The 62,657-nt window shown below is 43.2% G+C and overlaps 4 protein-coding genes across 7 annotated transcripts; 1 reads left to right on the top strand and 3 right to left on the bottom strand.

Annotated features, from left to right (window-relative positions):
• Nucleotides 1–3,077: 3,077 nt before the first annotated feature.
• Nucleotides 3,078–7,771, bottom strand: LOC119311101 (phospholipase A(1) LCAT3-like). The gene is made up of 11 exons (XM_037586731.1): nucleotides 7,459–7,771; nucleotides 7,258–7,349; nucleotides 6,117–6,244; nucleotides 5,870–6,005; nucleotides 5,738–5,789; nucleotides 5,549–5,649; nucleotides 5,259–5,435; nucleotides 4,604–4,761; nucleotides 4,153–4,207; nucleotides 4,006–4,059; nucleotides 3,078–3,613 (listed from the first exon to the last, which is right to left on the bottom strand). The coding sequence occupies exons 1-11, from the start codon at nucleotides 7,754–7,756 to the stop codon at nucleotides 3,425–3,427; spliced, it is 1,440 nt and encodes a 479-aa protein (XP_037442628.1). The 5' UTR covers nucleotides 7,757–7,771; the 3' UTR covers nucleotides 3,078–3,424.
• Nucleotides 7,772–11,993: 4,222 nt separating this feature from the next.
• On the bottom strand, nucleotides 11,994–15,751 carry LOC119311099 (ankyrin repeat domain-containing protein 2A-like). The gene is made up of 8 exons (XM_037586728.1): nucleotides 15,614–15,751; nucleotides 14,734–14,852; nucleotides 14,359–14,568; nucleotides 14,125–14,273; nucleotides 13,878–14,049; nucleotides 13,161–13,253; nucleotides 12,550–12,689; nucleotides 11,994–12,461 (listed from the first exon to the last, which is right to left on the bottom strand). Exons 1-8 carry the CDS (start codon nucleotides 15,621–15,623, stop codon nucleotides 12,362–12,364), a joined length of 993 nt encoding a protein of 330 aa, XP_037442625.1. The 5' UTR covers nucleotides 15,624–15,751; the 3' UTR covers nucleotides 11,994–12,361.
• Nucleotides 15,752–17,815: 2,064 nt separating this feature from the next.
• Nucleotides 17,816–26,021, top strand: LOC119311097 (pentatricopeptide repeat-containing protein At3g49170, chloroplastic-like). 4 transcript variants are annotated; one of them, XR_005150878.1, is made up of 2 exons: nucleotides 17,816–20,464; nucleotides 25,961–26,021. XR_005150878.1 is itself a non-coding variant. In XM_037586727.1 (2 exons), exon 1 carries the CDS (start codon nucleotides 17,879–17,881, stop codon nucleotides 20,378–20,380), a length of 2,502 nt encoding a protein of 833 aa, XP_037442624.1. In that variant the 5' UTR covers nucleotides 17,816–17,878; the 3' UTR covers nucleotides 20,381–20,405; nucleotides 22,484–22,802. The 4 variants fall into 4 exon arrangements, 1 of the variants encoding a protein (XP_037442624.1); XR_005150877.1 differs by lacking the exon at nucleotides 25,961–26,021 and adding an exon at nucleotides 22,484–22,802; XR_005150876.1 differs by lacking the exon at nucleotides 25,961–26,021 and adding an exon at nucleotides 22,484–22,802 and having other exon boundaries at nucleotides 17,816–22,285.
• Nucleotides 23,339–27,291, bottom strand: LOC119311100 (neuroguidin-A-like). Its single transcript, XM_037586729.1, has 7 exons — nucleotides 27,049–27,291; nucleotides 26,852–26,942; nucleotides 25,254–25,433; nucleotides 24,969–25,160; nucleotides 24,244–24,405; nucleotides 24,009–24,163; nucleotides 23,339–23,817 (listed from the first exon to the last, which is right to left on the bottom strand). Exons 1-7 carry the CDS (start codon nucleotides 27,105–27,107, stop codon nucleotides 23,670–23,672), a joined length of 987 nt encoding a protein of 328 aa, XP_037442626.1. The 5' UTR covers nucleotides 27,108–27,291; the 3' UTR covers nucleotides 23,339–23,669.
• Nucleotides 27,292–62,657: the final 35,366 nt, after the last annotated feature.

Here is a 62,657-nt window from a genome sequence, read left to right as displayed (position 1 = left end):
GAGAAGAGTGGCGCCCTCGTCGCTGCCGCCGCCGGGGATCGACCACCGTCGAGCCCGCCCCTCGTCGCCGCCCGGGATCACCCGCTGCATCCGCCACCGGTTAGTGCGTATTTTGTCATTTTTGCGAGCGAGCAGTATAGTTGATTGACGCGCCGGTATGCATGTAGATGGAGTTGAGCCCGTGGGAGAAGTTCTTGCTCGCCGATTCGTCCGATTCAGACGACTCGGATGTTGAGACCATGCTTGCGAACTTTCGGCAGCAGACATTAGTCATGGCACTTGCCATGAAGGAGCACGAAGACGAGAACCAGAAGAGAAGACGAGGATCGACCGTCGGGCGTCGTTGCATTCCTCGGAATCGTTATCTTGGGAACGAGATGTTGATGCAAGACTACTTCGCGGAGAATCCTACATATCCACCACACCTCTTCCGGAGAAGGTATCTAATGCGCCGATCTCTTTTTGTGAAAATTGTTCAAGCTTGCGAGGCAAATTGCCGGTATTTTACTCAAAGAAGAAATGTTGCGGGCTTAAAGGGATTTAGTGCATATCAAAAAATCTCCGCAGCTATGCGGGTGATTACATATGGCGTTCCGGCTGACTATGCCGATGAGTACCTTCGCATTGGTGAAGATACTACAATTGAGTCAGTGCGTAGAGTTGCAAAAGTGATCATCCGTGTCTTTGGTCCTGAGTATCTTCGGGCACCCAACGAGGATGACACAAAGAAATTGATGGCATCTAATGAGAGGAGAGGTTGGTCTGGCATGCTAGGTAGCATTGATTGTATGCATTGGACATGGAAAAATTGCCCGAAGGCATGGCAAGGAATGTATTATGGCAAGTCTCGTGATGCAACAATTGTGCTAGAGGCCGTAGCATCCGAGGATTTATGGATTTGGCATTGCTTCTTTGGTATGCCGGGCACTCTCAATGATATCAATGTGTTGCAACGGCCTCATTTGTTTGCTAAGCTTGCTAGTGGTGATGCTCCTTCTTGCAACTACACTATCAATGGGCATGAATACACAAAAGGGTACTATCTTGCAGATTGTATATACCCTCGTTGGTGCACATTTGTCAAGAGCATCAAAGAATCCAAAACTAAAAAACAGTGTGAATTTGCAAGGGTGCAAGAGGCAGCCCGAAAAGACATTGAAAGGGCATTCGATGTTTTGCAATCTAGGTTTGCCATTGTCCGTGGTCCTGCTCGTTTTTGTGATAAGAAAACCTTGAAAAATATCATGACATGTTGTGTTATCCTTCCCAATATGATTCTTGAAGATGAGAGAGGAATGAATTTGGAATTCTTCTAAGACAATGTGGGTAGCCGTGTCAAACCAGCTAGAGACCCTAACCGCATTAGAGCTTTTCTTCAGACAAGGAGATTGAAAATGTAAACACACACTTTCAACTTCAGGAGGATCTCATTGAGCACCATTGGCAAAGGGCTGGACAGTGACTCATTTTTGTATTCGTCACAAGTTTTGTATTGCATTATTTAAGATTTGAATAATTATTTGTAATGTGGATGATTGTTGTATTGTGTTGAATTTGAATAATTATTTAGTTTGCTTCCGTTTGTTGTATTATATTGGATTTGATATTTTGCGGGCCGATGAGATGGGAAAAGCAGCGGTGCAAGAGCAGACACCGCAAAGCCGACCCGTATAAAAACATATTCGACGAATATACTTTTATACGGGTCCGTTTGGGGGTCTACATCAGCGGCCGCCCTTGCCGGCCCGCAAAAGCAGTTTTCCTCGAACTGCAAGCGCGTTTTACGGGCCGGCGGGATGCGGGGCCTGCTAGAGTTGCTCTAAAAGCGCACGCACGCCTTGCTGTGCCGCTCTTCTTTGTATGACCTATTTTTATGCGTTTACTATTCGCCGATAGTTGCTTCTTGTGCGGAGACTTAAGTCTTGTTGAGCTAGGCTCCTTTATCTTGCTTTGTATCTTTGATCTTTTTTTCTTTTTCTTTTTTTGCAAAAAGGCGCATAGATCTATTAATTAGCACACAGCATTACAGAGCACCCCTCGAGCAAAGAAGACATTACAGCACAGTCCATGGGGAACTGGCCATCGTCTTCCACCCCGAGGTGCTGATGGCGCGCTACCGCTGTCCCTCCCAAACCGGAGTTAGGACAACCTTGTAGTTCACGCGGATGGGAAGTCATCGAAGCACCGATCCTGCTGGATCATCGCCTTGGTTGAAAGATCGCCAATGTTGAAGCCGAAATCACAGATCCATGTGCTCCTCTGTACCGGGAACAACCATACCTAGAGCACCAAAGCTCAACGAATCCATGGATCCGAGAGCACACACCGTAGAAAACTCCCCGACTCCGCCACAAGTGACATTGCCGGGATGGGGATGGAACTCCGGCAACATTATTCCTCCGCAACGCCGCCAAGAACTCCTACCCGTATCTTCATGTTAGAACCAAAGATCCAGGGCTCCCACACTCTCTGGTGGTCTTTGTTTCATGAAATTTGGCGAAGAATGGAGGAGCATTAGAAATGTTGTTTGGACTATCCGACTATGGCCATATATGAAACTAACATGTCAAAAGTTTGATGGCACGTATCTCCACTATGCTCAACGCACTAGCAAAACCACATATCCTAGAGCCGGTGAAACTCATGCCACGCGTAATTGTTAAATGCGTCTAAGAAGAAAACCGAAACACAGGGTGACCGGTGACATAGGGGAGCTTCCCAGAGAGATTAATATCTTTAGAGATACAAACAAGAATGTTGGGACGAGGCAAATAAAAAAATAAAACTGACAAAGGCTTATCCACAAGCCTGAATCTTCTCTAAGATGTCTTAAACACCACGTTAGAAACTTGCCTGGGGCAGAGGCTTCCCCGTTCACACATCAGCCTGGCTGTCGGAGAAGACGCTGCGATGACCGGGAAGAAGCCGGAGAAACTTATTTTCAAACGGGGGCTTCTCCACCGCCATGGACACAAACAAAAATACAGTAAAACGCAAAACACAAAGTGCACACAACAAGAGGAAACCCGGTAGATGCCAGAGCCGGCGATAGGAGACAAGGGAACGGAAAAGGCCGGTGGACGAAGTGGTCGTTACGCCTGATACAAATAGTGATAACATTTGAAGAAGTTTCCAGGTGCATATGATATATTGATATACTCCCTCCGTCCGGAAATACTTGTCATCAAAATGAATAAAAGGGGATGTATCTAGATGTATTTTAGTTCTAGATACATCTCTTTTTGTCCATTTTGATGACAAGTATTTTCTGACGGAGGGAGTACTACAACGTAATATATGCCCATGAAGATGTTCTACACGGTAGATAAATTTTGTACACAATTACCGGTACATCCGCGTGTCCGTCTCTTCAAGGGAAAGGACCAAAATAACCGTTCCCTCGAAGAAATCGATGCCATATCTATCAGAGACTGGCCTGATCAGGGATCCTCTCTGGGGGCATGTCCATGATTTGCGATTTTGACACCCTACCCCGTGCGTTCTCACTTACGCCGAGCCATTTCTTGAGAAGCTTGAACACATTCTCATCACACAGCAGCCCTCGATGGTCGGCCCTGACGCCTACCCTTTCTTTTGCTGGGAACCCATCAGCCTGTCAGCAAATATAGATGCATAAGTGCAGGGGAAGCTTGTAAATCCAATATTGTGAATGGCAAGGTTAGGCACAATAAGCCACGCTATCTGATAAAATTGGTTGTAATAAGATATGCTATCATCCGACAAGGAACAGAAGCACATTGCAGAATGTAAGATGATAAGCATTTGTGCAACACAGGCATAACCACCATTGCCGGACCCCATGTTAGAGGAGTATAATCAACTAAAGTACAGCTTAGCGCACCAAAAAGCTTCTACTGTTTAAAGCAGATACTCCCTCCGTCCCACAATATAAGATGTTTTTGCAAGCTGCAAAAGCATCTTATATTGTGAGACGGAGGGAGTACTAGATAGTTGGCATACTTCACTGTGACAGAGAATGGTTACCGTGGCTGATTCGACAGGAACAGTGCAATCTCCATCCACGTATGTGTATGTAGGCTGACAATAGGATAATCACATGTCATTACCATAAACAGACATTGTAAGATTCCAACAAGAACATGTCAGACTTCAAGTAACGGAAGACAGTACCACTGTGCGACACACTTCTGAGAGATCTCCAATTGGGGAGCTTTCAGAGCCATAGCTGTGCAAAAAAGGAAAGCCAGGAGGAATGAAACACAGTACATTTGCTATCAGACTCATCAGCTTCTAAACTTATCTAAAAGAGAACAACTCTGTGTTATCGTTGCAGAAGGAAAAGAAATACTGAAATATAAGCTGACAGCACTTGTTTTGAAGCTTAAGTCGACTACTGTGAAGCGAACATTAACAGAAAATTGCTTCATTGTTATTCAATCATATCAGCTACTGTATCGGAAGCTCCCAACTGATGAGCAACGTTAGAGTTATAGTACCCTAACAATAATGATGAATATCACGCACCCTAATAATAATGATAAATCTCACACTATCATTTCTAGAACAGTATAAAAGGTTAAAAACACACGACGTTAGTATTAATTGTCATCATAATACTTACCAAACATCATATGGTGTTTCATAAGATGTCCCATGTATACTATAAAAACTCACGGTATCTGGTAGTTGAGCATTCTCGAGAATACGGCGAGTCTCAGTAGCCCATTTGTAGATGGACATATTGAATGGTAGTGCAATTGTCTTCCCATTATAATTGAGCTACAGATAGAAAAAATAGAATGAAGTATCGAACAAGTAGCTGACTAAGAGTCAAAAAATACATTATATAATATATATAGCTTCATGCAAGAGTTACATCAACTTCCACTTGTTAAAAAAAATAATAGAAAGAAAAGTTTTTCCGAGAATAAAACAAGATAAAGTGGGAATGTCTGAATAGTTCATTACATTTTTAGGTTAAACACGACATAACAATCAAAGGAAACATGCATAGTGCACTGCCACTACAACAAAGAATAAATTCAATTGTAGTGCATATTGTCCTAAGACCCTGACTGTCGAAAGTAAAAAATATCTAGAATCTACTAATAATGTATATACTATGAAATTAATGTACTGGACAATGTACATGTGATTTTCATGCGTATTACAACAAGTATGTGTCTGGATGTTTCTCTAGTAAATGAGCTTGCGTGGCCAATATACAACAAAATGGCATTGTTATATAAAAAACATGTAGAAGTGAGTATGAATACCTCATTATTTTGTAAAGCTTCTTCAAACAGAGAAACACAATCAGTTGCTTCATACAAAACTAGCTCTACTGTTCCATCCTTTTCAGGATTCTTTCGCCAAACCTGAATGATTGGTTTTTCCTTCCACTCAAAGTTTGGATTTGGCAGCATTTCGTAGATTGATGGGCACTCAACCAACTACATAAAGTGAAGAGGCAGGGATTATTTTTAGATGGCATGGAATAGCTACTGTACAGTAGCAAACATTGATGAGTTCATGAAGCTTAGATGCAACATGGTCAAGAAATTACCAGTTGGTGCATCGCCCATCGAGAAACGAAAAAGAAACTTTCAAAACCATAAACAAACTGCAGTCCAGTTAGAAGAGAATCATTGATGCATCCTGGGGCACCTGCCAAGATATGAGAACTAATATAAGAAGTGTATCCTATCAAAGGTGAGAAGTGGCAGAATATATCAATTGACTGAAAGTGCATTACCTTGAAATGGACAAGCAATGCAAATCCATTTATTGACATACTTCGAAAATATCTAGAAAAATGAAATGGAAAGATTTGAGAAACGAAATTTGGCTGCATAGGCAAAGTGGCATATCAAACAAGAAAACTCACATCATGATTCATAGACATGAAACAGCGTACTAGCAATCCTCCCATAGAATGGGAGATTATGTTTACTTTTTTCCCACCAGAGGCCTTGTAAGCCGTCTCAAGTTTTGCTCTCAAACCAGCCATTGCTTTGTCTATCCTGCCAGATAAAACCATCGTTACAGCACCTTGTGCTTGTGCAAGAGAAAATGTTTTAGGCTAAGCCATCATCCAAATGAACCCACTTAAGTATTGATTTAGAGGATTGTACCTGTTGCTTTGACGAAAATCATAACCATATCCAAATAGTGTTGTTCCTTTCTCGTATCCACAGTCAAGGAGCATATCAATCATATCATGGAAATGGTACACCATAGTCAGATGCAGTAGCTCTACAAACTGAAGTTAAGAGAGATGGGGCACAAATCAGATCACAAAAATTATGCTCTTTGCAACAACTGTTAAATCAGAGACGGCAATTAATTCAGAAAGGGAATTCGCTTCTTGAATAATGATTTGAATGACATGATTAAATACCCTCTATGAGGGATTAGCCATCCCATGAATTCCTGAAGTGAACTCATTCGGTATCAACAGCTAAGATACCATTTTTAAGTGAAATTCCCTTTCCAATATTTTTACAATACAAAAAATGTTTATTTTCGTTTCGAACTCCACCTGAAATCAATGTCAACATGTTTAAGTACCAAGAGCAATCAAGCAGGGCAAGCATCAGTTTCACCGATGGATTAATTGTTAGAACACAAATCTTGTTGATATGAGATGCAAGCATGTTAGCAACTTGGCATGTATTATCACCGTCTCAATGCTCCATTTTCAGCTACCAGTTCTAGCCATGTGATTCCTCATATACTGCATAGATCATTTGACTGAACATTTCATGAGTGAAAGCATGGCTTCATTCCTTGAAGTTAAGAGAATATAAATACAAGTTTGATGGACTATAATAGCTCTGGCTCAGTATTTTTGTCCTGTGGTAAGCAACCATGGTCCACATAAATCCAATTTTTTCATCCTAGTCGGTCCACAATCTAAATGAAATGTACAGTCCGCATGTACGAAATGCCTGTCCCTATCTCTGTTATCCATTCTCCAAGAGCACTAGTAAGTTAAAAGCACAAGAAAGCTCTCCATACGACAGTACGAAACGGATATCCATCACTGATCCCTCTATCTCTAATGTCCACTTCCTCTTCTCCTTTCCCATTTGCCCCAATTAACAGACACCAAGTGTCACAAGAATCACCCCAAAAAAAAAACCAACGGCCATGCTCACAGAAAGGGGCAAAAAATAAACCTACTGCCAGTGTACAGTTCATCGAATGAACGGAAGAAAAGATGTAGTACTATTCAACTCCATTCACTGAACTAATAGGCATAAGCCCACTCACCCAGGAAGGATCGAGAACGTCGATGGCGAATAGGCCATGATCGTCGTCCGGCACCACAATCTCCACATCGTCGTCCAACGATTCCACATACCCTGCACAAGAAGCCACCGGAAGCCACCTCAATCAATCAACCACCCCCCGAGTGCACCGAAACGTTTCATCGAACAGCTGGAACACAGGCAAGCCAAAGCCACAACCCACCGGTTTTGGCGTTGTAGAGCGACCAGAGGTACTTCTTGAACTCGAGGTCGGCGAGGAGGATGCGCACCCAGACCCGGAGGTCGAACTTGGGGTCCGACCGCCGCCGCGCGTGCAGCACCGACCCGCCCATCCCGGACACGAGCAGCACCGGCTCGCGCGCCCCCTCCTCCTCGCCCCCCGCCGCGCCGCAGCCACCCCTCCGGGACCGGGAGCGGCACCTCCGCCTGCGGCCGCGGAGACGGAGGCGGAGGTGGCGGCGGAGCACGCGGAGCCGCATCCGGAGGACGGCGCCGAGCATGGTGGTGCCTGCCTGCCACTGTTCGCGCTCCCGGCGCGCCGGCCATGGGCCATGGGGCTCTAATAAACGGCTGATAAAATAACGGTGCCGTTCTCTCGCAGCAACGCCCGGTCAGCCCGAGTGGACTGGAAGGCGGGTGGTGGGACCAGCAACGGGCCGGATCCGACGGTTCGCGTCTGCCGAGTGAGGATCCACAACGGGCGGTTCGATCGATACGACAGAATATTCTCAATCAAAAAAAGAAAAAGATCGTACAATAGAAAAATAATAATACCATACCGCCGCAGGAGATAAGATGGATCCGATTTAAAAGAACGGGACGGCCCGCCTGCTACGCGCCCGGCAAGGACGCAAACAGCATCGAAAAAATGTGTACAGTATGTACAGTATATTTATAAACCCCCTCAAAAAAAAAGTGTACAGTATTCGAATGTACATAGAAAAATGTTGTATAAATTAATTCGATGGGGGATGTGCTATACATTAGCACAAAGCATTTTTCTTTTTTGGCATCAACTATATATACTTTTCTTCTTTGCGAAACAACACGCTCTTTTAGTACCTCTGAGAAACTGAGTTTTGTGACGTACACATTGCGCTCTTGTTTTATCGTTCGTTTTACAACCTCGTCAACTTCGCACTCTTTTTCTTGGTGTAGGTTAACGAGGCTCTTCTCTTTAGGACGCATCCACTAAAGTACCACTAAATTAAAACAAAGAAGATTCATGCAAGAATCCAGGTAGAAACAATAAAAATATAAACAAAGTCAGACATGCCTTTCTGAACTAAAGATGTATTTCACGAAAGGTTTGCGACAGTACAGTATTATAATCGGACATTACCATTGGTCCTATTTTCTAAAAACACAAAGACGCCTGAATGTGGCGTGAGTCCAGCATAGACTCGCTAGGTGGTGAAAGACGACATAAGTTTGTAAAGATTTTGTCACAGACATAATAAAGGGACCAAACATCCCATACGCCTCGTCCTCGTCGAAGTGTGACCCTCATTTCAAAAGGGGAGGGAGAATACGACCTCTTCAAGAAAGCCCCAATGAAGCTGCCAGGGCCGGGTGCCTTGCCAGAGGGGAGGGAGAACACGATCTCTTTGATCTCGTCCGCATCAAGGTCACACAAATCACGGCGCTGGTAGCCAAGGGCCTCCCAGTTGATTTTGATAGAGCAATGCGACTTCGTCCCAGATGCCCACTGGAATGGGAGTGGAGCTCAAGTTCTTTGTCCTCTTGCATGACGGTGACCCCATTGGCAGTCCTCGAGCGACTAGATGAAATTCTTCTTTCCGCGCCCATTTGCTCTGATGCGGGAAAGCTTAATGTTCGCATCCGCAACTCGAATAGTTGTGAGCCTGGTTCGATGTCTTATTTCAATTTTTTGGATCAAGAGGAGACCTAGGTGGTTGCTCTTAACATTGCAGCGCATACATCGTTCCTCACGAGTGAACAAGCAAGATTTCTTTGTCAGGTCAAGCTGCCAGATGATCCCCTTGGAGATTAAGATATGTGTCTCAATGTCGCGCACCTTCTGACATTGCTAGATCTTAAGCGTCTTAGCAAGGCGGCTAAAAGCTGGACAAGGACTCGACGGATGGGGTTGTGTGCGTTGACATGCTTATGCCACACCTCGACGACTTTCTCCTTGAAGTCGTCATATTTGAGCCAGAATTCCTCGAACTTTAAGTAATGCTTGTATGTGAGGTGGGGTTCCCTATATGTGAGGTGGGTTCCCTAAAGGGGAAGAGAGGCATGGTCGGAGCATAGCGTAGGGATGGCCTGTAGGTGGGCTGCCGGAAAGAGCATGGCATGTAGATGCCCAATAGGTGATACCGCCTCTGGTATGTTCCCATGATACCAATTTTAAAAAGTCAAAGTTAAATGTTTTGGAAAATTCTGAAAAATTTGTGGACGTTCAGAACACACATGTCTACAAACCCTAAAAAAATTAGCTCAAAATTCAAAGTACATGTAGAGAAACAAAAAAACGCGGATGTGAGTAGTGTAGGTTGTGACAATATTCATGCTTTTGTTTTTATTGACACTATTATGCTGAATTTGCCTTTTTTGTTTCTCAATGTGTATTTTGAATTTTGTTCTAAATATTTTATGGATCGTAGACACATGGGTTGTGAACATCCATAATTTTTTTTCAGATTTTTTCTAAACATTTAAATCAACTTTGTCAAATTAGTATGAGATAATATCAGTGGGAGTCATAGAACTTGTGCTCGATGTTCAGTTTGGTGCTAAAACTTTAAAAATACGGATTTGTGGTCATTCAACTTGCGTTCTTGTGCAAATACGGTCACTTTGGTCATATTCAGACGTATCCCGCGCTTACGTGGCTCCCCAACATGGCTATGGCCCACTGTTAGTCACCGAAACAGCTCGCCGCGTTTTTTCTTTGCAGAAGCACCCTTGGTCTGTATTTAATTAATTTAATTGAGCATAATCCCCTCTGTGTGTCCCACTTGTCAGCATGAGGTGGTGTGAAAAATGAAAATAAAAAGTACACGCGCAGGGATTTTAACTCCATACACCTCGGGTACATCCATGCACAAGCAAAGCACTACACCAACAACATATTCCTTCCTGTAAAGAGGTAAACCTGATTTTATATTAGACGCAGTTCTTCCTAGATTCCGTTTTTTCCCAGATTCGGCTAGTAAAAACTGGATACAGGAAAATCTCGCCTTTTTTCACAAAAAAACAATTAAGAAAACTGTTTCAAAATGTATAATGTTTAATCCATACTGTACAAAACTTTGTCATGAGCGAGAATTTTTTATTCCTTTTTTTCGAGAGGGGTCGGAAAAATCCGGGTTTCGAAATATCTTGGCAATTCCAGTTTTTATCTACCAAAATTTTGAAATGAATTTTGAATTCAAATCTTTTTATCGTCTAAATATATTTAATTTAGCAAAAAAAGTGACGCTTGTTACAGTGGTCAGCTCAACTCCTCTCTTATATAGAAGTTTGCATGTTCAATTCATTGTTACAGTTCGAGACCATTTTTATAAATGAGCATGAATAAAGAAAAATATATTTCACAATATAAGGAATAGAATCGCGGCCCCTGCCACTAAGCTAACTGTGTCATTATGATATTGTATGCACACAAAAGTTATTATATTTGACATAGTTTTTGTCGTTTAAATTCAAAATTTTGGGCGATAACATTTTTTCCGGGGACCGCCAAATTTTCTGGGGACTGGTCAGTTGTCGAAAATTCGGTCTGAGGGAAAAAGAACCTTAATACGAGTAGTGGTCGTGGACAATATATAAAATCCGGCTTCTGTCTTTATAGACATTGGTTGGTACTTAGTGTAGCGTTTAGCTCCAGTGTGTCCTGCACGCTTGAGGTTGAGAGATCGAATCTATTGGGCCACCCTTTTCCGTCACTCACTTCGTGTTGGTGCTTCTGTTTGTGATTAAACAAATTTTCGTTGATCGTGTTGAACGTCAATCGGCACTGATGGAATGATGTATGGCAGACTATTTTATTAACAGGTCCCGTGTTTGAACCACATGTGTGCCATCTTTTTTCATTATATTTGAAGGCTTTGTGCGCAATTAAATAAATTTTGAGGGAGTTCTCTATAAAAAAATCCAGTGTGCTATGGTCACCTGGTGCCTTGTGCATTCCCAACCACTGACAAGTGGGCCTCCACCAGGCTGGCACGCCATGCGGACAGGCCATGTGACTGGATACGAGAGGAAGCACCATATATGCATGCGGGGACAAGTTATGTGACCACAAATCCGTATTTTTAAAGTTTTAGCACCAAACTAAATATTGAGCGCAAGTTTTATGACTTTCAGTGATATTACCTCAATTAGTATCATGGGAGCATACAAGTCATGGCATCACCTGATATTCACCCTAGGAAGATGCATCATCCAACAGTTGTGGCAGGGGAGAGAGAGAGCGAGAGGGGCAACCATGCGACGCGGCTGTCTAGTCATAGCCAAAATTAAAAGATCTTGATTATGGACCCCCAACGACAAAATATCAATTGCAACCTGATATTCACCCTAGTCCAGCATGACGTCGACTACTTCAAAGCCCAACCCTCTACTAATATACGACTCCATTCTGACTTCGGCCTAACACACTTGTGGGCTGGTTTCGCCCTCGTGCCTTTTTCCAACCGACTTCAAAATCAGTCTTAAACGAGTTCGCGCTACAAGACTCACAAAGATTTTCTGAAGATGAAGAGAACGGAAGCAGAAAGCCTAAACAACAGATTAAACAAAATTTGCACCTCACGTATCATTTTCAACACCAAGAAATATTCACGAAAGGGGTATATACGCAATCATCATCACCCCTGACATCTCCCACAGCGAACCCATATCCCCCGTGCATGGAGATGGACCAAGAACAGGGTTGCACAGCAGGATCAAACCAACGGAGAAGATGGACTCTTGTTAAGTAGCACCGCAAGGCCACACAGGTTACATGCGAGAGCTACCAACTAAGTAAACCGAGGGAAAGCAACCAACACCATGCCAGGATATGACACCGCCGAGAGTCCGGAACCAAAGGGAGAGTTTTAGGATCGATGGGCGGCGGGTCTGAGGGTTTTGCTTCATAGGAACACGTCCTGCTCAAGCAGCTTCACCACCTCGCCCTGGCTGTTGAGCTTGGCCACCTCGATGGGGGTCTTCCCATCCAGATTTTGGAGCGTGCTGCGGTCGTTTAGAAACAGTTGAATGTGAGCGAGCGGTCGGCAGTTCATGCTGGTTAATTAGAGAGAGAAGATATGGTTTCACTTACACAGCAGCGCCGTGCTTCAAGAGAAGATCCACGCATTCCTTCCGACCGTATCCAGCGGCATAGTGCAGCGGGGTGTTCTTGTTCTTATCCAGTGCGTCAACTGCAGCGCCTGCCTCCAGAAGGATTTCTGCACACTTCAACTGACAAAAAAAACACAAGTTGATCCAATCAATTGCTGATAATCAACATTTTTTTATACAATATATGTGGGGCACACTAAACAAGATGTCTAACATATACTACAAATAATCATACAACACAGATGGCCTTGAAGTGAGAACTCGTAGTAGTATATAAGTTCTGTAATTCCAAGTTACAATTCAACAACTAAGGACTAGGAAATGTTAATAAAGATCTTGTAATCAATATCTGCAAAAAATTAACAATTATCACAAAGTATATTGCTCAAATTGGCAGCAATGAGATATACCATGACTAGAAAGAAGTCAACTGAACCAGGTCCTTTTATCAACTCATGGAATTTGAAACTTACAAGTGACATAACAGGAAAGGCCAAATGTGGAAATCTGCTACAGTATAAGGGGATACTCATAATGGTCTGAATGTTGGATCACTGATTTAAGTTGACAAAAGTTCAGCATATCACGCACCTCGCCGTATCCACATGCAAAATGCAAGGCCCTTCTTCCCTCCAAATCTTCTTCATCCTTGTTTGCTCCACCATCTAATGCTTTCTTCAGACCCTGTTGTCGTATTCAGCTTGTCAATGCAGCACTTAATAGTAAATAAGTACAACAATTTCATAGAGATTTCCTCAAGGCCCAAATAAAAGATTGATGCTAGAAGTCAAACCACATTTAGTGAAAAGTTCAGTGGAATTCCCATTTAGAAAGAAAACAAAGCTATGGTATCCTGTGAGAAATGACCATGTTCAAGCTTAGATAGTTCTACCACAGAGAACAGCAATCATCTGAGAATGGACCCATTTTCAGGATCCACATAAATTACAGGATAATTTGTGAGTTGCCGTTAAATAAACAGATTAGATGACTCATTTTATAAGCACGGTGCCTGTAGGCTATAAACCAAAGAAGCCTGAGCATGATGTAAAACCATCAAGGGAGGGGGAGCATTTCTTAGTCACACAAATAAAAGTTGTGTGCCTAGTTGGAGATACATGCCTTGCCTTGACCAAAAAATGGTAGCATAGTGACAAATATGGTAAACACTAAATGTTAACCACTAAGTAGCACAGAGCATCCTTATGAAGATACTGACATCGATAAATACCAACAAAATTGGTAAATCAACTAGCAGCAGAAAAGAATTAGAAGGCAAGGCCTATCAATATTCTTTGACGCAATTACCTCTGCATCACCGACACTGGCGGTGTTATGGACAATGGACTCATCATCATCCTCGCCTTCTTCATCAGTTTCTTGAGGTCCAGATAGTACAGTGGAAGTAGCAGCATCTACTGGGAAGTTCAATGACATAGCCTGGCCAATCTTTTGAAGAATCTCAGGGTCATTCCAGTACCTAGATGAAGTAAAGAAGAATATCTCAGCATCTTTAAGCTGTAATCAGGTATCCATACTCGCACGCAATACCTACTTCACCATTGCAGATGGACCACCACGCTCTATCTCATCAAGAATTGGCTTCAAAGACGGATCATCCTTGATACGGGCCATTCGCTCTTCAAGCTGCTCTTTGTGAGCTGGACTAGTCAAGTTCTCAAGCATACTGGACATTGCAGGATCCTGCCATACATAGGAGAACACTTGAGAAGAAAAAATGCATTGAGCATAAAATTTGGGTGACAAGCGAGGAAATAAAATGTGATACCTGCATAAGAGTATTCCCAAGACGCTCCGCCATTGACATAAACTGAGGATTCTGCATAACTTGTGTCATGGTTTCCATGTATGCTTGAGGATCCAAATTTGGAACACCCTGTTCCCCTGCACCCTGCGCACTTTTCTGAAGCTGCTCAGCCATCTGGTTGAATACAGGGTCGCTGGCGATTTGCTCAGCCATCTCCCTTATAGATGGATCCTTCAGGTGACAACAAGAAAGTTAGATATATACAAGAAAAACAAAGTAGAACTGCTTAAATGCACAAAAGAGGGTATGTCTCATGAATCCAGCACAGCAGAGGCCAAAAAGCATTTCAACTCCATACTTATAAAGATATATTAAGGGCACAAGGAGAAAACATACATTAAGCAAGCTGCTCATGTTGGAAAAATCAAAAGGACTGGGAAGGCCTGCACCAGCTGTCGGGGAAGCCCCCTTTTTTGCCTCAGACAGCCCCTCCGATTTGGAATCTTTGTTCGGGTCTGAAATGTAATCGGCAGATGGAAAGGGAGCACATTAGAGGCTATCAAATTATGCATTAGAAATAATAATAAAAGGCCAAACTACCATTGCTTGCCTTTCTGTCTTAATGACACAAATCAAGTTACAAGCGCTATTTAAGTATCTTAACCGGCAGCGAAATGAACGATTTCATGCTCAACAAAATTACAATTATAACAACTATCTTAAGAAAGCAAACCCCTAGGCAGCCAAGCTACATCCTATACCAGCAGGAAATGGTTTCATGATTTGCACCTAGACATGTCCTGTTCATCATTGCACAGCAACAGAAAGAGCAGCAAAGTAGAAGCGCACATCTAGCTAGGCATTTCAATCAACAAACGAAGAGTCCTGCTGCCGTCGAAGTACAGAACAACGGCCCTCGTCGCCATGTCGTTCTCACAGAATCGACCCAAAACCTACAAAACCATAACTGCCCTTGCCCTGCGACACAATGAACTCCGAACCCGCCACTCCACGGACCACGCTAGGTGCTACTGGTAGGTAGTTCCCCTCGGCCACATGCCGCATCCCCCGAAATCGATCTAAGCCGCGCGCACGGCACGCTCCGGTTCCCGCGCCGCGGCAACCAGAACCCCGAAAACCACGGCCCCTGCCGCGGATCTAGCGGCTGGCCGCTAGCCGGCGAAGAGGGGTCATGGAACGGCGCGGGAAGGAAGAGCACGGGGAAATCGAGCGAAGACCGCGTGAACGGCGGGGAGGGGCGTTGGGAGGTACTTACCGGAAGCCATGGCGGATCGGGCGGGCGGGCGGCGGCGACGCGGAGGAGGCTTGCGAGGGAGGGAAGGCAGCAGCGGTGAAGCGGCGAAGGCTATGAGAGGAGAGGAGAGGAGGAAAACCCTTGATGAGGGGAGGGGAGGTTGCTGATCGGGAAAAGGCGGAGAGCAAGTAGACGTATTTTTATGCTTTTCCCCTCCAACAAGAAATTATTTGAGGTAAAGGCACCGCAGGCCCAGAAACTTGCAGAGAATGTGATGATTTACTCGAGGTACTAGCAAAACTCCGTCCCGCCACCCAACAACTTGCATGGAATGTGACAGTTTGATCCAAAGTCAATCAAGAAGCGAAAAGTGGTGCCGCGCTGGTTGATTTGCTTGTCGCCGTCGTTTTTGCAGATAAACCCATGCCATTTTGTGAAGTTAACAGAGACAATGGCCACATTGGGTGGATCTGTAGAAAGCTCATCGCGGCGAGAGGTGATGAGATGTTCAAGCTGCCACTCTGAACCATTCACTCCGGCGTTCCCGACGGCCCACGATCACATGTGCCTTCCCTCTCACGTCACTATGTTGATAGCCTGATAGGTGACAGTTGAGAATAGTGTAATCGGGTGATGCATAAGTATGTTCAGTTCTTGTCATTTTGTTTTGTCAAAATGTGTGTACTTTTCTGATAGGTGACATTGAAGAGTAGTGCAATCGTGTGATGCATAATTATGCTCTGTTCTTAGGAAAGTAAAGAATTGTGATACCCTTTTCATCTTAGCCTTAGAATTTTTTCCATGAGGTCATATATAATGCTATGAATTTTAGAATTAGGTTGACATGGACACAATCCTAAATAATCCATTTCTATAAAACAAATGCGATGCACTTAGAAAAAAAATCTTGTAGCAAGAAGCCATGCATCAGGGCAATGTGGTTTTTAATGGGATCCCCCTCCGAGAGTGTGGTGCTGCAGCACACAGATGATGAAGGGAGCAATTGGAGTACCGAAGACGTCTTGCATGACGAATGACTTAGCCTCCCTGCGCGCACGTGTGCATGCAAGCGTTGCAGCCCTTATGGCATATTTGAAAAAATAAATACCTATATAAATTCGCAAAAAATCGTACAAACCAAATTATCAATCTCCAAAGGCCACAAACCATCACACCTTTGGACCTGATTGTGTTCTGATTCAAATATTTGGGGTCCTTTCTACATATTCCAAGGCTGCATTGTAATTTCATACTTGTTGTGTGCCATGTTGTTTCTGATTGTACTATATTGAATCTGCACCTACTAATAAAGGGAAGTGATATTCTTGGTCAGACATGTACTTTTGCAGAAATCTCCTGATATTTGTGGGAAACCAACCCGCAGTATGTTATATTGTAATTGAGCGCGAGTCGGAGATGTTATTGGGCCTCACTGCGAGTCTGCGACGTTGATGTTTTTGGGCCAAGTTGCATAGATTCCACTCATGCTCATAAAACAAGTTTGTTAACAGGTTACAAGTCCCACCAAACTTCTTTACACCTAATTTCACCAATTTATATATGCTCGTGAGTATGAGAATTAACAAGTCTGAGAAACAACTAATGGAGGGTGAGTTGTGGGTAGGAAAGAAATAAATCATCCAATTGGCATAATAACTAAATAAAATTGTGGATTGGGAAAAAATATAAACAAAGGGGATTGTGGGTTGCGAAATGAAAAATCCTGGTCCGCATAAATAAAGGGAATTGTGGACTGCGAAATGAAAAATCTCAGTTGACATAAATAATGGGAATTGTGGATTGCGAAACGAAAAATCCTGGTTGGCGTTGGGATTGTAGTATGCGAAACGAAAAAACCCGATGATATAAATAGAAGGGATTTTGGTCCACGAAACAAAAAGTAAACAAATGTCTTCCCATTGGCATAAATAAAAAGAGGCTATGTTGCAGTATAAATAAAAGGGATTGTGGGCTGCGAAACAAAAAATAAATAAAAATCTCTTGGTTGGCATAAACAAAAGGGTTGTGCTGTGGAGTGAAGAAAATAAGTAAACAACACTGGGTGAACAATTTCAGTATTTTAGGCCAATATTATTTTCGTTTAAAGGCTGAATTATGTCGACAATTTCAGCATTTTTGCAACACTGGGGGCTACTCTTATCTAAAGTTTCGGGGTCCTTTGGGACCTTAAAATAAAAGAAAAAAAAACGCGACGCCGCAGTCCATTTCTGAGCTTATCCGAGAGCGGGACGGCTGTCAGTTGCCCAACGGCCGGCATCAACGCCGATGCCCTCTCCCTCCCTTCCCGCCGGTGCTGCCATGGCTTCAACCCTCGCCGCCCTTCCCCCCGGGCTCCCACCGTCGCCACCTCCAATCCAGACCCCTCATCGCCACTTCAACCCACGTATGCCAAACCTGCAGGCGCTCTCGTCCGAAAACCCCTCCGCCTCCGCCGCGGCGTCGCTCCTCGCCGCCGCCGCGCGCGCCGGCGACCTCCGCCTCGGCCGCGCGCTCCACCGCCGCCTCCTCGGCGCCGAGATCCTCGACACCGACGCCCTGGTCGCCAACTCGCTCCTCACCATGTACTCAAAGTGCGGCCACGTGAGCGCCGCGCGCAGGGTGTTCGACGGAATGCGCGGCCTGCGGGACCTCGTGTCCTGGACGGCAATGGCCTTCTGCCTCGCGCGAAACGGCGCGGAGCAGGAGGCCCTGCTCCTCCTCGGCGAGATGCTCGAGTCGGGGCTCCGGCCCAACGCGTTCACGCTCTGCGCAGCCGCTCGTGCCTGCTTTCCGGGGGAGCTCTTTCGCCTGTCTGGCACCGCGGTCCTTGGGTTTGTGCTCAAGACGGGGTTCTGGGGCACCGACGTGTCGGTGGGCTGCGCCTTGATTGATATGTTCGCCAGGAACGGAGACCTGGTAGCAGCACGGAAGGTGTTTGATGGGTTGGTTGAGAGGACAGCGGTCGTCTGGACGCTGATGATTACACGGTATGTGCAAGGCGGGTGTGCAGGCGAGGCGGTTGAATTATTTCTTGGCATGCTAGAAGATGGTTTTGAGCCCGACGGATACACCATGAGCAGCATGATTTCGGCATGCGCAGAGCAGGGATCAGTCGGATTCGGGCAGCAACTGCATTCTCTAGTACTACGGCTGGGGCTGGTTTCTGATACTTGTGTGAGCTGTGGACTTGTGGACATGTACGCAAAATTGCAAATGGAACAGTCCATGGAATGTGCAAGGAAAGTCTTCAAACGAATGCCCACACATAACGTCATGTCATGGACAGCACTGATATCAGGATATGTGCAATGTGGAGCACAGGAAAACAATGCAATAGAACTCCTCTGCGAAATGTTAAATGAGAGCATCGAACCAAACCACATCACATATTCTAGTCTTCTTAAGGCATGTGCAAACCTTTCTGATCAAGATTCAGGCAGGCAGATTCATGCCCGTGTCATGAAGACCGGCATAGGGAATGTAAACGTTGTTGGGAATGCTCTGGTCAGCATGTATGCTGAATCTGGTTGCATGGAGGAGGCTAGAAAGGCGTTCGACCAGCTTTATGAAAGTAACATACTTTCCACCAGTTCTGATATTGGTGGAACTGAGAGCAGCAATGCCTCTTGGAGTTCTCAGATTGAGAGCATGGGTGTCGGAGTCAGCACCTTCACATTTGCTAGTCTGCTTAGTGCTGCTACCACTGTAGGGTTGCCAACCAAGGGTCAGCAACTGCATGCGTTTTCAATCAAAGCAGGCTTTGAGTCTGATCAAGGTATAAGCAATTCCCTTGTTTCCATGTATTCGAGGTGTGGATATTTGGATGATGCTTGTCGAGCATTTGATGAAATGGCCGACCATAATGTGATTTCATGGACTTCAGTAATCAGTGGCTTAGCCAAGCATGGGCACGCGGAACGAGCGTTGTCATTGTTTCATGACATGATCTTATCCGGTGTCAAACCAAATGATGTCACATACATTGCTGTGTTATCTGCCTGTAGCCATGTCGGTCTAGTGAAAGAAGGAAAGGAATACTTCAGATCAATGCAGAAGGATCACGGACTCGTACCGAGGATGGAACATTATGCTTGCATGGTGGATCTTCTTGCACGATCAGGTCTTGTTCAAGAAGCCCTGGAGTTCATTAATGAAATGCCCTGTAAAGCGGATGCATTGATTTGGAAGACTCTCCTCGGTGCTTGTAGGACTTACGATAATATTGAGATTGGTAAAATTGCAGCCAATCATGTCATAGATCTCGAGCCGCGAGATCCAGCTCCATATGTCCTTCTCTCAAACTTGTATGCCCGCGGTGGTCTATGGGACGAAGTTGCAAGAATAAGGAGTCTGATGAGACACAAGAACTTGAGTAAAGAAACTGGCTTGAGTTGGATGCATGTTGGAAACACCATTCACGAGTTCAGAGCTGGTGACACCGGCCATCCGCAAGCACAAGAGATCTATGCAAAGTTGGCTGCGTTGATCAGAGAAATTAAAGACATTGGCTACGTACCAGACACAAGCATCGTGCTCCATGACATGTCGGATGAGCTCAAGGAGGAGTGTCTGCTCCAGCACAGCGAGAAGATTGCTGTGGCATTTGGTTTGATTACTACGTCGCCAACAAAACCAATAAGGATCTTTAAGAATCTCCGTGTGTGCGCAGATTGCCATTCTGCAATCAAGTATATCTCTAAATCCACTGGAAGGGAGGTAATATTGAGAGATAGCAACAGGTTCCATAGGATGAAAGATGGAAAATGCTCATGCGGAGAGTACTGGTGAGCTGTGAATGGCGATTGATGAGCAGGTTTGGTTTTTTGATTAAGAAACTCTAGAGGTTTCTTGCTCAGCATGGCCTTTTTGCTGGTAAATACTAACTGATGTTCATTTTTTTAGCTTTTCTAAACCATTGATTTTGCAAAGGATTAGATGTTGTTTCTGTATAGTTAGTCTATCATAAAGTTATAGAGTATGTAAAGTCATATGAACAATACAAACTTGACTAGCAGCATGTTTCTTATCTTTTTGGGTATACTTGGATTACTTCCGGAAGTCCTTAGCTGATAGCTGGTTAGAAGAATAAATACATCCATTTAATTCCCAGTAGGGGGAATGAACTTAGTTGTTTTCCACCCAGGAAGGAACAAAATGATCCATTTAGTCCACATCCAGGAACAATGTTTACATGGAAAATGCTGCACTTCATGGACTCTCCTTGGGTTACCATGTGCTGCTCATAAGGTTGAGGGTGATCAAAATGACAAATACATACACATGGTGAAGACAAAAATTCATTCTAGATCCGGAAGCATCAACCGTTTGAACCCATGGTCGCATCTGACAACATAATACAAAAGCCTTCTGTTAAAACAGACAAGCTGACTGAATACATACTTCAGTATCACAAGAGTATATGGATCATACTCCCTCCGTCCGAAAATACTTGTCATCAAAATGGGTAAAAAAGGATGTATCTATAACTAAAATACGTCTAGATACATCCCCTTTTATTTATTTTGATGACAAGTAATTCCGGACGGAGGGAGTACTGTACAAGCTAATTCTTCATATCACAACTGTCAGACAGTTTGCAGTATGCAGTGAGAGAGTCAAAATAGCTGCACTATTTAATAAAATGCCCAGACTGAAGTGCACGAGAAAAGTACTAAATCAGAACTTGTCTCATTCCATCCTTCTCAGTTCTGGTGGAAGCCGCACACCGTGTAACACTGGAGTCTTGGATCTCCATCAATTCAGTCAGACAAGCCATTAACAGCTTTTGTTTTTGCCCATGGAAGTATCCTAGACTTGTGAAGTACCACCACGATTTGGTTGAAGTTCCTGCATTAGTTCATGTCTCACCTCTGTCACCAGGTGATGCCTACAAAATGTTGAATTGAGATGGCATCTCCTGTTAAGATCCAGCAGCCACTTAAACCCAACACATGTAGCTGGGCAGGGGGCACAAACCCAACAAAACACAAGATGTGTCAAATTTGAGTCGGAACATGGGACATGCAATGCAGGGTCAGACAATAAATCACTTTTTAGGTACAGATATTTTACGGCTCTAGAGGATGCCAGCCAAGGGAGGTATAGTTTCATCTGACAGTGGTGTATCCTCCAGATTTAGACTTACAAAGATACTAGTTGAATGCCCGTGCGTTGTTACGGGAAAATATAGCACTGAATATAAGTGTTTGTCGAAAGCAGGACAAACATCAATGTTTTTCACACCTCCCTACTCATGGCTAGTTCCTGGTTGCCTCGCTACAATTATGGTAGCCCTGGATGTTGTCCTCTTCAACTCTAATGAATCTCTGATGTGTTCTTATCTTGTAGGGAACAAAAGGTTACGCATTTGGAGTCTTACCCTTAATACCGATGATAAATAAGTACTAAAAGATGATATTGTTGTAACCCGCATCAACCTTTTGAATATATATTTCGTAGTGGGGGAAGCCCTGTCAGCACCACCTCTATCCGCTACGCTTTAGAAAATGCAATATTAACATCCATACTCCAGATTTGGCAGTGTTCAAAGTAACGAAGTTTTTATGGAAGGATTCAAAAAGTAGCATGCCACGTCACCATGTACTCATGCCTTGCCACCGGATATAAAGAGAAGAATTAATCTACAAATCAAAGAAAGGGCGATCAGTTCTTCAGTTCTGGCGTTTCTTCCAGGTTTCAACCTATCCAACTTTCATTGTTCCCTTCCTCCTGGCAGTGGCAGCATGTCCCTTGGCTTTGTCATTGTTAAGATGTCGCTCTGCTGTTATCTGGCATTAACCTATATAGCAGCCATCTTCAGTGCTTGGCAGTTGCAAATTTAGTAGTTCAGTTCAGTTCTTGCATAACCTGCTGCAAATTTACTTTGTTTAGGGAGCTTCAAACATCAGCCGATGGACCTTCTGACTGTTCAATCTAGGCAGGAAATATCCACTGCTTCTTGAAGAAAGGGCCCAGATTGATGCTTGGAACATCTTGAAGACATGAAATTATGTACTCCCTCCGTTCCAAATTACTTGTCTTGGATTTGTCTAGATACGGATGTATCTAGACTTATTTTAGTGCTAGATACCTCCGTATCTAGACAAATCTAAGACAAGTAATTCGGAACAGAGGGAGTAATTGAGTATGTGTTGCTCAAATTGTGTAATGGTTGACCAGATTGCCTGTAATGGAGTATGTGTTATGTGGAGTATATTTGTACTGTTTAAATTTTGCGCTGTGCTACAACCTGTTATTTCACTTTCATGTGGTCTGTAGATTTTGTGGTTATGTGGCAGCCCACACAATACCACATAAATTACGTGAGCACCCCACTTAATTATGTGAGTAAATGCGGCAGGATGTGGGACGCTCTTTTGACCTGTCCAAAATCTTCTTTGCCATAAGTCTCATATGCTTATATGTCCGTATTTAGATAAATCTAAGACGAGTAATATGGATATTCTGTCCAAAATCTTTTTTGCCATAAGTCTCTTATAGGCATACATCCGTATCTAGAAAAATCAAGACAAGTAATATGAGTGGGAGGGAGTAATGAACTCTTGAGACAAAATAGTCTGCACATCTGAGGATTGAGGCCACTCATGACAAATATTCATACAATCCTCATGTACAACACTTGTCGCACAGGATGGGACATATAACAAACCAACAAATCATCACCATTTTATATCTAAGACAATAATATAAAAAATGGAACATCCAACAGATGGTGGATTTTAGCAATAATTACCAGGATTAAGGTCTGATTAATTTTACATGGAGATCGATGTTGGAATCAGCAACCACCGTGCACTTTCAAAGTTCTCTGATCATACTCAACATAACATCTATTCATACACACAACAGATTCAAAGTTGTAGGAACCGGAAAACACAGGCAAACAGCTGAGGATAAACAAGCGGCAATCGTCTCAAGGACAAAACTGCTGCTTCTAAGGCAAAAGTCATCTCTGTTCCTATGGTGCACAATTGGTTCCGTTTCTAGCGGTATCAAAATCTCTTGTTTGGATTGAGAAAACGGTAAATTTCAGAGGACTATCATTGTCAGGTCTGAATTAATGCCGCTTCCTCTTGCCGCCTTTCTGGTGTTTTCTCCGCCCCGCACTCTGTCTACGCGGCTCACTGGAACCATCATCGTCTTCCTTCTCGCCATCGAGCAGCGTGTTCATCCCGAGGTCGAATCCGTCGGTCAGGCCTTGTAACCTGTACACAGAAACATGCCAGTTCATAAGTTGGTTAGGAAAAGCAAAAGATCTTAAAAGGGCAAGCTCAGCTAAATGCGGCCAAAGCCTATCTTCATGTACTCATGTGGCTGGTGAGTTCACATTATAAGGGGGAAGCCTGCACCACAAGAGAAAATCCATAAAACTCTGTAGAACGATGGAACAACATACCCATGAAGCTGCTTTTTCATCTGCTTCTCCATGTACTTTTCACGTTTCGTTACGGGAGCTCGGGTGAACAGCTCCTCTTCCGCCTTCTCTTGCTTCTCTCTCTGCCGCATGTAGGCCATAAATTCTTTGCTTTCGTCACCCGCTGTTTCCTTCCACTGCAAGATTGCGCAGAGAACTTAGTTACCTCGATGTAGCTTAGCGTAGCCAACTAAACAAAAAGACACAACATACAAACCTCTTCAGGTCTATCAGCAGCATCATCAATCATCTCCTTGAAGTAAGGATTCTCTGTTGCCATACGCAATAATCTTTTCTCTTTCCTTACAGCGTCTTTACTATGACTATCATCCATGGCAGCTGGCCCAATTCTCGGAGGAACGTAGATACCATCTTTGCCCTGAAGTCAAACAGCTACACACATCAGACACAACAAATCTGTGTAAACTGAAGTCTAGTCATGAAATCATCATTACTGATATAAAACAGAGTGACCTATATTCACGTCATTAACAGGAATAGTGCAGTTAGAATAAGGCAGCATTTAAGCAACGGGTAGCAGTATCCACAAAAGCAACAAAATAAAATATGATACAGTTCACTTAAAATCAGGCACATAAACTAAGTTAGAGTGTAATCTCAAATTCATCAGAAGTTGTTAGGTAGCAACTTAATTTCTGCAAGACACTGCACTGGAAATATCGATTTCATATCCAACTGACAACTATATTATGTACAGAAAACAGCTCGGCAAGGATGGATAGATTTGATGTCATAAAAATATACATAAGATTTATTGATATGTTTGGGCTAATGAAGCTGCTAAATTCAATGCACAAATTTTGATGTTAACTGATTGGTGTGTGTGTGTGTGTGTGTCAGCGTGAACAGAGTGACGAACAGTCAAACATTATCACCTTAACACATACTATAAGGGAAAACATCAGTTAGTGAGAATTTCACCTGTCCTTCAGAAACAATTTTGGGATCCATCATATCCGGGTTTGGCCGGTACCCCAACAGGTCGTCCTCGCCTTGTTGCCTGCCCTTGACATTGACCTCAGCGTCTGGCACCTTATCCTGGGCAGCCGCACCATCTGCAGCATTGGTGAGCTTCTGGATCTGGTACTCCATCTTTTTGTCTATTGGGCGAATCTAGCACACAGAAAACATAACACCATCTACTATTAGACAGCTGCATAAATGGAGACTGGCAGCTTAACAATCAACACTTAAGGGAACACAGACCTTCTCAAGAAACAGCCTGATCTCGACAAGGCTACGCACGACGGGGTGGCCATCGACGGACAGTCCCTTGGCCTTGCGTAGCAGGTAGTAGACGAGGTCCTGGCAGTAACTCAGCAGCAGGTGGTGCTTGGCCTCCAGGTACCCAATGCCATCGTCTGTCGGCAGCTGGTTTTTCCTAACCTACACCACACAGAAAATTGAACAGAATTATCAGTTTTTGCCACCCACCCAAAAGCTAACATTAGGAATGGACGGAAGACATGTCAAAGTTGACTTGATTGATTTGCTTGTCAAATAAATAGTACAGAGAACAGATCAGTGATTATGTGGCTCTAAGGGCTCCAAGAGATGCAGCCATACACAGTGATGGGGTGGATGTGGTTCCTGAAGTCTGGGCTATTAGAGATAAAATCAAGCAGTTTCCAGAAACTTCTAAAAGTGGCTCATGCGTAAATATTGAAACAAATCTCTTAACTTGGCAAATATAGCAGAAACAGTAAAGATTAATCACCGCTACTTCTTAAATGCAAGCTGGGGCAACGAAACACTAATAAATATTGTCTCAGTTGGAATAGGTGGTAGCTTCCTTGCACCTCTGTTTGTGCATACAGCTCTCCAGACTGGTCCTTTTCTAGGTTTTCTAAACTAAAGATTGTTTACAGCCAGATTTTGATCTCATCTGACCTGAGAATGTTACTAATTTTCAGACCGGAAGCAGCAGAATCTGCCAAAGGCCAACAACTGAGATTGAAAGTGTGCACTTGGGGGGCATGTTTCTGTGTTTCTTTTGCCGGCACCAGTCATTCCTGGTGCGCCGGCACTTCCTATAGGTTTTCAAGAATGCAAAATGTGATTGAGTGGCTATCTGTTTGACTAAATGTGACATTCATGCAATATCTAGGATAAGGGATCAGTGCAAGCAGCTGCTGACCAGTACATGTATTGTTCCCTATCCTTTATTTGTCCTGGTACCTAGCTGAAAGACCTCACTTGGTCGCAGAAAGAATGTTTGGTCGTGAGTCAATTGACAAGTAGGCTAAAAATGGTCTCACATTAACTGGTGATGGCCACCATGCCCTCTGTTCTGTATTTATGTCGCTCCCTTCTATTCTCCGGTTTTCTCAGTCAACAGGGCTTGATTGATTGGAGGTGTTGATTAAGATGTTTTTTAGGCTTCATTGGATTGATATTGTGCTTCGGCTTGAAGATGATGGGAACTATGGCAAGTTAGAGACTAACTACTGGTGTTGTTTAATCAGTACTCCCTCCGATCCAAAATAAGTGTCGCAGTTTTGAACTACGGTATTATGGATCAGAGTGAGTAGTTTTCTTTTCCAGCCCTGTTGCCCCTTCTTCCTGCCTACTAATAGGCTTCCATGTTTGCAGGCTGATGTTTGGAAGCGAGATTAACTAAATGCCCATGTTTAGGTTCTTCCTAAACAAGACCACACAAAATTCAACAGAATTTTCTTCATTTTCTCCATGGCCCCCCAAAAGCTTAACCAGAATCACATCCAAATTCCGGCGGCTAAACTCGGGCATAATCATCACAATCATAGCGTGGGACGGGGAGCCCGCGAGGGGAAAAGCGGGGGTACCTTGCGGGTGAGCGACTCGACCTTGGACCTGACGAGGTCGAGCCCGTCCTTCATTTCCTTGAGAGCGGCGAGCAGCTTGGGCGCGTCATCCCTGTTAATGAACAAAACCAAACTCGTGTGAACCCTCCTTGGTATTTTTCCGGGCGAGCGATTCTGCGGAACGACGACGGGACGCGCGGGAAGCGAGGGGGGATTACCGCACGAGGGCCTGCGCTTTCCTCTCGTCGTCCGCTCCGGCGACGGCGGCGGCCGTCATCGCCGTTTCTCTGCCTGCCCGAGACGGGGAAAGTCCAGGGGTGTCGCCGGTAAGGGGCGGCCGCGCGAGCAAACGAGCCGCCGGGCGCTGCGGAGGAGGGCGCCGGATGGCGGGGGGGAAGTGGGGACGGCCGGATGAGGGCGCCGCCGGGTTTGGTTGTGCACACGAAAAACCCTAGGGGCGGCGTTTGTTTCCCTGGCTCGCAACGGGCGTGCAAAAACCAGCCCGTTTGGTGTCCTGTGTGGCCCAGCCGATGCAAAAAAGAGCCTCTCAGCCGCACTGCACGTGTGTCATTCGTCGCAACTTGAGATTTTTTTAGATTCATTTATTTAAAATATTTTATCTTTTAAACCATGCGTCTAAATCTCGACCTATTTCATCGTCGGATTCCTTGCGTCGAGATATTCAAAATTAGATCCTATATTGATAGGTTTTGACGATTTTTTTTCTCAAAAAAACCAGGCAAACAAATCGTGCCTCTAATGAAAAAAAAGAATTTGTTTCCAAGAGGCACGACGCGGAAGGAAAAATAACATGTTTTATCGTTCCGAGAGGCACGGCCGTGCCTCTCGCGGAAGCAAAACCGCGCCTCCCGTGAAAGCAAAATCGTGCCTCTCGCGGAAGCAAAAACGTGTCTCTCGCGAAAGCAAAATCGTGTCTCTCGCAAAAGCAAAACCGTGCCTCTCGCGAAAGCAAAAAAAATACACATTTTTTTTGTTTTCAAGAGTGCCTCTCACAGAAGCAAAATTGTGCCTCTCGCGAAAGAAAAAAAAAGGTGTTTTTCACGCAAAAATGCGTCGGTGGTGGAACGGCGCCGACGTGTTGGGGCGGGAGAGGGTGAGGCTCCGTGAACCATCCCTTGGGTCGTTGGCGCCGCTGGGGTCCTTCGGCTCCACTCGCATCTCCGCCGGCTGCGCCCCCAACTCAAAGGCGCCCTGCAGGAGGGAAGGCTCCCACGGCGGCAAGGAGCAGAGAGCTCCAGTTGCGGCCATGGCGAGATCTACCATGGGGATGGAATGAGTGGGAGTGGGTCGGTGTGTGCGTGGGCCCGAACCTATTTTCAAACGCCACTAGCGTCCGTCTCTGCGCATCCACACCCCTGGCCCCGCAAGTAGGCCCAACTTTTCAGGTTTTTATTAGTTGCGGTTCACAGCTCATTTAGTGCAATATGTTATTCACTTGCCGAAGAAGTGGTGGCCTTCTGTTATTTTTGGCAAAAGAGGTAGTTTTAGAGTATCCTAGCCGCAAATGTGGTTATTTTCAGCAATTTACTCAAACATCCGTGATCCTGTTAAACTTCCCCATCAAAATCTAGCCACATTTGAAGAGTTTGTTCAAATGCATCAATAAATTTGGCATCGAGCAACTGAAGGAAGATCTGATTGAGCATCTATGGGCTGTTAAGAGGGATGACAATGTTGGAGTGTAATATTTGAACCTTTTGAAATTTGAACTATTGCTGCATTTGAACATTTGAACTATTTTAGACTATATGTGCGGCTATTTGATCGTGTGAACTTTAAAAAATAGAGTCGAATGTATGCGAGTATCGTTCAATGGTCAATTTCCGCATTCGTGTCCGCAGACTGGTCCCGCTTGTCCGCAGACAAATATCGGAGCAAATATGCGGGTCAACAATGAAGATACCCTAAGGTGGTATAGGAGCTCTCTTGAAAAAAGCACCTCACTTGCAACCCCTTTCTACATATGAAAAAGCGTTTGGGAAACAATATGTGGTTTAATGATTAGAAGAACATTGACATCTCCAGCCCATCCGAGTTCAAATTCCAGACTTGATATCTCGCATTTTTTAGGTTTATTTCAAGTCTTTTGATGATGTGCGTCCAATCGGCTATGAAGATGTCTCTGACAACTTTTATGAATCTTAAGATGATGTTGCATCTCAGTCTCTCAGAAGTGCTAGTAGAGATAGAGTGTGCATGAATTTACAAGGGTGAGCTTGTGTATGTACGAGCATCTGTGTAGGAAAACGTTCCGAGTCGGCGCGCCGGCCAAGTATTGCGTCGGTCCTGTGCAAGACATCTGATCATTTCAGATCGTGTGCCTCACATGCCCGCGCTGGACAGGACCCACACACTGTAGCTTTTACCTTATCTATTCATGGACGCCCCATCCTCTCGCTTTCTTCCTCGTGAAACGCAGGCCTTCTCCTGTTCTTCTTCCCCATCGCACAAGACGCCATGGCTCCAGCCGTTCTAGTGCCGCTGCACTCCAAGGCCATGGCTGCCGCCACCATCGGTGCTACCACTGACTGAGCACATGGTTTCTCTATACGACGGTGACATACTCAGCCACATCTCTTTTCGTTTTTGTTGCAACTGGCACCGCTAGAAGCTACAACCAGCGTCGGGGAAGCTGGAACCGGCCTAGATTTTTGCTACAGCCAGGCAACGGCGAGCGTGGCTGGGGATGACAACGCCACAATTTTTGCTGCAACGGGCAACCAGGAAAGCTACCACCGGCTCACAGATTTTCTATAACTGGGAAGACAATGAAGTGTGGCTGGCGACATCAGGCTGCAAATTTGTTGCATCCGGCAGTGGGAAAGCTACTACCAGTGACCGAATTTGCTGCAATCGGCGAGCGGTGGGGCGATGAGCGGTGACATGGGTGACCACGGCGACCATGATTTTTGCTACGACCGGTACTGTTTTTTGCTACCACCGCGGTGAGCGCGTGCTGCAAGTGGTGCAGCGACGGGGAGCTGCGACCTCGACGGCGGATGCTAGAACCGGCATAGTACATCACACGGATGCTACAACTGTTAGGGGAAAAGCTCCAACCTCGATGGAGAAAGCTTCATCCGCCGGGGAAATAGCTTCAACCTCAGAGGAAAAAGCTTCAACCGTCAGAACAGAACTTGCTTCCAACAGGAGATGAACGGGAGCGAATGGAGGAGGCGATGGGCCGCGCCCGCGCGCATGTCAAGGATGCAGCGGTCGCGGCCGAAGACGTGCCTGCTGGTGGTGCGGGCGAGGGATGATAGTGTGGGCGCACAACGCACAAGAGAACGAGATCTACAAGGGGAAGAAGTGAGATGACTCGTGGGGAGAAGAGATTCTAATCTGACGGCTGTGAGTTCTCCAATCGGATGATGCCCATACGACCGGCGAAAGCCTGCGCCGGTCGACCGGCGCAAATGACTGCCCATCTATGTATGCGTTTTTTTGGGTAATGTTTGGAGATGGTGCGCTGCTACCTCTTGAGCATGTGTTGGTTTTTCCCTTGAAGAGGAAAGGGTGATGCAGCAAAGCAGCGTAAGTATTTTCCTCAATTTTGAGAACCAAGGTATCAATTCAGTAGGAGACGACACAAAAGTCACCTAGTACCTGCACAAACAATCAAGAACCTTGCAACCAACGTGATAAAAGGGTTGTCAATCCCTTCACGGTCACTCACAAAAGTGAGATCTAATAGAGATAGTAAAGTAAATATTTTTGGTATTTTTGTTGTATAGATTGGAAAGTAAAGATTGCAAAATAGTAAACAAGATTTAAAGAGATGTGATATAATGGAAAAGAGATGTAATATAATAGAAAAGAGACTCGGGGGCCATAGGTTTCACTAGTGGCTTCTCTCGAGATAGCATGTATTACAGTGGGTGAACAAATTACTGCCGAGCAATTGATAGAAAAGCGCATAATTATAAAGACATCTAAGGCAATGATAATGAACATAGGCATCACGTCTGTGTCAAGTAGACCGAAACGATTCTGCATCTACTGCTATTACTCCACACATCAACCGCTATCCAGCATGCATCTAGAGTATTAAGTTCATAAGAACGGAATAACGCATTAAGAAAGATGACATGATGTAGAGGGATAAACTCAAGCAATATGATATAAACCCCATCTTTTTATCCTTGATGGCAACAATATAATACGTGTCTTGCTGCCCCTACTGTCACTGGGAAAGGACACCGCAAGATTGAACCCAAAGCTAAGCACTTCTCCCATTGCAAGAAAGATCAATCTAGTAGGCCAAACTAAACTGATAATTCGAAGAGACTGGCAAAGATATCAAATCATGCATATAAGAATTCAGAGAAGAACCAAATAATATTCATAGATAATCTTGTTCATAAATCCACAATTTATCGGATCTCGGCAAACACACCGCAAAAGAGTATTACATCGAATAGATCTCCAAGAACATCGAGGAGAACTTTGTATTGAGAATCAAAGAGAGAGAAGAAGCCATCTAGCTAATAACTATAGACCCGAAGGTCTGTGGTAAACTACCCATGCTTCATCGGAGAGGCAACGATGTTGATGTAGAAGCCCTCCGTGATCGATTCCCCCTCCGGCAGATCGCCGGGAAAGGCCCCAAGATGGGATCTCACGGTACAGAAGGTTGCGGCGGTGGAAAAGTGGTTTCGTGGCTCCCCTGATGTTTCTAGGGTATAAGTATATATGCGAAAGAAGAACATCGGTGGAGCTACGAGGGGGCCATGAGGGTGGGGGCGCACCTACCCTCCTAGGCGCGCCCTCCTGCCTCGTGGACGCCTCGTGGCATTTCTGACTTCAACTCCAAGTCTTCTGGTTTGCTTCGGTACAAGAAAGATCATCACAAATGTTTCATTTTGTTTGGACTCCATTTGGTATTCCTTTTCTGCAAAACTCTAAAATAGGCAAAAAAACAAAAACTGGCATCGGGCCTCCGGCTGATAGGTTAGTCCCAAAAATAATATAAAAGAGCATATTAAAGCCCATTAAATGTCCAAAACAGATAATATAATAGCATGGAACAATAAAAAATTATAGACACGTTGGAGACGTATCAAGCATCCCCAAGCTTAATTCCTGCTCGTCCTTGAGTAGGTAAATGATAAAAATAGAATTTTTGATGTGGAATGCTACCTAACATAATTATCAATGTAATTTTCTTTATTGTGGCATGTTCAGATCCGAATGATTCAAGACAAAAGTTTAATATTGACATAAAAATAATAATACTTCAAGCATACTAACAAAGCAATCATGTCTTCTCAAAATAAGATGGCTAAAGAAAGTTCATCCCTACAAAATCATATAGTTTGGCTATGCTCCATCTTCGTCACATGAAATATTCAAATCATGCACAACCCCAGTTTCAGCCAAGCAATTGTTTCATACTTTAGTATTCTCAAACCTTTTCAACTTTTACACAATACATGAGCATGAGTCATGGACATAGCACTATAGGTGGAATAGAGTGATGGTTGTGGAGAAGACAAAAAAGAGGAAGATGGTCTCACATCAACTAGGCATATTAATGGGCTATGAAGATGCCCATCAATAGATATCAATGTGAGTGAGTAGGGATTGCCATGCAAACGGATGCACTAGAGTTATAAATGTATGAAAGCTCAACAAAAGAAACTAAGTGGGTGTGCATCCAACTTGCTTACTCATGAAGACCTAGGGCATTTGAGGAAGCCCATCGTTGGAATATACAAGCCAAGTTCTATAACGAAAAATTCCCACTAGTATATGAAAGTGACAAAATAAGAGACTCTCTATCATGAAGATCATGGTGCTACTTTGAAGCACAAGTGTGGAAAAGGGATAGTAGCATTGCCTTTCTCTCTTTTTCTCTCCTTTTTTTGTTTGGCTTCTTTGGCCTTTTTTTTCATTGGCTTCTTTGGCCTCTCTTTTTTATTTCCTCACACAGGACAATGCTCTAATAATGATGATCATCACACTTCTATTTATTTACAACTCAAGGATTACAACTCGATACTTAGAACAAAATATGACTCTATATGAATGCCTCCGGCGGTGTACCGGGATGTGCAATGATTCAAGAGTGACATGTATGAAAAATTATGAACGGTGGCTTTTGCCACAAATACAATGTAAACTACATGATCATGCAAGGCAATATGACAATGATGAAGTGTGTCATAATAAACGGAACGGTGGAAAGTTGCATGGCAATATATCTCGGAATGGCTATGGAAATGTCATAATAGGTAGGTATGGTGGCTGTTTTGAGGAAAGTAAATGGTGAGTTTATGGTACCGGCAGAAGTTGCGCGGTACTAGAGAGGCTAGCAATAATGGAAGGGTGAGAGTGCGTACAATCCATGGACTCAACATTAGTCATAAACAACTCACATACTTATTGCAAAAATCTACAAGTCATCAAAACCAAGCACTACGCGCATGCTCCTAGGGGAAGGGTTGGTAGGAGTTAATCATCGCACGATCCCGACCTCCACACATAAGGAAGACAATCAAAGAAACACCTCATGCTTCAAATTTGTTACACAACGATTGCCATGCATGCTACGGGACTTCCAAACCTCAACACAAGTATTTATCAAATTCACGATTACTCTACTAGCATGACTCTAATATCCCCATCCTCATATCTCAAAACAATCATCAAGAATCAAACTTCTCATAGTATTCAACGCACTTTATATGAAAGTTTTTATTATACCCATCTTGAATGCCCATCATATTAGGACTAGTTTTATAGCCAAAGCAAATTACCATGCTGTTCTAAAAGACTCTCAAAATAATATAAGTGAAGCATGAAAGATCAATAATTTATATAAAATAAAACCACCACCGTGTTCTAAAAAGATATAAGCGAAGCACTAGAGCAAAATTGTCTAGCTCAAAAGATATAAGTGAAGCACATAGAGTATTCTAATAAATTCCGATTCATGCGTGTCTCTCTCAAAAGGTGTGTACAACAAGGATGATTGTGGTAAACTAATAAGCAAATACTCAAATCATACAAGACGCTCCAAGCAAAACACATATCATGTGGTGAATAAAAATATAGCCTCAAGTAAAGTTACCGATAGATGAAGCCGAAAGAGGGGTTGCCTTCCGGGGCATCCCCAAGCTTAGGCTTTTGGTTGTCCTTAAATTTTACCTTGGGGTGCCTTGGGCATCCCCAAGCTTAGGCTCTTGCCACTCCTTATTCCAAAATCCATCAAATCTTTACCCAAAAACTTGAAAACTTCACAACACAAAACTTCAACAGAAAATCTCATGAGCTCCGTTAGTATAAGAAAATAAACAACCACTTTAAGGTACTGTAATGAACTCATTCTTTATTTATATTGGTGTTAAACCTACTGTATTCCAACTTCTCTATGGTTCATACCCCCCCCCGATACAACTCATAGATTCATCAAAATAAGCAAACAACACACGAAAAACAGAATCTGTCAAAAACAGAACAGTCTGTAGCAATCTGTAACTTTCGAATACTTCTGTAACTCCAAAAATTCTGAAATAAATTTGGTGGATGTGAGGAATTTGTCTATTAATCATCTGCCAAAAGAATCAACCTAAAAGCACTCTTTTGTAAAAAAATTACAGCTATTCTCGTGAGTGCAAAAGTTTATGTTTTTTTACAGCAAGATCGTAAAGACTTCACTCAAGTCTTCCCAAAGGTTCTACTTGGCACAAACACCAATTGAAACATAAAACCACATCTAACCAAAAGCTAGATGAATTATTTATTACTAAATAGGAGCAAAAAGCAAAGAACAAAAATAAAATTGGGTTGCCTCCCAACAAGCGCTATTGTTTAACGCCCCTAGCTAGGCATAAAAACAAGAATAGATCTAGGTATTGCCATCTTTGGTTTTTACTCTTTTGAGGGAATTTTGTTCAGGTCCGGGAAGTTCTTTAGGCTTTCTTTCGTATCTAGAAATTTTTAGATCTAAAGCATCCAACCGTTTATTACAAGAGTGATCAACATGTTCATACGGTGGATATTCCCACTCACATTTTTGAGAGGTTCAAGCGATTTTTGAAAAAAATTAACTACCTCACAAAGTTTTTAAAAAGTTTGAGCTCCCTCGTGGGTTTGGGGTAAACCCAAAGGTGGAGGTGATATACCAACTAGTCCTTCTAGAATTCCATAAACGACGTTTGATACGTCCATTTTGCATCATGCTTTTATATCGATATTTATTGCATTATGGACTGTTATTACACGTTATGTCACAATACTTATGCCTATTCTCTCTTATTTTACAAGGTTTACATGAAGAGGGAAAATGCCGACAGCTGGGATTCTGGGTTGGAAAAGGAGCAAATATTAGAGACCTATTCTGCACAGCTCCAAAAGTCCTGAAACTCCACGAAAGTCATTTTTGGATTTAATAAAAAATACTGAGCAGAAGAAATAATAGAGGGGGCCCACACCCTGGCCACGAGGGTGGGGGGCACGCCCTACCCCCTGGGCACGCCCCCTGCCTCGTGAGCCCCCTGGCAACCCTCCGGTGGCCATCTTCTGCTATATTAAGTCTTTTACCCTGGAAAAAAAATCATAAGCAAGCTTTCAGGACGAAACTCCGCCGCCACGAGGCGGAACCTTAGCGGAACCAATCTAGGGCTCCAGCGGAGCTGTTCTGCCGGGGAAACTTCCCTCCGGGAGGGGGAAATATGAAGGAAATATGCCCTAGAGGCAATAATAAAGTTATTATTTATTTCCTTATATCATGATAAATGTTTATTATTCATGCTAGAATTGTATTAACCGAAAACACAATACATGTGTGAATACATAGACAAACTGAGTGTCACTAGTATGCCTCTACTTGACTAGCTCGTTTATCAAAGATGGTTATGTTTCCTAGCCATGGACAAAAGAGTTGTCATTTGATTAATGGGATCACATCATTGAGAGAATGATGTGATTGACTTGACCCATTCCGTTAGCTTAGCACTTGATCGTTTAGTATGTTGCTACTGCTTTCTTCATGACTTATACATGTTCCTGTGACTATGAGATTATGCAACTCCCGTTTACCGGAGGAACACTTTGTGTGCTACCAAATGTCACAACGTAACTGGGTGATTATAAAGGTGCTCTACAGGTGTCTCCGAAGGTACTTGTTGGGTTGGCGTATTTCGAGATTAGGATTTGTCACTCGGATTGTCGGAGGGGTATCTCTGGGCCCTCTTGGTAATGCACATCACTATAAGCCTTGCAAGGAATGTGACTAATGAGTTAGTTACGAGATGATGCATTGCATAACGAGTAAAGAGACATGCCGGTAACGAGATTGAACTAGGTATTGAGATACCGACGAGCGAATCTCGGGCAAGTAACATACCAATGACAAAGGGAACAACGTATGTTGTTATGCGGTTTGACCGATAAAGATCTTCGTAGAATATGTGGGAGCCAATATGAACATCCAGGTTCCGCTATTGGTTATTAACCGGAAATATGTTTTCGGTCATGTCTACATTGTTCTCGAACCCGTAGGGTCCACACGCTTAAAGTTAGATGACAGTTATATTATGAGTTTATATGTTTTGATGTACCGAAGATATTTCGGAGTCTCGGATGTGATCACGGACATGACGAGGAATCTCAAAATGGTCGAGACATGAAGATTGATATATTGGACGACTATATTCGGACACCGGAATGGTTTCGGGGGTTATCGGATATATACCGGAGTACCGGGGGGTTACCGGAACCCCCCGGGGGTTAATGGGCCACATGGGCCCAAAGTGGAGAAGAGGAGGGGCTGCCAGGGCAGGCCGCACGCCCCCTCCCCCTCTAGTCTGAATTGGACAAGGAGGGGGGGCGCTGCCCCCCTTTCCTTCCTCCCCTCTCTCCCTTCCTTCCCCCTCTCCTACTTGGACAAGGAAAGGAGGGAGTCCTACTCTCGGTGGGAGTAGGACTCCCCTTGGCATGCCCCCTCCTGGCCGGCCGCCCCCTCCCCCTTGCTCCTTTATATACGAGGGCAGGGGGCACCTCTAGACACCAATTGATCATTGATCTATTAGCCGTGTGCGGTGCCCCCTCCACCATAATCCACCTCGATAATATCGTAGCGGTGCTTAGGCGAAGCCCTGCCCTCGGTAGAACATCATCATCGTCACCACGCCGTCGTGCTGATGGAACTCTCCCTCAACACTCGGCTAGATCAGAGTTCGAGGGACGTCATCGAGCTGAACGTGTGCAAGAACTCGGAGGTGCCGTGCTTTCGGTGCTTGATCGGTCGGGCCGTGAAGATGTACGACTACATCAACCGCGTTGTGCTAACACTTCCACTTATGGTCTACGAGGGTTCGTGGACACACTCTTCCCTCTCTTTGCTATGCATCACCATGATCTTGCGTGTGCGTAGGAATTTTTTTGAAATTATTATGTTCCCCAACAGTGGCATCCGAGCCTAGGTTTTATGCGTTGATGTTATATGCACGAGTAGAACACAAGTGAGTTGTGGGCGATACAAGTCATACTGCTTACCAGCATGTCATACTTTGGTTCAGCGGTATTGTTGGATGAAGCAGCCCGGACCGACATTACGCGTACGCTTACGCGAGACTGGTTCTACCGACGTGCTTTGCACATAGGTGGCTGGCGGGTGACAGTTTCTCCAACTTTAGTTGAATCGAGTGTGGCTACGCCCGGTCCTTGAGAAGGTTAAAACAACACTAACTTGACGAACTATCGTTGTGGTTTTGATGCGTAGGTAAGAACGGTTCTTGCTCAGCCCGTAGCAGCCACGTAAAACTTGCAACAACAAAATAGAGGACGTCTAACTTGTTTTTGCAGGGCATGTTGTGATGTGATATGGTCAAGACGTGATGCTATATTTTATTGTATGAGATGATCATGTTTTGTAACCGAGTTATCGGCAACTGGCAGGAGCCATATGGTTGTCGCTTTATTGTATGCAATGCAATCGCCCCTGTAATTGCTTTACTTTATCACTAAGCGGTAGCGATAGTCGTAGAAGCAATAGATGGCGAAACGACAATGATGCTACGATGGAGATCAAGGTGTCACGCCGGTGACGATGGTGATCATGACGGTGCTTCGAAGATGGAGATCACAAGCACAAGATAATGATGGCCATATCATATCACTTATATTGATTGCATGTGATGTTTATCCTTTATGCATCTTATCTTGCTTTGATTGACGGTAGCATTATAAGATGATCTCTCACTAAATTTCAAGATAAAAGTGTTCTCCCTGAGTATGCACCGTTGCCAAAGTTCGTCGTGCCCAGACACCACGTGATGATCGGGTGTGATAAGCTCTACGTCCATCTACAACGGGTGCAAGCCAGTTTTGCACATGGAGAATACTCAGGTTAAACTTGACGAGCCTAGCATATGCAGATATGGCCTCGGAACACTGAGACCGAAAGGTCGAGTGTGAATCATATAGTAGATATGATCAACATAATGATGTTCACCATTGAAAACTACTCCATTTCATGTGATGATCGGTTATGGTTTAGTTGATTTGGATCGCGTGATCACTTAAGATGATTAGAGGGATGTCTATCTAAGTGGGAGTTCTTAAGTAATATGATTAAATTGAACTTAAATTTATCATGAACTTAGTACCTGATAGTTTTTTGCATGTCTATGTTGATTGTAGATAGATGGCTCGTGCTGTTGTTCCGTTGAATTTTAATGCGTTCCTTGAGAAAGCAAAATTGAAAGATGATGGTAGCAATTACACGGACTGGGTCCGTAACTTGAGGATTATCCTCATTGCTGCACAGAAGAATTATATCCTGGAAGCACCGCTGGGTGCCAGGCCTGCTGCAGATGCAACTACAGACGTTGTGAACATTTGGCAGAGCAAAGCTAATGACTACTCGATAGTTCAGTGTGCCATGCTTTACGGCTTAGAACCGGTACTTCAACGATGTTTTGAACGTCATGGAGCATACAGATGTTCCAGGAGTTGAAGTTAATATTTCAAGCAAATGCCCGGATTGAGAGATATGAAGTCTCCAAAAGTTCTATAGCTGCAAGATGGAAGAGAATAGTTCTGTCAGTGAACATATACTCAAAATGTCTGGGTATAATAATCACTTGATTCAATTAGGAGTTAATCTTCCTGATGATAGTGTCATTGACAGAATTCTTCAATCACTGCCACCAAGCTACAAGAGCTTTGTGATGAACTATAATATGCAAGGGATGAACAAGACTATTCCCGAGCTCTTCGCAATGCTAAAGGCTGCGGAGGTAGAAATCAAAAAGGAGCATCAAGTGTTGATGGTCAACAAGACCACCAGTTTCAAGAAAAAGGGTAAAGGGAAGAAGAAGGGGAACTTCAAGAAGAACGGCAAACAAGTTGCTGCTCAAGAGAAGAAACCCAAGTCTGGACCTAAGCCTGAGACTGAGTGCTTCTACTGCAAACAAACTGGTCATTGGAAGCGGAACTGCCCCAAGTATTTGGCGGATAAGAAGGATGGCAAGATGAACAAAGGGACTACGGATTAAGCGGACACTGGCTAAGGACGAGGTGACGATGCGCGTGGGAAATGGTTCCAAAGTCGATGTGATCACCGTCGGCACGCTACCTCTACATCTACCTTCGGGATTAGTTTTAGACCTAAATAATTGTTATTTGGTGCTAGCGCTGAGCATGAACATTATATCTGGATCTTGTTTGATGCGAGACGGTTATTCATTTAAATCTGAGAATAATGGTTGTTCTATTTATATGAGTAATATATTTTATGGTCATGCACCCTTAAAGAGTGGTCTATTTTTGATGAATCTCGATAGTAGTGATACACATATTCATAATGTTGAAACCAAAAGATGTAGAGTTGAGAGTGATAGTGCAACTTATTTGTGGCACTGCCGTTTAGGTCATATTGGTGTAAAGCGCATGAAGAAACTCCATACTGATGGAATTTTGGAATCACTTGATTATGAATCACTTGGTACTTGCGAACCATGCCTCATGGGCAAGATGACTAAAACACCGTTCTCCGGACTATGGAGCGAGCAACTGATTTGTTAGAAATCATACATACTGATGTATGTGGTCCAATGAATATTGAAGCTCGCGGCGGGTATCATTATTTTCTCACCTTCATAGATGATTTAAGCAGATATGGGTATATCTACTTAATGAAACATAAGTCTGAAACATTTGAAAAGTTCAAAGAATTTCAGAGTGAAGTTGAAAATCATTGTAACAAGAAAATAAAGTTTCTATGATCTGATCATGGAGGAGAGTATTTGAGTTACGAGTTTGGTTTACATTTGAAACAATGCGAAATAGTTTCGCAACTCACGCCACCTGGAACACCACAATGTAATGGTGTGTCCGAACGTCGTAATCGCACTTTACTAGATATGGTGCGATCTATGATGTCTCTTACAGATTTACCGCTATCGTTTTGGGGTTATGCTTTAGAGACGGACGCATTCACGTTAAATATGGCATCATCAAAATCCGTTGAGACGACGCCTTATGAACTATGGTTTGGCAAGAAACCAAAGTTGTCGTTTCTTAAAGTTTGGGGCTGCGATGCTTATGTGAAAAAACTTCAACCTGATAAGCTCGAACCCAAATCGGAGAAATGTGTCTTCATAGGATACCCAAAGGAGACTGTTGGGTACACCTTCTATCACAGATCCAAAGGCAGGACATTTGTTGCTAAGAATGGATCCTTTCTAGAGAAGGCGTTTCTCTCGAAAGAAGTGAGTGGGAGGAAACTAGAACTTGATGAGGTAACTATACCTGCTCCCTTATTGGAAAATAGTTCATCATAGAAATCGGTTCCTGTGACAACTACACCAATTAGTGATGAAACTTCAGATCAAGTTACTACCGAACCTCGTAGGTTAACCAGAGTAAGATCCGCACCAGAGTGGTACGGCAATCCTATTATGGAGGTCATGTTACTTGACCATGGCGAGCCTACGAACTATGAGGATGCGATGATGAGCCCAGATTCCACAAAATGGCTAGAGGCCATGAAATCTGAGACGGGATCCATGTATGAGAACAAAGTGTGGACTTTGGTTGACTTGCCCGATGATCGGCAGGCCATTGAGAATAAATGGATCTTCAAGAAGAAGACTGACGCTGATGGTAATGTTACTGTCTACAAAGCTCGACTTGTTGCGAAAGGTTTTCGACAAGTTCAAGGGGTTGACTACGATGAGACTTTCTCACCCATAGCGATGCTTAAGTCTGTCCGAATCATGTTAGCAATTGCCGCATTTTATGATTATGAAATTTAGCAAAGGGATATCAAAACTGCATTCCTAAATGGATTTCTGGAAGAAGAGTTGTATATGATGCAACTAGAAGGTTTTGTCGATCCAAAGGATGCTAACAAAGTGTGCAAGCTCCAGCAATCCATTTATGGACTGGTGCAAGCCTCTCGGAGTTGGAATAAACTCTTTGATAGTGTAATCAAAGCATATGGTTTTATACAGACTTTTGGAGAAGCCTGTATTCACAAGAAAGTGAGAGGGAGCTCTGTAGCATTTCTAATATTATATGTAGACGACATATTATTGATTGGAAATGATATAGAATTTCTGAATAGCATAAAAGGATACTTGAATAAAAGTTTTTCAATGAAAGACCTTGGTGAAGCTGCTTACATATTGGGCATCAAGATCTATAGAGATAGATCAAGACGCTTAATTGGACTTTCATAGAGTACATACCTTGATAAAGTTTTGAAAAGGTTCAAAATGGATCAAGCAAAGAAAGGGTTCTTGCCTGTAATACAAGGTGTGAAATTGAGTCAGACTCAATGCCCGACCACTGCAGAAGATAGAGAGAAAATGAAAGAAGTTCCGTATGCTTCAGCCATAGGCTCTATCATGTATGCGATGCTGTGTACCAGACCTGATGTATGCTTAGAAATAAGTTTAGCAGGGAGGTACCAAAGTAATCCAGGAGTGGATCACTGAACAGCGGTCCAGAATATCCTGAAATACCTGAAAAGGACTAAGGATATGTTTCTTGTTTATGGAGGTGACAAAGAGTTAGTCGTAAATGGTTACGTCGATGCAAGCTTTGACACTGATCCGGACGATTCTAAATCGCAATCGGATACGTGTTTATATTGAATGGTGGAGCTGTCAGTTGGTGCAATTCTAAACAAAGCGTTGTGGCGGGATCTACATGTGAAGCGGAGTACATAGCTGCTTCAGAAGCAGCAAATGAAGGAGTCTGGATGAAGGAGTTCATATCCGATCTAGGTGTCATACCTAGTGCATCAGGTCCAATGAAAATCTTCTGTGCCAATACTGGTGCAATTGCCTTGGCAAAGGAATCCAGATATCACAAGAAGACCAAGCACATCAAGAGACGCTTCAATTCCATCTGGGACCAAGTCCAGGTGGGAGACATAGAGATTTGCAAGATACATACGAATTTGAATGTTGCAGACCCGTTGACTAAGCCTCTTCCACGAGCAAAACATGATCAGCACCAAGGCTCCATGGGTGTTAGAATCATTACTGTGTAATCTAGATTATTGACTCTAGTGCAAGTGGGAGACTGAAGGAAATATGCCCTAGAGGCAATAATAAAGTTATTATTTATTTCCTTATATCATGATAAATGTTTATTATTCATGCTAGAATTGTATTAACCGGAAACATGATACATGTGTGAATACATAGACAAACTGAGTGTCACTAGTATGCCTCTACTTGACTAGCTCGTTTATCAAAGATGGTTATGTTTCCTAGCCATGGACAAAAGAGTTGTCATTTGATTAACGGGATCACATCATTGAGAGAATGATGTGATTGACTTGACCCATTCCGTTAGCTTAGCACTTGATCGTTTAGTATGTTGCTACTGCTTTCTTCATGACTTATACATGTTCCAGTGACTATGAGATTATGCAACTCCAGTTTACCGGAGGAAGACTTTGTGTGCTACCAAACGTCACAACATAACTGGGTGATTATAAAGGTGCTCTACAGGTGTCTCTGAAGGTTCTTGTTGGGTTGGCATATTTCGAGATTAGGATTTGTCACTCGGATTGTCGGAGAGGTATCTCTGGGCCCTCTTGGTAATGCACATCACTATAAGCCTTGCAAGCAATGTGACTAATGAGTTAGTTACGAGATGATGCATTGCATAACGAGTAAAGAGACTTGCCGGTAACGAGATTGAACTAGGTATTGAGATACTGATGATCGAATCTCGGGCAAGTAACATACCGATGACAAAGGGAACAACGTATGTTGTTATGCGGTTTGACCGATAAAGATCTTCGTAGAATATGTGGGAGCCAATATGAGCATCCAGGTTCCGCTATTGGTTATTGACCGGAAACGTGTTTTCGGTCATGTCTACATTGTTCTCGAACCCGTAGGGTCCGCACGCTTAAAGTTAGATGACGGTTATATTATGAGTTTATATGTTTTGATGTACCAAAGATAGTTTGGAGTCTCGGATGTGATCACGGACATGACGAGGAGTCTCTAAATGGTCGACACATGAAGATTGATATATTGGACGACTATATTCAGACACCGGAACGGTTTTGGGGGTTATCGGATATATACCGGAGTACCGGGGGTTTAATGGGCCACATGGGCCCAAAGTGGAGAAGAGGAGGGGCGGCCAGGGCAGGCCGCGCGCCCCCTCCCCCTCTAGTCCGAATTGGACAAGGAGGAGGGCGGAGCCCCCCTTTCCTTCCTCCCCTCTCTCCCTTCCTTCCCCCTCTCCTACTTGGACAAGGAAAGGAGGGAGTCCTACTCCCGGTGGGAGTAGGACTCTCCTTGGCGCGCCCCCTCCTGGCCGACCACCCCCTCCCCCTTGCTCCTTTACATACGGGGGTAGGGGGCACCTCTAGACACAACAATTGATCATTGATCTATTAGCCGTGTGCGGTGCCCCCTCCACCGTAACCCACCTCGATAATATCATAGAGGTGCTTAGGCGAAGCCCTGCGTCAGTAGAACATCATCATCGTCACCATGTCGTTGTGCTGACGGAACTCTCCCTCGACACTCGGCTGGATCGGAGTTCGGGGGACGTCATCGAGCTGAACGTGTGCAAGAACTCGGAGGTGCCATGCTTTCGGTGCTTGATCGGTCGGGCCGTGAAGACGTACGACTACATCAACCGTGTTGTGCTAACGCTTCCGCTTACGGCCTACGAGGGTACGTGGACACACTCTTCCCTCTCATTTTTATGCATCACCATGATCTTGCGTGTGCGTAGGAATTTTTTTGAAATTACTATGTTCCCCAACAAAATCATCACTATCATCATCACCAACGATCCTCTCATCGGGAGGGGGTCAATCTCCATCAACATCTTCACCAACACCATCTCCTCTCAAACCCTAGTTCATCTCTTGTATCCATTCTTTGTATCAAAACCTCAGATTGGTACCTGTGGGTTGCTAGTAGTGTTGATTACTCCTTGTTGTTGATGCTAGTTGGTTTATTCGTTGCAAGATCATTTGTTCAGATCCTTAATGCATATTAATACTCCTCTGATCATGAACATAAATATTTTTTGTGATTAGTTACGTTTGTTCCTGAGGACATGGGTGAAGTCTTGCTATAAGTAGTCATGTGAATTTGTTATTCGTTCGATATTTTGATGAGATGTATGTTGTCTCTCCTCTAGTGGTGTTATGTGAACATCGAATACATGACACTTCACCATTGTTTGGGCCTAGAGGAAGGCATTGGGAAGTTATAAGTAGGTGATGGGTTGCTAGAGTGACAAAAGCTTAAACCCTAGTTTATGTGTTGCTTCGTAAGGGGATGATTTGGATCCATATGTTTCATGCTATGGTTAGGTTTACCTTAATACTTCTTTTGTAGTTGTGGATGCTTGCAATAGGGGTTAATCATAAGTGGTATGCTTGTCGAAGAAAGGGTAGTACCCAAGCACCGGTCCACCCACATATCAAATTATCAAAGTAACGAACGCGAATCATATGAGCGTGATGAAAACTAGCTTGACGATAATTCCCATGTGTCCTCGGGAGCGCTTTTCTCTATATAAGAACTTGTCCAGGCTTGTCCTTTGCTACAAAATGGATTGGGCCACCTTGCTTCACCTTATTTACTTTCATTGCTTGTTACCCGTTACAAATTACCTTATCACAAAACTATCTGTTACCGATAATTTCAGTGCTTGCAGAGAATGCCTTACTGAAAACCGCTTGTCATTTCCTTCTGCTCCTCGTTGGGTTCGACACTCTTATTTATCGAAAGGACTACGATAGATCCCCTACACTTGTGGGTCATCAAGACTCTTTTCTAGCTTCGTTGCCGGGGAGTGAAGCGCCTTTGGTAAGTGGAACTTGGTAAGGAAAAATTTATATAGTGTGCTGAGATTTACTGTTACTTGTTACTATGGAACATAATCCTTTGAGGGGCTTGTTCGGGGTATCTTCACCCCGACCAGAAGAGCAAAGAGTTTCTCCTCAACCTACTGAACCTACTAAAAATGTTTACTTTGAAATTCCTTCAGGTATGGTAGAGAAACTGCTAGCTAATCCCTTTACTGGAGATGGAACATTGCATCCCGATTTACACCTAATCTATGTGGATGAAGTTTGTGGATTATTTAAGATTGCAGGTATGCCAGATGATGTTATCAAGAAGAAGGTCTTCCCTTTATCTTTGAAGGGAGATGCATTGACATGGTATAGGCTATGTGATGATATGGGATCATGGGACTACAAACAATTGAAATTGGAATTTCACCAGAAGTTTTATCTTATGCATCTTGTTCATCATGATCGTAATTATATCTATATTTTTTGTCCTTGCGAAGGAGAAAGCATCGCTCAAGCTTGGGGGAGGCTTAAGTCAATGTTATATTCATGCCCCAATCATGAGCTCTCAAGAGAAATGATTATTCAAAAAATTTATGCTCGGCTTTCTCTCAACAATCGCTCCATGATCGATACTTCTTGTGCTGGGTCTTTTATGATGAAGACTATTGAATTCAGATAGGATTTATTGGAAAGAATTAAATGCAACTCTGAAGATTGGGATTCCGATGAAGGTAAGGAGTCAGGTATGACACCTAAGTTTGATTGTGTTAAATCTTTTATGGATACCGATGCTTTTCGTGGATTTAGCACTAAATATGGACTTGACTCTGAAATAGTAGCTTCTTTCTGTGAATCATTTGCTACTCATGCTGACCTCCCTAAGGAAAAGTGGTTTAAATATAATCCTCCCACTGAAGTAAAAGTAGTTGCACCTGTTAAAGTTGAAGAAAAGACTATCACTTATAATGATCCTATTGTTCCTACTACCTATATTGAGAAACCACCTTTCCCTGTTAGGATAAAGGATCATGCTAAAGCTTCGACTGTGGTTCATAAGAGTAATACTAGAACATATACACCACCTGAGCAAATTAATGTTGAACCTAGTATTGCTATGGTTAAAGATCTCTTGGCTGATAATATTGATGGGCATGTTATTTATTTCTGTGATGCAGCTGCTAGAATTGCTAGACCCAACGCTAAGAAACATAGACCTGTTGTAGGCATGCCTGTTATTTCTGTTAAAATATGAGATCATTGTTATCATGGCTTATGTGATATGGGCGCTAGTGCTAGTGCAATACCTCATTCCTTATACAAAGAAATTATGCATGATATTGCACCTGCTGAGATAGAAGAAATTGATGTTACAATTAAGCTTGCCAATATAGATACTATTTCACCAATTGGGATTGTTAGAGATGTTGAAGTCTTGTGTGGGAAAGTTAAATATCCTGCTAATTTTCTTGTTCTTGGTCCCCCACAAGATGACTTTTGTCCCATTATATTTGGTGGACCCTTCTTGAACACTGTTAATGCTAAGATATATTGCGAAAAGGATGTTGTTACTATTGGGTTGGGAGATATGTCTCATGAGTTCAATTTTGCTAAATTTTGTAGACAACCCCATGATAAAGAATTGCCTACTAAGGATGAAATTATTGGTCTTGCTTCTATTGCCATGCCTCCTAATGATCCTTTAGAACAGTATTTGCTAGACCTTGAAAATGATATGTTTATGAATGAAATAAGGGAGATAGATGAAGTATTCTTTAAACAGGGACCTATTTTGAAAGACAACTTGCCTGTTGAAATCCTAGGGGATCCTCCACCACCCAAGGATGGTCCCGTGTTTGAGCTTAAACCTTCACCTGATACCCTTAAGTATGCTTATCTTGATGAAAAGAAGATATATACTATTATTATTAGTGCTAACCTTTCAGAGCAGGAAGAGGAGAGATTATTGAAAACTCTAAAGAAGCATCGTGCTGCTATTGGATATACTCTTGATGATCTTAAGGGCATTAGTCCCACTTTATGTCAACACAAGATAAAATTGGAGAAAGACGCCAAACAGTTATTGATCACCAACGACGGTTAAATCATAAGATGAAAGAAGTGGTAAGAAAGGAAATATTAAAGCTCCTCGAGGCAGGTATAATTTATCCCGTTGCTGATAGTCAGTGGGTAAGTCCTGTCCATTGTGTCCCTAAGAAGGGAGGTATTAGTGTCGTTCCTAATGATAAAGATGAATTGATCCCACAAAGAATTGTTACAGGTTATAGGATGGTAATTGATTTCCGTAAGTTAAATAAAGCTACTAAAAAGGATCATTACCCTCTACCTTTTATTGATCAAATGCTAGAAAGATTATCCAAACATACATATTTTTGCTTTCTAGATGGTTATTCTGGTTTCTCTCAAATACCTGTGTCAGCAGAGGATCGAGAAAAGACCACTTTTACTTGCCCTTTCGGTACTTTTGCTTATAGACATATGCCTTTTGGTTTATGTAATGCACCTCCTACCTTTAAAAGATGCATGATGGCTATATTCTCTTTTTTGTGAAAAGATTTGTGAGGTTTTCATGGATGATTTCTCCATTTATGGGTCTTCTTTTGATGATTGCTTGAGCAACCTTGATCGAGTTTTGCAGAGATGTGAAGATACTAGTCTTGTCTTGAATTGGGAGAAGTGCCACTTTATGGTTAATGGAGGTATCATCTTGGGGCATAAAATTTCTGAAAGAGGTATTGAAGTTGATAGAGCTAAGGTTGATGCTATTGAAAAGATGCCGTGTCCCAAGGACATTAAAGGTATACAAAGTTTCCTTGGTCATGTCGGTTTTTATAGGAGGTTCACTAAAGACTTCTCTAAAATTTCCAGGCCTCTGACTAATCTCTTACAAAAAGATATTCCTTTTGTCTTCGATGACGATTGTGTAGAAGCATTTGAAATACTTAAGAAAGCTTTGATTTCTGCACCTATTGTTCAGCCACCTGATTGGAATTTACCCTTTGAAATTATGTGTGATGCTAGTGATTATGCTGTAGGTGCTGTTCTAGGACAAAGAGTTGACGAGAAACTGAATGTTATTCAATATGCTAGTAAAACTCTAGACAGTGCCCAGAGAAATTATGCTACTACTGAGAAAGAATTTTTAGCAGTTGTATTTGCTTGTGATAAGTTTAGACCTTATATTGTTGATTCTAAAGTAACTATTCACACTGATCATGCTGCTATTAAATATGTTATGGAAAAGAAAGATGCTAAACCTAGACTTATTAGATGGGTTCTCCTACTACAAGAATTTGATTTTCATATTATTGATAGAAAGGGAGCCGAGAACCCCATTGCAGATAACTTGTCTAGGTTAGAGAATGTTCTTGATGACCCACTACCTATTGATGATAGCTTTCCTAATGAACAATTAGTTTTCATAAATGCTTCTCGTACTGCTCCATGGTATGCTGATTATGCTAATTACATTGTTGCTAAATTCATACCACCTAGTTTCACAAACCAGCAAAAGAAAAAGTGTTTCCTATGATTTAAGACATTACTTCTAGGATGACCCACACCTTTATAAAGGAGTAGATGGTGTTATTAGACGTTGTGTACCTGAGCATGAACAGGAACAGATCCTACGCAAGTGTCATTCCGAGGAATATGGAGGACACCGCGCTGGAGATAGAACTTCACATAAGGTATTGCAATCCGGTTTTTATTGGCCTACTCTCTTCAAGGATGCACGTAAGTTTGTCTTGTCTTATGATGAATGTCAAAGAATTGGTAATATTAGTAGACGTCAAGAAATGCCTATGAATTATTCTCTTGTTATTGAACCATTCGATGTTTGGGGCTTTGATTATATGGGACCGTTTCCTTCCTCTAATGGGTATACACATATTTTAGTTGCTGTTGATTACGTTACCAAGTGGGTAGAGGCTATTCCAACTAGTAGTGCTGATCATAACACCTTCATTAAGATGCTTAAAGAAGTTATTTTTTCGAGGTTTGGAGTCCCTAGATACCTTATGACTGATGGTGGTTCACATTTTATTCATGGTGCTTTTCGTAAAATGCTTCCTAAGTATGATGTTAATCATAGAATTGCATCTCCATATCACCCACAGTCTAGTGGTCAAGTAGAATTGAGTAATAGAGAGCTCAAATTAATTTTGCAAAAGATTGTCAATAGATCTAGAAAGAATTGGTCCAAGAAACTTGATGATGCATTATGGGCTTATAGAACTGCATATAAGAATCCTATGGGTATGTCTCCATATAAAATGGTTTATGAGAAAGCATGTCACTTACCTCTCGAACTAGAACATAAGGCATATTGGGCTATTAAAGAGCTCAATTATGATTTCAAACTTGCCGGTGAGAAGAGGTTATTTGACATTAGCTCACTTGATGAATGGAGAACCCAAGCCTATGAGAATGCCAAGTTGTTTAAAGAAAAAGTTAAAAGATGGCATGACAAAACGATACAAAAACGTGAGTTTAACGTAGGTGATTATGTGTTGCTATTCAACTCTCGTTTAAGATTTTTTGCAGGAAAACTTCTCTCTAAATAGGAAGGCCCTTACGTTATCGAGGAGGTCTATCGTTCCGGTGCCATAAAAATACACAACTTCGAAGGCACGAATCCAAAGGTGGTGAATGGTCAAATAATCAAACATTATATCTCAGGTAATCCTATAAATGTTGAAACCAATGTTATTGAAACCGTAACCCCGGAGGAATACATAATAGACACTTTCTAGAACGTTTCAGACTCCGAAAAGGAATAGGTATGTGGTACGGTAAGTAAACCGACTCCAAAACAGTTCTAACAACAATTTTTATCCATTTTGGAATATTTAAGAAAATAGGAAAATAAGAAGTAGTCCGGGAAGGACACAAGGTGTCCACGAGGGTGGAGGGCGCGCCCTACCCCCTGGGCACGCCCCCTGCCTCGTGGGCACCTCGTGTGCTCTCCGGAATCTGTTTTCTTGCAGGATACTTCTTTCGGTCGGTAAAAATTCATTATATAATCTCCCGAAGGTTTTGACCACCGTATCACGCAAATATCCTCTGTATCACTACAAAAAAAAGACACATCCATGACATTTTGGGCCGAACGAATTTTTTTTCTATCATACATATGACACTTCTATGACGATAATTGTGACAAAACCCGGTATCATCATAGATGTGGTGGGCTCCTACTTCTATGACAAAAAATCATGACAGAAAATGGGCTTTTCGTCATGGGCGGGCCAGAGATGCAGTTGCATGACATTCTTTGGGCCGTCCCGCGAGGGGAGGAAAATTTTGGGGAGTTCCCGGTTACGGTGGGAGGTCGGGGGTCGAGCGATGCGCGTTTCTCTCATGCACATACGCGCGTGTGTGCGAGGCGTTGGATCTAACTGAACCGGAGCGAGGCGTTGGGCGCTAACTGAACCCGAGCGATTGCACTGCAGGCTACGCGTTACTGAACCCTAGCGATCGATCGATGGCTGTTAACTGAACCCGATCGAGCGATTCCTTCGCAACTGCTGCTAACTGAAGCCGATCGATTGGATGAATAGTGAGCGTTGCAGGGGGGTTTGGATGAACAGTGAGCGGTGACGTTGCCTCTGGATGAACAGGACCCGGTGGTGTGGAGGGCTGGATGAACAGTAGACGGTGGAGGGGTGGTTGAACAGGACCCTACTACGTCTTGAGCTAGCGTTGGTTTTCCCCGAAGAAGAGAGGGCGATGCAGCAAGTGTAGCGTAAGTATTTCCCTCAGTTTTTGAGAACCAAGGTATCAATCCAGTAGGAGGCTCCTCAAAAGTCCCACACACCTACACAAACAAACTTAGAACTCGCAACCAACGCAATAAAGGGGTTGTGAATCCCTTCACGGCCACTTGCGAAAGTGAGATCTCATAGAGATAGTATGATAAGATAAATATATTTTGGTATTTTATAATATAGAAGCAAGAAAGTAAAGATGCAAATAAAAGTAGATTGAAAGCAAATATGATAAGAGATATACCGGGGGGCCATAGGTTTCACTAGAGGCTTCTCTCGAGAGCATAAGTATTACGGTGGGTGAACAAATTACTGTCAAGCAATTGATAGAAAAGCGAATAATTATGACGTTATCTAGGCATGATCATGTATATAGGCATCACATCCAAAACAAGTAGACCGACTCCTGCCTGCATCTACTACTATTACTCCACACATCGACCGCTATCCAGCATGCATCTAGAGTATTAAGTTCATAAGAACGGAGTAACGCATTAAGCAAGATGATATGATGTAGAGGGATAAACTCATGCAATATGATATAAACCCCATCTTGTTATCCTCGATGGCAACAATACAATACGTGTCTTTCAACCCTTTCTGTCACTGGGTAAGAACACCGCAAGATTAAACCCAAAGCTAAGCACTTCTCCCATGGCAAGAAAGATCAATCTAGTAGGCCAAACCAAACCGATAATTCGAAGAGACTTGCAAAGATAACTCAATCATACATAAAAGAATTCAGAGAAGATTCAATTAATAACCATAGATAAATCTGATCATAAACTCACAATTCATCGGATCTTGACAAACACACCGCAAAAAGAGATTACATCGAATAGATCTCCACAAGAGAGGGGGAGGACATTGTATTGAGATCCAAAAAGAGAGAAGAAGCCATCTAGCTAATAACTATGGACCCGTAGGTCTGTGGTAAACTACTCACAACTTATAGGAGGGGCAAGGATGTTGATGTAGATGCCCTCCGTGGTCGATTCCCCCTCCGGCAGAGTGCCGGCGAAGGCTCCAAGATGGGATCTCGTGGATACAGAAGGTTACGGTGGTGGAAATTGTGTTTCGTGGTGCCCCTGGATGTTTTTGGGGTCCATAGGTATATATAGGAGGAAGAAGTACGTCAATGGATGTCCGAGGGGCCCATGAGACAGGGGGGCGCGCCCTACAGGGGGGCGCCCTCCTATCTCGTGGGGCCCTCGGAGCTTTCTTGACTTGCACTCCAGGTTCTCCGGATCAGATTTGTTCCAAAAATAACGCTCCCGAAGGTTTCATTCCGTTTGGACTCCGTTTGATATTCCTTTTCTTCGAAATACTGAAATAGGCAAAAAAACAGCAATATGGGCTGGGCCTCCGGTTAGTAGGTTAGTCCCAAAAATGATATAAATATGTACAATAAAGCCCATAAGCATCCAAAACAGGTAATATAATAGCATGGACCAATCAAAAATTATAGATACGTTGGAGACGTATCAAGCATCCCCAAGATTAATTCCTGCTCGTCCTCGAGTAGGTAAATGATAAAAAGAGAATTTTTGATGTGGAATGCTACCTAGGATAATTCATAATGTAATTTTCTTTTATTGTGGCATGAATGTTCATATCCAAGTAATACAAAATAAAAGTTCATATTGACATAAGAAATAGTAATACTTCAAGCATACTAAGCAAGTAATCATGTCTTCTCAAAATAGCATGGCCAAAAGAAAGTTATCCCTACAAAATCATATAGTCTGGCTAAGCTCTATCTTCATCACACAAAGTATTTAATCATGCACAACCCCGATGATGAGCCAAGCAATTGTTTCATACTTTAATAATCTCAAACTCTTTCAACTTTCACGCAATACATGAGCGTGAGCCATGGACATAGCACTATATGTGGAATAGAATGGTGGTTGTGGAGAAGACAAAAAAGGAGAAGATAGTCTCACATCAACTAGGCGTATCAACGGGCTATGGAGATACCCATTAATAGATATCAATGTGAGTGAGTAGGGATTGCCATGCAACGGATGCACTAGAGCTATAAATATATGAAAGCTCAACAAAAGAAAATTAGTGGGTGTGCATCCAACTTGCTTGCTCACGAAGACCTAGGGCATTTTGAGGAAGCCCATCATTGGAATATACAAGAAAAGTTCTATAATGAAAAATTCCCACTAGTAAATGAAAGTGACAACATATGAGACTCTCTATCATGAAGATCATGGTGCTATTTTGAAGCACAAGTGTGGAAAAAGAGATAGTAGCATTGTCCCTTCTCTCTTTTTCTCTCATTCTTTTTTTTCTTTTTTTCTTTCTTTTCTCCTTTCTTTCTTTCTCTTCTTTTCTTTTTGGCCTTCTCTTTTTTTTGCAAAGTCCGAAGTCTCATCCCGACTTGTGGGGGAATCATAGTCTTCATCATCCTTTCCTCACTGGGACAATGCTCTAATAATGAAGATCATCACACTTTTATGGATTTACAACTCAAAGCTAGAACAAGATATGACTCTAAGTGAATGCCTCCGGCGGTATACCGGGATATGCAATGAATCAAGAGCGACATGTATGAAGAATATGATGGTGGCTTTGCCACAAATACGATGTCAACTACATGATCATGCAAAGAGCAATATGACAAAAGTAATGTGTGTCATATGAACGGAATGGTGGAAAGTTGCATGGCAATATATCTCGGAATGGCTATGGAAATGCCATAATAGGTAGGTATGGTGTATGTTTTGAGGAAGGAGTATGGTGGGTGTATGGTACCGGCGAAAGTTGCACGATACAAGAGAGGCTAGCAATAATGGAGGGGTGAAAGGAGTGTGTATAATCCATGGACTCAACATTAATCAAAAGAACTCATATACTTGTTGTAAAAATTTAGAAGTCATCAAAAACCAAAGCACTACACGCATGCTCCTAGGGGGATAGATTGGTAGGAAAAGACCATCGCTCGTCCCCTACTGCCACTCATAAGGAAGACAATCAATAAATAAAATTGTGCTCCAACTTCATCACAAAGCGGTTCACCATACGTGCATGCTACGGGAATCACAAACTTCAACACAAGCATTCTTTAAATCCATAATCACCCAACTAGCATGATTTTAATATTACTACCTCCATATCTCGAAACAATTATCAAGCATCAAATTGATCATAGCATCCAATTCACTTTCTATGATAGTTTTTATTATACCCAACTTGGATGCTCATCATTCTAGGACCAAATTAAAACCATAGCAAATACCATGCTGTTCTAAGAGACTCTCAAAATAATATAAGTGAAGCATGAGAGACTAGCAATTTCTATAAAACTAATCCACCACCATGCTCTAAAAGATATAAGTGAAGCACTAGAGCAAAAACTATCAAGCTCAAAAGATATAAGTGAAGCACATAGAGTATTCTAGCAAATTCTAATCAAATAGGCTTCTCCCAAAGGGTGTGTTACATAAAGGATGATTGTGTTAAACTAACAAGCAAAGACCAATATAATGCACGACGCTCCAAGCAAAACACATATCATGTAGCTAATAAAAATATAGCTCCAAGTAAAGTTACCAATGAACGAAGACGAAAGAGGGGATGCCTTCCTGGGGCATCCCCAAGCTTAGGCTTTTGGCTATTCTTGAATATCTTGGGGTGTCTTGGGCATCCCCAAGCTTAGGCTCTTGCTACTCTTTATTCCATAGTCCATAAAAGCTTTACCCAAAACTTGAAAACTTCACAACACAAAACTCAACAGGAAATCTTATAAGCTCCGTTAGTGAAAGAAAACAAAACCACCACATAAGGTACTGCAATGAACTCATTATTTATTTATTTTAGTTTTAAACCTACTGTATTCCAACTTCCTTATGGTTTATAAACTAATTTATTAGCCATAGATGCATTGAAATAAGCAAACAACACACGGAAAACAGAATCTGTCAAAAACAGAACAGTCTGTAGAAATCTGTAACTAACGCAAACTTATGGAACTCTAAAAACCCTATAAAAATAGGAAGTACTGGACAATTTGTTTATTGATCAGCATCAAAAAGAATCAATGAAAAATCTCTTTTCTGTGATTTATTGAGTTTTTTCTCGTGGGCGCAAAGTTTCTGCTTTTCAGCAGAATCAAATCAACCATCATCATAGTTTATCCTATAGGTTCTACTTGGCACAAACACTAAACAAAAGATAAAAACACATCTAAACAGAAAGTAGAAACAAAATTTAACACTAAACAGGAACAAAAACAAAGAACATAAAGAAAATTGGGTTGCCTCCCAACTAGCGCTATTGTTTAACACCCCTAGCTAGGCATAAAAGTAAGGATAGATCTAAGGAGTGCCATCTTTGGCACTTGATTCATAAGTAGCATGCATGATAGATTCATAAGGTAATTTGACTTTCTTTCTTGGAAAGTGCTCCATGCCTTTCTTTAAAGGAAATTGGAATCTAATGTTCCCTTCCTTCATATCAATAATCGCACCAATCGTTCTAAGGAAAGGTCTACCAAGAATAATAGGGCAAGAAAGATTGCAATCTATATCAAGAACGATAAAATCTACGGGCACCAAATTTATATTAGCAACAATAAGAACATCATTGATCCTTCCCATAGGCTTTTTAATGGTGGAATCCGCAAGGTGCAAATTTAAAGAGCAATCATCAAGATCATGGAAATCTAGAATATCACATAAACTTTTCGGAATTGTGGAAACACTAGCACCCAAATCACACAAAGCAAAACACTCAAAATATTTAATTCTAATCTTTATAGTAGGTTCCCACTCATCATTAAGTTTTCTAGGTATAGAAACTTCCAAATTAAGTTATTCATCATAAGATTGCATTAAGGCGTCAACAATATGTTTGGTAAAAGCTTTGTTTTGACTATAAGCATGAGGAGAATTTACAACGGATTGCTACAAGGAAATACAACCTTTTAAAGAGCAATTATCATAATCAAATTCCTTGAAATCCGAGATACTAAGTTCAACATTATTAGAAGTTGAGGATTCTCCAATCTCTATTTTACCAAATTTAGCATTAAGATCTACAGACTCCGAATTTTTGGGACGCCTTCTAGGCAAAGTTGATTCATCATCAGTCCCATAATCATCAAAATTCATATTGCAAAACATAGATCTAATAGGATATGCATCAATAACTTTAAGATCCTCATCATTATTTTCATGTAGATTAGAAGAACACACTTTTATAAAGCTTTCTTTTTTAGCACGCAATCTAGCGGTTCTTTCCTTGCACTCGTCAATGGAGATTCTCATTACTTTGAGAGACTCATTGATATCATGCTTAGGAGAAGAGGATCCAAGTTTAAGAGAATTAACATCAAGCGAAAGTCTATCAACGTTCCTAGCCAAATCGTCGACTTTGAGCAATTTTTCTTCAAGCAAAGCATTAAAATTCTTTTGAGAAATCATAAATTCTTTCACACTATTCTCAAAATCAGAGGGCATCTTATTAAAATTACCATAAGAATTATTGTAGGAATTTCCCTAATTATTAGGGGGATTACTAGGGAATGGTCTAGCATTAAAATTCCTCTATAAGCATTGTTTCCAAAATTATTCCTACCAACAAAATTCACATCCATAGATTCATTATTATTCTCAATCAAAGAAGACAAAGGCATATCATTGGGATCAAAAGGAGTATTTTTAGTAGCAAACATCTTCATAAGTTCATCCATCTTTCCACTCAAAACATTGATTTCTTCTATAGCATGCACTTTTTACTAGAAGATCTTTCGGTGTGCCATTGAGAATAATTAGCCATAATATTATCAAGCAATTTTGTAGCATCTCCTAATGTAATTTCCATAAACGTGCCTCCCGTGGCCGGATCTAAGAGATTTCTAGAAGCAAAGTTCAAACCGGCATAAAATTTTTGTATGATCATCCATAAATTCAAACCATGAGTAGGGCAATTGCGAAGCATCAATTTCATTCTTTCCCAAGATTGGGCAACATGATCATGATCAAGTTGTTTAAAATTCATAATATCATTCCTAAGAGTGATGATCTTAGCGGGAGGGAAATACTTAGAGATAAAAGCATCTTCGCACTTGTTCCAAGAATCAATACTATTTTTGGGCAAAGACGAAAACCAAACTTTAGCACGATCTCTCAGTGAAAACAGAAATAACTTCAATTTGACAATATTGTTATTCGTATCTTTCTTCTTTTGCATGTCGCACAAATCAATAAAATTGTTTAGATGAGTAGCGGAATCTTCACTAGGAAGGCCGGCGAATTGATCTTTCGTAACAAGATTCAGCAAGGCAGTATTGATTCCACAAGACTCAACATCATTAAGAGGAGCAATCGGAGTACTAAGGAAATCATTATTATTGGTATTCAAGAAATCACACAACTTGGTATTATCTTGTGCCATGGCAACAAGTAATCCAACACACAAGCAAACAGAAAACGGCAAACGGAAAAAGGCAAGCGAAAAGAGAGGAGGAGATTGGGAAAGAGAGGGCGAATAAAACGGCAAGGGTGAAGTGGGGGAGAGGAAAATGAGAGGCAAATGGCAAATAATGTAAATGCGAGGGAGATGAGTTTGTGATGGGTACTTGGTATGTCTTGACTTGAGCGAAGACCTCCCCGGCAACGGTGCCAGAAATCCTTCTTGCTACATCTTGAGCTAGCGTTGGTTTCCCCGAAGAGGAGAGGGTGATGCAGCAAGTGTAGCGTAAGTATTTCCCTCAGTTTTTGAGAACCAAGGTATCAATCCAGTAGGAGGCTCCTCAAAAGTCCCACGCACCTACACAAACAAACTGAGAACTCGCAACCAACGCAATAAAGGGGTTGTCAATCCCTTCACGGCCACTTGCAAAAGTGAGATCTGATAGAGATAGTATGATAAGATAAATATATTTTTGGTATTTTATAATATAGATGCAAGAAAGTAAAGATGCAAATAAAAGTAGATTGAAAGCAAATATGATAAGAGATAGACCCGGGGGCCATAGGTTTCACTAGAGGCTTCTCTCGAGAGCATAAGTATTACGGTGGGTGAACAAATTACTGTCAAGCAATTGATAGAAAAGCGAATAATTATGACGTTATCTAGGCATGATCATGTATATAGGCATCACATCCAAAACAAGTAGACCGACTCCTGCCTGCATCTACTACTATTACTCCACACATCGACCGCTATCCAGCATGCATCTAGAGTATTAAGTTCATAAGAACAGAGTAATGCATTAAGCAAGATGATATGATGTAGAGGGATAAACTCATGCAATATGATATAAACCCCATCTTGTTATCCTCGATGGCAACAATACAATACGTGTCTTGCAACCCTTTCTGTCACTGGGTAAGAACACCGCAAGATTGAACCCAAAGCTAAGCACTTCTCCCATGGCAAGAAAGATCAATCTAGTAGGCCAAACCAAACAGATAATTCGAAGAGACTTGCAAAGATAACTCAATCATACATAAAAGAATTCAGAGAAGATTCAATTAATAACCATAGATAAATCTGATCATAAACTCACAATTCATCGGATCTTGACAAACACACCGCAAAAAGAGATTATGTCGAATAGATCTCCACAAGAGAGGGGGAGGACATTGTATTGAGATCCAAAAAGAGAGAAGAAGCCATCTAGCTAATAACTATGGACCCGTAGGTCTGTGGTAAACTACTCACAACTCATAGGAGGGGCAAGGATGTTGATGTAGAGGCCCTCCATGGTCGATTCCCCCTCCGGCAGAGTGCCGGCGAAGGCTCCAAGATGGGATCTCGCGGATACAGAAGGTTACGGTGGTGGAAATTGTGTTTCATGGTGCCCCTGGATGTTTTCGGGGTCCGTAGGTATATATAGGAGGAAGAAGTACGTCGGTGGACGCCCGAGGGGCCCACGAGACAGGGGGCGCACTCTACGGGGGGGGGGGGCCTCCCATCTCATGGGGCCCTCGAAGCTTTCTTGACTTGCACTCCAGGCTCTCCGGATCAGATTTATTCCAAAAATAATGCTCCCGAAGGTTTCATTCCGTTTGGACTCTGTTTGATATTCCTTTTCTTCGAAATACTGAAATAGGCAAAAAATAGCAATATGGGATGGGCCTCCGGTTAGTAGGTTAGTCCCAAAAATGATATAAATATGTAGAATAAAGCCCACAAGCATCCAAAACAGGTAATATAATAGCATGGAACAATCAAAAATTATAGATACATTGGAGACGTATCAGACCCCGTGGTGTGGAGGGCTGGATGAACAGTAGACGGTGGAGGGGTGCCCGTGGAGGGGTGGTTGAATAGGACTCCGTGGTGTGGAGGGCTGGATGAATAGTAGACAGTGGAGGGGTGCCCGTGGAGGGGTGGTTGAACAGTAGCCGGTGGAGTAGCGCGCGGTGGAGGCTGGATGAACAGGAGCCCGTGGAGGCTGGAGGAGGTCGGCGGTAGCCCGTGGAGGCTGGAGGAGGTCGACGGTGGAGATGAACAGTATCCCGTGGAGTCCCGTTTTGCGGTACGCCACACCCCTCCCGATGAACAGGACCCCCGGTTCGACTGTAGTGCTCCAACACAAGTCCGTTTTGTCTGTTTTGTGGTACGCTACACCCCTCCCTATCAATAGGACCCCCGTTTCGATCATAGGAGGTCAATTTTCTCCATTTTGCGGTATGCCACACCCCTCCCAATCAACAGGACCCCCGTTTCGACCGTAGAAGGTCCGTTTCCTCCATTTTGCGGTATGCCAGACCCCTCCCGATCAACAGGACCCCGTTCCGAATGTAGGAGGTCCGTCTCCTCCGTTCTGCAGTACGCCAGGCCTCGTTTCCATCGCCTGTTCCGTCCAAGCCCTCCCGATGAACACGACCACGCATTCCGTTCTGACCCAGCCGGTTGGCTCCCACGCGTTCTGTTGCCTCCCGATGAACACGACGCATTACATTGCCTCCCCATGAACACGACGCGTTCCGTTGCCTCCCCATGAACACGACGCATTCCGTTGCCTCCCCATGAACATGAGCCCTGACCGTACATATGCGCGAGTAGGCGTTCGAGACCCTGCCCGTATGTACGTACGTGGCTGTATTTTCTTTCTTGCACCCTGGCCGCTGTACATACGTGTACATGCTACGTGCGTGCCTCTACTTCGACACGCGCGCTCCTCTACATCCACCAGTATATATGTACGTACACGTTCGCGACCAGAATGACAACGCTACGTACGCTTCGACCAGGTGGGTCCCGACTGTCAGGCACTTCCTTGCGTGCGAAGATGTAGCTGGTGGGTCCCAGCAGTCAGGGGGGTGAATCACTTTTTTTTTGCCCGGATGCACTTCCTTGCATGCGAAGATGTAGCTGGTGGGTCCCAGCAGTCAGGGGGGCGAATCGTTTTTTTTGCCCGGACGCACTTCCTTGCGTGCGAAGGTGTAGCTGGTGGGTCCCAGCAGTCAAGGGGGAATGTTTTTTTCACGAAATACGGTGGCCTGTCCGGTGGGTCCCTGCTGTCAGGTGGATGAATCATTATTTTCCGCGTAATAAGGAGGCACTTCCTTGCTGCGGCCGTGGACCCAGCTATCAGCCTCTCCACGTATAGTCCACGTCTGATGGAAGTCATTCCTTGACCACGTTGACCACGCTGCACCGAGAGCACCAGGGCGGTGGACGACGGCGAGGCCTAGGAAGGGGACGACACGGAGCCGGTGAAGACGCGGCAGTGGATGCCCACGCGGAGAGGAGTATGAGGGTTCACTCGTTCGGCTGCGGTGTGAGGCTGCCGTCGCCGCAAGGCCTAGCTAGCGGTGGGAATAGTAGGGGGCGGTGAGGCCTCCGTGGCAGCACAGCCGGCCACGAGAGGCAGGAGCAAGCGACACGACCAGCGCTGCTTTGGGCGATTGGAGCAAGAAGACCAGAGGTTGAAGAAGCACTACGGCTGTTGGATGGACATCGTACGATCACTGGAGCTAGAACCGTTCATATTGACTAAGTTGACAAAGCCCTCCGTCCCCGTCAACTTAGTAGGCCCACAAGTCAGCCTCCCACCAAGGTGGGTCCCAGCTAGCAGGGGGAGTATTCATTTTTTGTGCGTAATAAGGAGGCACTTCCGGTGGGTCCGAGCTGAGAGCAGGGGGGACATTTTTTTCACGAAATACGGTGGCCCGTCCAGTGGGTCCCAGCAGTCAGGGGGAAACATTTTTTTTCGTGAAATAAGGTGGCCCGTCCGGTGGGTGCCTGCTGTCAGGTGGAGGAATAATTATTTTGCGTGTAATAAGGAGGCACTTCCTTGCGGCCGCCATGGACCCAGCTGTCAGCCTCTCCACGTACAGTACTCTTCCGATGGAAGTTGGTCGTTGACCACGTTGACCATGCCGCGCCAAGAGCACCAGGGCGGTGGATGACAGCGAGGCCTAGGAAGGGGACGACGCGGAGCCGGGGAAGACGTAGCAGTGGAAGCCCGCGCGGAGAGGAGTACGAGGGTTCACTGGTTCGGCTGCGGTGTGAGGCTGCCATCGTTGCAGAATAACAGGGGGGTGTGGGTGAGTGGAGGGATGGCCTGGCCAGCGGTGGGAGTAGTATGGGGGTGGTGAGGCCTCCGCAGCAGCACAGCCGGCCACGGGAGGCAGGAGCAGACGGCTGGACCAAGAATACCAGAGGTTGAAGAAGCACTACGGTCGTTGGATGGACATCGTACGTTCACTAAAGCTAGAATCGTTTATTATTGACTAAGTTGACAAAGCCCTTGGTGTGCTCCAACTTAGTAGGCCCACAGGTCAGCCTCCGAAATGGTGCGCCCTAGATGTCTGGGGGAGGAATCATTTTTTGGGCGGCGGAAGCTAAGAGTATCCGAGATTGAAGAAGAAGCACAACATCCATTGGATAGACATCCAACGGCCACTGCTGCTAGAACCGCGTGTTGACTATAATAAGTTGACAAAGCCTTGCATACGAGTCAACTTATTTTTTTAGGGGACGCGTCACTTAGTAGGCCCACAAGTGTGGCAGAGAACTTATAGCCCATTTGCGTTTTGTAAGAATGTACAGCCCATTTTTGAATTCTAATGGAATTTACAATAACCCATTTACAATTTGTTAAAAGTACAACCCATTTTCTAGCTAGGACAACGATTAATAATTTCAACCAACCGTTGAAGACAGAATTCAATAAAATTTCCCACATTTTGATGGGATCCGAAATATTTTTATCCCGAAATTTCTAGTCAGATTAAATATAAATTTGTATTACGTAAAAATCCAACGAAACATTGCGCGTGCAACAATGAAAATTTAAGAATTTCAAAATCCATAAATAATATTTTATAAACTAATTTCGTGTTTGGTGCATTTTTTTATAGTTACTGCCCAGTTTTTATAATTACATCCCATTTATTATTTTTAAAGCCCATTTTCCTGTTAAGCCTAATGCATCCCTCCTAGGAAAGATTTGCAGCCCAGCGGGGCGGAGAATAACAAGTTGACCTTGCCTGGGTATTCCTCAAAAAGACGTATAGCTGGGCTAGCTATTTTCATCTTGAAAAAAATAGTATCTGGGCTGGATATCTGGCCTGGGCTAGATGGGCCATAGCCCGCCCAGTTAATACCCTACTCTCCTCTGAACAACAACAAAATCATCGCCAAGAAAAACTCTACAGTGCTCATGCCTCAAAAACACAAATACTGCTCAAGCTGCTTGGTCCCAGCTGTCGGCCGCACCTTGTGCAATTCTCTCGTTTATATTGAC

Source organism: Triticum dicoccoides, chromosome 5B, assembly GCF_002162155.2.
Source record: "Triticum dicoccoides isolate Atlit2015 ecotype Zavitan chromosome 5B, WEW_v2.0, whole genome shotgun sequence".
NCBI classification, from domain to species: domain Eukaryota; kingdom Viridiplantae; phylum Streptophyta; class Magnoliopsida; order Poales; family Poaceae; genus Triticum; species Triticum dicoccoides.
Note: the sequence above shows the minus strand (reverse complement) of the source record. Positions and strands in the feature narration are given on the sequence as shown.

Coding starts and splice junctions, on each gene's coding strand:
- LOC119311101 (XM_037586731.1), bottom strand. CDS start 7,756: ATGCTCGGCGCCGTCCTCCGGATGCGGCTCCGCGTGCTCCGCCGCCAC. Junction 6,006..6,116: donor GATTTTCGTCAAAGCAACAG/GTACAATCCTCT, acceptor TTTATCTGGCAG/GATAGACAAAGCAATGGCTG. Junction 5,790..5,869: donor TCATGTCTATGAATCATGAT/GTGAGTTTTCTT, acceptor TCATTTTTCTAG/ATATTTTCGAAGTATGTCAA.
- LOC119311099 (XM_037586728.1), bottom strand. Junction 13,254..13,877: donor CCAGTGTCGGTGATGCAGAG/GTAATTGCGTCA, acceptor ATACGACAACAG/GGTCTGAAGAAAGCATTAGA. Junction 12,462..12,549: donor TTGAAGCACGGCGCTGCTGT/GTAAGTGAAACC, acceptor AAACGACCGCAG/CACGCTCCAAAATCTGGATG.
- LOC119311097 (XM_037586727.1), top strand. CDS start 17,879: ATGCCCTCTCCCTCCCTTCCCGCCGGTGCTGCCATGGCTTCAACCCTC.
- LOC119311100 (XM_037586729.1), bottom strand. CDS start 27,107: ATGACGGCCGCCGCCGTCGCCGGAGCGGACGACGAGAGGAAAGCGCAG. Junction 25,434..26,851: donor TCGAGTCGCTCACCCGCAAG/GTACCCCCGCTT, acceptor TGTGTGGTGTAG/GTTAGGAAAAACCAGCTGCC. Junction 25,161..25,253: donor TCAGGCTGTTTCTTGAGAAG/GTCTGTGTTCCC, acceptor TCTGTGTGCTAG/ATTCGCCCAATAGACAAAAA.